Source organism: Triturus cristatus, chromosome 5_1 (assembly GCF_964204655.1).
Source record: "Triturus cristatus chromosome 5_1, aTriCri1.1, whole genome shotgun sequence".
In the NCBI taxonomy this organism is placed as follows: Eukaryota; Metazoa; Chordata; class Amphibia; order Caudata; family Salamandridae; genus Triturus; species Triturus cristatus.
The window spans coordinates 39,710,809-39,782,897 of record NC_140587.1 but is presented as its reverse complement, the minus strand read 5'-3'; the positions used below and the strand labels follow the sequence as shown (position 1 = coordinate 39,782,897).

Here is a 72,089-nt window from a genome sequence, read left to right as displayed (position 1 = left end):
TGTGGCTATCACACTGAATCCCTGTGCCATTTACTGTGTGTCTGTGAAACAGTAAAATCAGAAAGAAGGAAGGAGCTGAGAACAGTTTATAATGACTTAAATATCCGTACCTGCAGACAGGCGGCGACAAGTTGGATGGGTGCCACATCAAACATTTTAATATGCAGGGGGATAAAATTTATGATAGCGGTAGAAAGCTTACTTACAAAAGTAGGCAAAGATTGAATGCTGGGTACCACAAAGAAATTAAGTAGGACTTTATGAACTGTAAATGTTCTTTTTTAATAAGAAATGAGTTTTATATGCTTTATGGTTTGTGAAAACCAAATAAAGTTACTTTTGACTGACTGACTCCCGGACCCAAACAAAAAGCTGCATTTTTTTTACCCCAGACGGGAATGATCAGTTCGCTGTGATGCTCTTCCTCTTGAAAAATGCACCTGCCACTTTTCAGAGGTAGGTGAACAAAGTCCTTGCTGGATTGGAATCCTATAGTACAGTGTATTTTGACAATATTGCTGTCTTCAGCTCCACCTGGCAGGATCACCTGATCCACTTCATGAAAGTTTTAGAGGCTTTGCGGAACACAGACCTCACTATCCAGGCAAGCTAGTGCCAGATAAGGCAGGGAAAGGTTGTATACTTGGGACATCTTGTTGGTGGAGGCCAGGTTTAACTTCTACAACCCAAGATCCAGACAATTCTGGCCCGGGTGGCTCTAAGTCCTCAGAATCAAGTCAGAGCCTTCCTTGGCTTGAATGGATACTGCCGGAGGTTCATGATGGATTACGGCACCATAGTAACACCCCTCACTGACTGACATTCAAAAGAGTGCCCAAAAAGGTGAACTGGACAGTGAGCTGTCAAAAGGCTTTTGATGCTCTGAAGAAAGCAATGTGCTCGGAACCTGTTCTGCAAGCTCCAGATTACAACAAGCAGTTCATTGTACAGACTGATGCCTTTGAACATTGGATAGGAGGGGTCCTATCCCAAATAAATGACCTCTGTTAGGACCAGCCTGTGGCTTTCATTAGTAGGAGGCGACTCACCCGGGAACAGCGTTGGAGTGCCATTGAGAGGGAAACCTTCACTGTGGTTTGGTCCCTGAAGAATCTGAGAACCTACCTGTTTGGGTCCCACTTCCGTATTCAAACTGACCACAGACCTCTCAGATGACTTAGGCAAATGAAAGGTGAAAATCCCAAACTGCTAAGGTGGTCCGTCTCCCTACAGGGAATGGACATTAAGTGGAACATAAACCTGGGACTGCCCATGCCAACGCAGATGGCCTTTCCAGGTCCTTCCACTTAGACAATGAAGACTCTCTAGAGGAAGGTTTGTCTCACCCTCTTTCATTTGCGGCGGTCATGTAGAAAAGTGCCTCTTTTTGCACTATTAGACCCCACTTCTTGCCTGGTGTATGATGTAACTTCGAACTGTAGGTGTGCTGGGGCCCTGCCAACCAAGAGGACAAAGGATGGCATCCAGAGATAAATTTAAGAGATCTGAATTGGTTTCTGGAATATCATCATTTCAAGATGAATTGTATTTCAACTACTTAGCGATATCCTTCAGGAGGAAGATTGATAAGCAATGTTCCCTCTAATTTTTTTCCTCTGTGTGCGGCAGTGGAGGGTCTCTGTGCGCTGCAACCATGGCTATGTGCGCCAGGAACCAGACCGCACGCATGTGCAGTGCTAAGTGTTCTCCAAACGTTTACTTAAAAAAGTGAAAAGATGGTGCATTTTCACACATACAGCACCACGTTAAGGGTCTCAAAGCCAGTTTGCAAATAGGATAAACATGCCATAACATGCATTGGTTACACAGGCAAGTACACTTCATGTTTAGAAAAGCACAAGACTCCAACGGTGGTACCATCATAAGATTTTACTAAATATTCTTAACTGGAGCACTGTTCATTGGGTGGGGAAATGTTGAGAGCCTCTACAATATCACATATACACAATAAGTTACTAAATGACATGACATATTTACAATTTGATGTGAAAGCTAATGAGTAACGTTGGGCTATCCCGCCAGCCATAGTTTGTAAAACTCTGACATCCAGGCAAACATGGACTGTGGGGGAGGGCCGTTCAGACATGTCAAGTGGCATCACTATATGGGTGACAGGGTTGCTTCTCACGGCAATCCTTGCCATTTTTCCAGTGCTGATAAACTCTATCAAGGTCAACTTTCCCATTCAGGAGGTAGGCCTTTGTCCTCATCAGCATATCCAAATGCTTCTGCTGTAGTCTATTCCTCGATTTACTCTTGATCGTATTCATGAGGCTGAATCCTCGTTCACAATCTGCACTAGATGCTTGAAATGTTGCGCAGACATCAACAAGCTGAGACACCACACTATAATGAGCAGCATTGCGTAGTGAAATTCACCATGTCTTGAAAGGTGGTAAATAACCCACCCTTTACCTGTTCTGCCACCACATATTTATAGTCTCTGTATTGTCGTACAACATCTTCTGGTGTTTCACATTCCCCCAGGACCAAGACATTTTTATACTTTTCAACAAGTCTTTGTATATTCTCAGTCCCAAAATCAAAATGGGATTGTGTTGCTATTGCCTGGATTTCAAAACTTGCCCATTCTTTGAGTTCATCTTCAGGGAACCTTTTTTGCATGTGCTCACAAAGAAGGGAAACAAAAGACAAAATAGGCCCACTGTCAAACTCTTGCCTTTCCTTGTACAACACCATCAGATCTCTTACATTGCTGCTCCAAAAGACAGTGTCCCCCAAATACTGTTCCTTAATTTGGCCAATCTTTCCTCTTGCATACTGTACAGCTTCTACAGTAGTCAAAGAACTTTTTTGGAACAGTTTGCACAAAGATGCAAATTCACTCAGAATGTCATTAAGTGCTGCAAGGGAAATATGGTAGTTTGAGTCAGATCGCTTTTTGTAACAGTATTTAGCAACTGGATCATTCTCCTCAACTTTCTCATGCTCAAAGTACTTAAGAACAACCTCGTAATTCCGAATTAGTGCACCAACTGCAAAATGCCTTGAAAGCCACAGGACTTCATTCAATGGTCGAAAAGAGACCACTTCACAATCCGGGACCGATGCCATTTCATCCAGCTTGGACTTCCTTGCAGGAGATCTGGAGAACACAGTGTAGACAGTCCTCAATAATGTCTCCATCACTTTAATCATTGGAACCCTCTTCCAGGCATCATCAACTCCCAAATCTTCTCGATGAGCGACACAATGCTGCTCAACTAGATGGGGAATAGATTGTTTAAGGCGAGTAGCAACACCATTATTTTTACCCAGCATCACAGACGCACCATCCGATGTGAACATGACCATTTTCATGAGGTCCAGTTCATTGGCAGTGTAGAATTCTTTCACAGCAGTAGTGATAGCATCAGCATTACAACTAGTCAGCTTCACTATGCCCTCAAACAGTGTTTTGTGCTCTGTTGAGGTTACAGGTCGGAACTTGAAGCACAGGATGAGCATTTTTGTAACAGAAATATCTGTGCTCTCATCAATTATCACTGTGTGATACAAAGCGTTACGAAGTTTTGCCATACCTTCAAAGTGTATCACACTATTGATGGCCTCAAGGAACTCAAAGGCATAGTTCTTGCTCCTCCAGCTGTCTATTATCTTCACACACAAAGCTAGGTGGTCATGGATGTCTTATACAGATAACATTGAAGTATTCATCTTGACTGCCAGCAACACGTTGTCGATGAGAATCTTTATCTCCTAAGGCAGGGATCTTTGTCGTTCAACTACTTCCATTCTATTTGCTTTGTCAGTGGCAGTTTCTGTCAGCATTGCCTGCACTCTAAAACCAAACCTGGCAGCAGCACTTCTGTTTCTCAATATCACCATGGCAGACTCGTGAACTTTGCTAATTAGATGGCGTTTCAGGTAATCCAGTTTCCAGCCATCACTTAATTTCTTCCCTGTAGAAAAGTCCCCACCAATCTTGGCTTCAGCACATGTTTTGCAAATCAAGCCCACGTCTGGACTGTATTGAAATAGTTCCCCAAGTTGCACGCGAACCTTGCTTCGTGATGTCTGTGTCTCAGCCTCCACAATTTCTTTCATCCACTCTTCCTTGAATACAAGGCAACATTTCTTCCTTTGTGGTGAAGCATCACACTCTGCAGAAGATACAGCTTTGCGCTTGAACATATTTGTGATAACTGGGTTTAGCCTGCTACCCCACAAAGCCTGAAAAATAAAGGAACATGGCTAAAGTGGATGCCTATGCTCATGATTGCAATCTGTCACATAGTACTGAGGCATCGCTGGCAAAACGTAGAGTGTAATTACCTGGATTGTTCTGTTCACTGCCCTGCCCTTCCAAACTTAAATGTAGCACTGTCCATAGAGCCTACAATAGAAGTAAAGATTATTTCAGCACATTGTGAATTTGTGATACAGCAATATACCATGTGCACCATAAGGGAACTCTACCAAGCAATTACCTGTTGTGCTTGTACTCACATATGCCCGTTCAAATGTGTGGGGTACTGTCTGCGAAAACCTGCAACAGAAGAAAACATGGGTAAGGTGTGTTGTTATACTACAATGTACAAGATGCACCACAGTTTAACTCTACCAAACAATTACCTGTTGTGCTTGTACTCACGTCTGCCCGTTCAAATGTGTGGGGTACTGTCTGCGAAACCTGCAACAGAAGAAAACATGGGTAAGGTATGTTGTTATACTACAATGTACAAGATGCACCACAGTTTAACTCTACCAAACAATTACCTGTTGTGCTTGTACTCACGTCTGCCCGTTCAAATGTGTGGGGTACTGTCTGCGAAACCTGCAACAGAAGAAAACATGGGTAAGGTATGTTGTTATACTACAATGTACATGATGCACCACAGTTTAACTCAACCAAAGAATTACCTGTTTGTTCTGCCTGTACTCACGTCTGCCTGTACAACTGTATTTGTAGCACGGTCTCACAAACCTGCAAAAGAAATGGGGTGCAGATTGTGAATCTATTTACCCAGCACCCCCCAAATCAAATGTGGAACATAAATAGAATTACCTTGTCTTGGTGGGTGCTCACGCCTGACCATTCAAATCCAAATACCTTACAGACTACAAACCTGCATTTGAAGACAAGATGGTTAGCAAAGGCTCTAAGAGTTACAAACAATGAATGGGTCTGGCCCAGATACTCCAATAGGAAAAACGACCAAATAGTTACCTGGGATTCCAGTTTAGGCAAATAGGCACGTGCCCATGTGCTTCATTATTAGCATCCATTACGCTAAACTGGTCTACAAATCTGCATTATGTGTTACACCTTCTGTGGTGCAGCTTTTCCCTGGCATTCAGACTGTGCAAATGGTTGAGTTGGGTGAACCAGGAAATTCACAAAGATTACTGAGCAGCACACAAGCCATCAAAAGATCCCACCTGAAGATGATGCAGCAAGTGGCAAGCATAAAATATTATCAAGACTTTCTACCTGAAAATAAATTACTTCTCTAACACTTCTATTTTCTTGTATCACCTTTATTACACCAACCTCCCCACACAATCCAGCCGCTCTCCTGCATTCTTTTTACCTTTTGCCATGTCAATGTTTTAACAGATATGCGTCTCATTCACACACATTTGCATGTAATCACAATTACAATAGATCATGGGTACTCGCAAATATTTTCCCAAGGGCCAAAAATATTTGGTTGTGGTGTGACAGAGGGCCGCACTGATGTGTGCAGGGTTGTGGTCAGGGACTTGGGAGGTGTTAAGGTGGACTTGGAGAAGTATGTACATTTAGTGGCTGAACAATGTGGTTACAGAAAACTTGGGATCAATACTGGCTTCTCCACTTGGACCGGCTGCAGAGAGATCTGAGTTTTGTCTAGTGGAAGTTTTAATTTATTATAAAGTAGCGGAAGAGGTCAAAATGTCTGATGCAAAGCAGGTGAGCCATGCAGATCACAAATTGCATGCATTGTAAATAGATCACTGCATTACTGCTTCTGTCAGAGAGCCCCTTTTGTTTCTTGCCCTTTATACATTTAAATCCTAATATAGAAAAGTGAGCTATTAACTATCAAAGAGCTGCATGCAAACTGCAAGGTAGAGATTAGAGCATTATGAATTTCCCCTCCAGTCTTTCATTATCCTAATGCTGCAAAAAGGTTTAACTTGGGTACAAATCAATTCTTATTATTAAAGCCAACCCCCGGCCCCAACCATGGTGCTACTTTTTAAATTCTCAGTGTATGCTTTTTCAGACCAAGAACTTTTAAACTATACTGCTTTTAACCGGTTTTTACTAGGTTTTACCTGGTTTAAGGAGAGGTATAGAACTGGTTTCACCTGCTGAATCGCAAGTACTGTTCCAAAGTGACAGTGTATAATCTAATGAGGACTTCTTTGTTTGTTTTTGCATTTGCTCTGAGTGCAATAGTGCACTTGCACTTTATGTGGAATATATGGACCCCATGTACAACATGAAATCGATATCTAAAGTGTTTAATTCAATTGTTCTAAGTGCACTTGCACTTTATCTCAGTATGAAATGGGCATGGCTTCAGGCCATTTTTAAGACACTATTGTATATTTATAATGGATATAGGTTGCACAATTAAGCACTATTTTTAGCACTGGCATTTTAATAGGTGTAAGGTTTTACATGCCAGCAAACTGTATATTTTTCTTATTAGTAATTTTAGGCATTGTAATTGACTACCAGGATATATGTGATCACTTAGAAAGTACCGTACGGTATCAGTGACAATGATATTTTATGGTAACATTCAATGAGGGTAGTTATGGCAAAGAAGAAATGCTATTTTAGAGTATTCCTTGCTAATAATTGGAGACCTCTGAGATGACTATATACTTATATATTGTATATGATAATTCAATGCCTTATAGTATCTCTTTAATGTCTATTGCTGGTCAGGTATGTTCTTATTGGAAATCCTATTGGTTACCGCACTATTTAATGAGTCATACTGGTCCAGCACGTCATGTGATCAAGACCGCTGCAACGCGGTTGAAACCCGTCAGGCTGAGCACCCGCTATTTTTATTTTAGAAATGCACTAATTTCGCAATAAAAGCACAGCATTTTCAATCCACATCGTGGTCTGTACCTGTTTTGTTGCTCAGGAAGGCGGCGACTTATGTATTTTGATTAGCAGTGTAACAATCTGAAAGGTGTTTCTAAAGTGCCCACTTTAACTCCGTAGGTTAGGGTTGTGCTTCAGATATACATAATTTTTTTTTTAATTTCAAAAAGCGGGTTAGAAGGAGATGTGTGAGCTGCTGACCTGCACGACCTGGTCTTGTTTTTAGAGTTTGCTGGTACTCACACTTGCTGCTGTGTCCAACCCTTCCTTTACTATTACCAGTGGGCCAGTAGCACCTCATTGAAATAATGGTCAATACTTTAGGTAAAGAAGGGAGAGCATGCAACCCTCTGACCAGGACAGAGACTTATGCAATAACGCTAACATGAAAGTGTTGTGTTACTTGTTATTTTTCTTGTTTTTATGTATTTGATGGTTTACAAAGTTTGAGTATATATATAGGGCGGACACTTGTCTGTTTTTATTACAATGGCTGAATAAATCAAACGAAGAAGCTACCCCGGTTGTTTGAAGCGGCTTTCTTTCAACATTCTTGAAGAATTTAAGAGGTTCGTACCTGTGTGTTGGGACAGTACAGCAACTCAGGCATCAAAACTATATATATATACATACACACACACATACACACACACATTCATGTTCACTGCACATTACATGTCTATGTGTGTTGAGCACATCTTAGATGAGGTTTTCTTCGTGCACTGGAAGTTGGAATACCTATCTGAGAGTGTTGCCAGTACTTTATGTCTCTGAAGTCAGAGGAGGTGACTTTCTTTGTGACATTCAACTCAGATTTTTTGGTGCACATACTACTCACTACTAAAAATACACACATGGTACTGGTAGCATCGTATTAACCTACATGACTACTGCTTAGTCCCCATTTATACACCCATTCGCAGTGTGTTTACCGTGACATGTGTATTTCAAATTTTAACTTGTCTCATCATAACTCGGTCCCCTATTGTTCCAGCAGCACCGTTCAGTTAAAAAAACTTAAAAACTCCATAACATGTCCTCACACACCCTTGAGTTATCAGTAACCACTACATCTAACTGAATCAGACTTTTACCGCCATTAATCAACCCTCCTACTCCACCAGGTGGATAATCACGTGCCATTATTGTGAAGGGACGGACTTCGATTGTAACCAACTAACCCTCAATCCTACTGTTTCACTACAGATACTGTGTTACACGTGATGCCTAATGTGATGAATCTATCACCCCTTACTCACCACTAATGATCATCCTATGTCCTTCTACTTATCCACTGGAAGACAAACCCGTCTTTTCCCAATAATCCAACTCCTTTACTACGGGTACTACAATGCACACAATGCCTTGCATTTATAAAGCGCTCAAATTCATTTTGCCTCCCAATTTATAACCCTCATTTGAATACTTCAGTTTAACCAATAATTAACATTCATGCGCATCCTAAAGTTATTCAAATGTGAAACTGCACATATTTTAACAAGAATGTTTTGATAATGATTATACAAACAGTTTGCGTTCAAAATTATAACATATCGGTGGGTCGTGTTCCTGTTATATTTACAATCTGACTCAGGCCTTTGAGTCCCCTTCCATCTCCAATGAGTCATTCGAACATCATTATATTACTCCCAACTGCAAGGTAAACTCAAAAGATAGTCCGCTGCCCCTTAATCCTACTGCTTCTCGCCGAGTCCTGTGTTTTCCACGATGCCTAATGTGATTGAAATTTCACACACCTAGTCATCTATCACCTATCATTCTGCTAAAAAGGGTCAAACTTCCGTAATACAATGCTATCCGCAAAACCCACTCCTTCACTGCTGGTCCTTCGAATACCCACAATATCTTGCATTTATGATGCGCTCAGCATCGTTTGTTCCCTATTCAACTCCCATCAGTTAAACCTTGAGATCCATAAGCTTTGTAACAATACAGCTTAATGTATTTAAACAATGTGAGTTTTTCCTTTTCACTATAAATGCTCAGCTGTCCAATCTGCATACGACATTCCACTCCTTACCACACCTTGTGGTACGACACACCGTGTGATACCAGACAGAGCACTCTTTGCACCTCAGCTACTCCACAGCTTATTGGATGTGCCTAGAAGCCTGCTTCTACATTAGGAGGTACGTCAAAATGTCAGAGTATTCTGCTAGTACAATATCACCAACGTTTAAGGTCGTGAAACCGCTCGACCCGAGCGTGGATGAAAATGAAAGTCCTTGAGCGGTTTCCTGCTCAGATGGGATAAGGAAAATTACCCCCCCTCCCCACCGCTGTTCCGTTTTCCTCCTGCATGCCTGCCAGTAATGAGTGCTAAGAGCCCTCAGCCTGCTCGGCGCTGTTTATGCACAATAGGTCGTCACTCGTCACCAATCGCCGCTGCCTGGCGTCGATTCAAATAAATTAAATTTTTTCATAAATTAAAAGACCCGTAGAAGAAATGTTACGTAGACAACAGATTTAATTTACAGGGGGGGGCCGCCAAATGCAATGACACTGTGTACAGCGGCTTGTTTGAGCAAGGAAATTAAAAAGTGTAAACGGGCTCGGCGGCGGCGTCACCTCTTAGAAGGGGACAGCTTCCTGCTACTGTTATTTTCATGCTCCTACCAGACCCGGTCCTGCCAGCGCACAAACTTTAATACAGAAAGCAGGCCGACAAAAAACGAAAAAGCGTTATACAGTGGTTTTTGTTTTCAGTGCTGCTCGTGTAAAGCGCTAGCGCTCCAATACCCTTGGGTCGATTTCGAGCTATATATAACTGGGAAATAAAATAAATAAGGTTTCTCTTCCTCAGAGCCACATGAAAGCCCTTCTCAAGATGTGCCTTCAACTGGCACCCTGTCCGCAAAGCTTGCATAGAATCAAAACGATACAGTGCGCGAGCTTCAGGTGAATCCAAAAGCGCATGCGGCAGGTCTCGCTGCTGGGGTTAGCAACAAAAGCAAGTGCCCACATTGTAAAACTTACCTGCCGCCGCTCCCGAGTGTTCACTTCAAGGTGATCACTTTCGCCGTCTTCCGTCCACTGCAATCAGGAAAGTCCTCTGCCTACCGCAATCAGGAAATGCCCGATTTTCGCGCCGCTCGCCTTTTAAAAGAAGCGGCGCGAATACTCTCGCGATATTGCTGTGTGTGCGCGCTTCACACATGGCACTGCGCGCCTTATTGGGAACAGTGTTGATAAGTGAAACTAGATCTGAGGGATGCGTATTTTACGATTCATATGGATTACGTGAGTCAGAGTTATCGCCAATTAAGATGGGGTGTCATCCTTACCAATTCTTTTGTTAACCTTTTGGCATGGCAACAGCACCATAGTGTTTCCCAAAGTTAATTAGACCAGTAGCAGCATGGTTGAGCGTGAGCGGTGTGCGTTTGATTATGTATCTGGATGACTTACTAATTACGTCTTAGGATTTGAGAGAATTGGTAGATCATTTGAGAATTAGCAAAGATGCTGCAGGATTTGTGTTTTCTAATAAATTAGGAAAAATCAATCATAGTTCCAAGCAGAATATTGGAGTTTCTGGGTTTTCAGCAGTCTTGAGTCTTCCTTTCAAGAAATTAAAATGAATCATTGCTTGTTAAATCTGGATCAATTTCCTTTAGGAATACCTGCTTGAGTTTTGGGTCTCCTAACTTTTTCTGTTCAGGCTCTCCCCCTCATTACTGGTGTCTTCAAAGGTTGAAAGCGAATCATCTTTGGAAGGGAGCTTGTTACGGCGATTATTTGTCTTCGGCAAAAGAAGCCAGAGAGGAACTTGAATGGTACTCAGACAACTTTGAAGCCTATAATGGAGAGCTGTATTTGTTGTGTCCCCAGAGTATGTTGTAGAATTGGATGTCATCCAAATTGGTTGCAGGGCAAGATTAGACAGTTTAAGCATTGGGGGTAAATGGATGAAGAGAGAGATTATCTTGTGGAGATTATTTGGGCTTGTTTGCACTTCAGTATTTTTCAGATCATGCAGACAAATTTGCAATTCTTCTACAAAAAAATAATTTGTGAAATGAACAGCAAAAATATTGTCTAAGGGAGAAGCAGATCAAAGAAGCTGACAGATTTGGCACTAGAGTTTTGGAATTTTTGTCGTACATACAAAATGTCTGTGATGGCAGGGTTTTTACCAGGTCAGTGTAATGAGATAGCTGTGGAATTCTAAAGAATTCCAGGATTACAGTGATTGGAAATTGAATCAATTAGTATTTAGGAGAATTCAGAAAGTTTGGTGTCCTCTGAGGGTAGATCTATTTGTGTCAAGTTTGACCACCCAGCTTCTAATATATTTAAGCTGGAGACCAGATCAGACTACAAAAGCAGTGGATGCTTTTCTGTAGGACTGCACATTTCCGAAAGGTATGCTTTTCCACCCATTTCAGGTATTCAGAGGTTATTGATGAATGTAAGGAAGCACGGCTGTCAATTAATATTGGTGATTCCGTTTGGGGTAGGTCAACTGAGGCAAAAAAAGGTACTCCGAATGAGTCCACAATGCCAATCAGCAAGTAACTCTCTTTAATGAGCAATGGAAACAAGTGTTCAAATTGCTTTCCCAGCCACCAGAAACTGATGACCAATCTGAAACTCCATTCCGTTTTATCCACTTCCCACACGCTACCACACACCCCCAACAGCTTCCACTGATACACAAAGTCAATGTGGGATGAATGTGGAGTGACTAATAAATCAACACATCCTATCACCCTCAGACCAATGAGCTTGTTAAGATATTCAACAAAACCCTTAAAGGCATGATTAAGGGCCTACTAGAGCCCACGAGGCGGAAGTGGGATGTACTCTTGCCATGCCTTCTTTCTGCCTACAGGGAGGGGCCATAGAAAGGAGTAGGGTTCAGCCTTCTTGAACTCCAGTATGGCCACCCTGCTAGGGAACCTCTCAGTCTGGTGAAGGAGGGGTGGGAGCAAACTCCCACGAAGCCCACTAAGATGTTGTTAGGTAAATGTTGGCTCTCAGAAACCAGATGCAGTGCTTCTGGAAGAAAGCCTCTGAGAATTTGAAGTCATCCAGGAGGTAATGAAACTCTGGAGCCAGTTAATCCCAGGGCTCTCCAAGACTGCTGATAAGGGCCTTAGGAGGTGAAGGACAAAAAGTGGGAGGTCACCAACATGGTGCACCACATGACCCCCAGGCACGTATTAGGACAGGGTTCTTCAAACTGGGGGCCGAGCCTCAGGTGTTCCCGGGGGGGAGGGGGCTCTAGGCTAAAAGAATCATTATACTCTGTAATGGGCCATCACTAACATCTTTTGTCATGTCTATCTTTGCTGTGAGTATGTGTCAAAAGTGAATGGCCTCCAAATATTCTTCAAAACCCCCAGCCAACAATACACTTGAATAGAATAATTGTGAGAAGTGTCATCCTCTTTGTGAGCGGCTGGCTTAGTATATGGTGCTCACCTATGTAAGTGTAGCACTCTGCACTTATCCAGACAACCCTTAGGGTGATTTTAGTGGTCTTAGACAACCTTGGCAGGCTCTCTAAGTGGCAGCTGTGGACAACAGCCTTCAGGCTTAGTCCAGAAAGCAGCTTATTTTACCAGTACTTAATCTTATGATATAAGTTAAGTGAAAAAGAACCACACAGTGTAGTTATCAAAATATGTATTTATTATTAACACTGACTAACACATTGTATTATCTCCTACCTGGAGATATAAACACAATACTTTGTGATTAGAATACGCAAGTAGTACAGAATACACAGTGGTCTCCAGGGAGAGACCAAACCATATACTAAAATTGTGGAATGTGAACCACAACTTAAGTCAAGAATGGATCCAGAAGACGTAGAACAGTCAGGGACCCAAGGAACCACCCAAGGTGAGTATCTAGGAACCCCATGGAGGCGTGTGCAGAGTATGAATACGACCGTGAGATCAACCCAAGTCAATGGGTAAGTTGCGGTTGCAATTTTAAAAAAGAAGGACCCTTCCCATCAGACCCTGAAGAAACCTCTGTGGAAGATGGAATGTTGGAGAGTCACCCCACCCTTCGATACCCCAGGAACCAGGATACCTACACCAGGGAATCCCGGTTCATAGATGCAAAGTGACGTCAGAAACCGCTGCAGACCACAATGGAGGACTTCAGAAAAGATGTTGTTGGCAAAGAAGGTGAAAATGTTCGGTGGAACCCAAAGGTGCCTGCAAGCAGAGGGGACAAAGTCTATGCCACTCAGGAGCGACCAGGAGGCACGGAAGACAAATGCCCACAGATATCAGGGATGCAGCATAGTTGACGTTGCCCTTGAAGTTGAAGCTGTACGGACCAGGCCATGAAGAGGAGGACCAGGAGCCCTGCACGAGCTGTCCCGGGTCGGATGTCAAGAGCCAAGATGTCAGTGTCTGGCAGGGACACCAACAAGCCTTGGCAATTTCAATAAATGTAGTTAAAGAAAACGATGCAGTGTCTGGACCAACAAGGTCCAAGTGACTCACAATGAGCAGGTAAGTCAGAGCTGGTCTGAGTAAGCAGGAGAGCCCCCTGTAGCCACAGAAGAACTCATAAAGGACCCACAGGCCAAAGGCACAGGAGTCGCGAGATGACCTCAAGCAGCTCACCAAATGATGAAGGCTCACGATGCAAAGGATGCGCTGCAGGTGAAGATCTTGGCTGCTGGAAATGCTTGAGGCTGGAGCCTCTTGGAGCCCGAAGATCTGTGGAGGAGAGTGTAAAAGAGTAGGATCTGCCTCTTATGGTTACCTCCACTTTTTGCTAATGTATCACTGTTTTTGACTTAGACTGACTGGGATTCTGCTATTCAGGACCCCAGTTTATCTGCGTTCTCCTCTAAATTGATTGAATGTACTTTAGGTACACTCCAGATTGGATACTGGGGTACCCTTATCAGTCCATAGTATATGGTACACCAAGTACCCAGGGCATAGGTACCCCAGAGACCTCCCAGGGGCTGAAGCATGTATTGTGCCACCCCTGAGAGACCATTCAAAATGGCAACATAGGTCTGCTACTGTTGCCTGTGTAAGGCGGTGCATACACCACTTACTTAGATATAGGTTACCTATATCTATTCTAAATCACTGGACATATAAACCTATCACCCCTATGGCAGTCCTTATCAATCCTAAAGGCAGGGTGCTGGGTTTTGTGTTAGAGGGTGCTCCTGCATGAGCAGAGCCCCTCTGCAGCCTTCAGAACCTATTCTCCGGGGCTGTCTGTGATGCAGCCAACCATATATATTTAAGTGCATTATAATCCTCGCAGTAAATGCTAACTTTAAAACGCCTGCTTAGAAACATGTCTTGTTTGGTGTCAAACACCTTGGACTCATACCTCCCCGCCAGTAACTGGCAGTGGAGGTATGATTCTACCCTTCTAGAGGGGCATATGTGAAACACCGGTACACCCGGTACCAGCTTTCTCGAACTGAGCAACACATAATGGATGCTGTCAGCCACAGACACGAGTCTGCCCTCTTGCTGCTGAGCTGAGTTCGAGCAGGGGAAGGCCTGAAAATAGGTTTACTGTCACAGGGAGGTGTGACAACCTCCCAGACACGCTTAAGTGTATTGGGGCTGGGTGGGTGAACGGTGAGAGTGCCAGAAAGTCTGCACTGGGGGCACATTTGGTGTCCCCGTGCATAGTCCAGTTCAAACCAGTTGCAGGAGCCATTTGCTCCTGCTCTGGCGTAAAACTGGACAAAGGACATGGGTGTACCACCCCTCTGTCCTGTCCCTCCCCTAGGAGGGTTCCCAGAGTTAGTCCAACCCCTTCCCTAGGTATAAAGTGGGAAACCTGACTACAGGACTTTGGATTTTACCTGGAATAAACTCTGCAAGTAGAAACCAAGTACTTAGATGGTTTACACTTCGCTGGACGACAGAAGAATCTCGCTTGAAGTAAAAGAGTTACTACCCTGCAGCAGCAGACACCTAAATGCATCTGACCGGTTTGCATCTCCCGAACTCCAGAGGACTCAGAAGATTTCTGCAGCACAGGAGGTGGGTTCCTGAGCATTTCTGAGGTCGATCTGCTCTCTCAGCAATCCTAAGACCAGTATCCCTTGTGGGGACCGTGCAACCCAAACCCCTGTGCACCGTGTACTTTTGCAGTAGCATATGCTTTTTGACGATCCCTGAGGCTGGGCATTGGACTACGTGTAGCCCTGACCCCGAGCAGTATTTCCATTGAAGATTTCTGGTCTCCGCTCCACGAGTGCTCTATGGGCTGGTGCTTTGTGATTCAGCTCGAGGTCCCTTTGCGGTCCCTGGTCCGTTGGCCTGTGGGTCCTGACGAGGGCACCTTTGATTTCCCGTTGGCTTCCCTGGTTGCTCCAGACGTGCCCTGACTCCCCATAGCTTGGATAGTCTGCTGGACCTTGCTGGTCCTCACCGTAACTTGTTTCCTCTGCCCGCGTGGGTTGCATTTGCCAAGGCTTTTTGGTGTTCAATCCGGACACTGACCCCTCAGCACTCTACATCCTTCGTGGGACAGCTCACCTCTGGACTTTGGTCATCGTCAGCATCTCCTGGTCCCCGTGGCTGCAAAGTCAAGCATCCTGTCTTCACACCTGAATCACCAGACATCGGTGGGCATTCGTCTACCGAGCCCCTGGTCACCCTGAAGTGACCCAGACTCTGTCCCCTCTGCTTTCAGGTTCTTCTCACCTTGGATCCAGGCTTGGATTCCACCAGACACTTTTCATCTTTCCGGAAGGAGCACTTCTTTGCATCACGCCATTGAAAACGACACGGGTTTCCGACACCACTTGACCCCTATGCACCCGGCTCCTCTGGGATAGGAAACACGGGTACCTCGGTACTCACAAGAGTGCTGGCCTTAGAACCTTCTATGTTCCAAACGGTTCGCTTGAAGTCCTCTCTGAAGTGTCCTTAAACTGTAATTTTCCAACCATGACTTTCCCATAGAATTGTACGTAACACACGTCTGTGTTTTCACACTGCATCTGTCCTCCGTGGCCTCCCTGTGTCACTCATTTGGGTGGTTCCTTGGGGTCCCAGCGATTCTACGTGCTCTAGGCACTGTGTCTAGTGAAGTCGTTGTTGTTATACCATTTGTTTAGTATATGGTTCGGTCTCCCCCTGGAGCCTGCTGTGTATTGTGCTATTTACTGTTGTTCTGCTGATTCAGTATTGTGTGCTTTGTGCTCTAATCTCGTATAGAGGTTAGTAGAGAGTGTTCAGTAATAAATACATATTTTTATATAACACTTGTGAGGTTCTCCTTTCATTTGATTGTTCAGGAGGTTCTGATCTGGTAAAAACAAGCTGCTTTACATTCCTTCGAGACTTGGCCTGAAGGCTGCTCTCCATAGTTACCACTAGGATAGCTTTCATAAAGGTTATCTTTAACCTAATCACCATAAGGGTCATTTGGACTGGTACAGGGTGCCCACTTTAACTAGTGGATAGCATATACCAGGCCAACTTCTCACATTGGTGTGCAGCGGTTGGGATTCAAGCTTGCTATTGTTTTACCAGATAAATCTCATTGAGTAATTAACTGAAAACCACTAAAAGTATTAGGTACATATAATACATCAAGATTGAATAAGTAAGTTCTACTAAACTTAGAGTTGGGTAAGTCAAGGGTCTAGCACACCCTTTCTTCAACTCAAGAGAGTTTAGTCTCCACTAGGTTAGGTAGGTGCCTACACCACATAACACTAGTATGTCTTCTAGAGAAGAAGCCAGTGGCTCCTTGTCAACTAGGTATGATAGTCTCTCATTTCAAGAATTGAGAAACATGTGCACATCTAGGAAACTGAAGACAGGGAGAAGTGCCAGCACTCAACGCCTCATAGAGATATTGATTCTAGATGACCTCAGAAAGACCCCAGGGTCTGATGAGGTAGTAGTAGGCCAGGCAGTGAAAACTGTGGGGACCTGGACTCAAACCCTGACCAGGAGAATCAAAATGATTCTAACCTGGACAACTTAGGTCTTCCTTTAGGTGGGGAAGAAGGCCCCAGTGGCCCACTCTTTTCTCCACCAGGAAGAATTCTGAGTATACCTAGGAGATCTAGAACTCCCTCTGTGGAGTCTAATCATTCAGGAACTTCTGTAGGGACCTCTGTATCAAATAGGAGAGAATCCTCTTATGATAAGAAGTGCCAATTACTAGAGATTGAGAGAATCAAACTTAGGCTCAAGAAAAAGCAATTGGCCTTAGACAGGAAATCCCTAGAGCTCCAGAGAGCTTCCCGAAGGTTGGGACTAGAGTCCCGTGGTGGCAGCAACAGTGTCCCTAGAACTAGAGTATTCTCATGATAATAGGAACCTGAAGAAGATAGTCCCTCCCTATCAGAGTGGGGATGACATCCACAAATGGATAACTGCCCTAGAGAGGGCCTGTAAAGTACAGAGGGTCCCTCAAGAGCAGTGGACAGCTATCTTGTGGCTCTCCTTTGCGGACAAAGGTAGAAATAAGCTCCTCACTGTAAGAAAAGAGGATGCTGACAATTACTCAGTCTTGAAAAGTGTTCTCATAGATGGGTTTGGCTTAACCACTGAACAGTACAGGATTATGTTCAGAGACACCCAGAAGGCACAGACCCAGGACTGGGTTGACGTTGTAGATAATGCTACTAAGGCTCTGGAAGGCTGGTTACTTGGCAGTAAGGTGTGTGATTTTAAAGGATTGTACAATTTAATTATGAGGGAGCAAATCCTTAATAATTGCCAAAGTCAGTTGGTGCATCAGTACCTGGTTGACTCTGACCTCTCCCTAAGAATTGGGAAAGAAGACAGATAAATGGGTCAGAACCAGGATGAAGCAGAAACCAAGGTGGTGACTCTAAGAAACAAGATTCTAAAACCTCAGATAAGGATGGGGAGAATGGTAAAGACCAGAAGTCTTCACAAGGGCCCCAAAAGTCTACATCTGGAGGGGAGTCACAGTCAAACAAGCGTTGGCATAGCCAATAGGTCTCGCCTTTGGGACCTTATAAGTGTTTAGTTATCCAGCACAATATCCTTGGTGCAACAACATTAACTGTTGCATGGCTAAACACTTTTAAGGTCCCAAAAGTGAGACCTATTGGCTATGCCAATGCGTGTTTAAATGTACTACATACATAGCTTCCTTCGTCCGTCATAAATAAACCTATTGACTTTCATTGCTACACACCAAAAATATTTTTTGCCCTGCTGGACTACTTTTAGGGGTCTGTGTCACATCTTTTGTAATGCCCTCTTCACTGTTCACATAACGTGATTGGTTGGCATCCTTGAAGCTTACAGCATCTGGCATCACATGTACTCACATGATAGATACCCAGATCTGACTCATGAAGGAAGAGGCAATGTGACCAAGCGGACAGTCACCTAAACCAGGTCCAGGAAACTGGATCTGATGAGGCACCAAACTGAGACCCTGCTCAGGTTTCCTCTGCTCCCATTAATACTCCCATTAGCATGATCAGGTTCAGTGGAGACGTTTGAGCTTTAGCCAACACAGTTAGGATCCTGGGTGTTCAGCAGCCAAATCTTATTTATCCCACATACAAACTTAACCCCAAAGAATTAATTCTACTAGCTGTGCCAGCTTCTGGGAGTCCTACTTAACCTGCAACTTTCTGATAGTCAGCGTATGGCTGAACTTTGTAATGGCTTTTGCACCAGGCTAGCAAAAGTGATCTCTACAAACTTAAAAAATTCCTGAACCACACTGCCGTTCAACGACTCACACGTGGTCTGGAAGTTTCTCATTGCCCACTGGATAAATAGATCACAATCAAGGACCCTCTGCTTGACTACCTCATCAGGGCTGCTAGACCTACCATCTACATTTTCTCATCCTAAACTAGCACAAATCAGACTCAGAAGAGAATTACAAAAGTTCCAGCATTGATCTCCTCTGCTCTGAGGATAAGGAAGAGGAGTGTCTGCCCATAGGGTCTGCCTCTTTCTTCCATCACTCGTATGTGGTGGCGAGAAGCCTAAGACCAGCATGCTACACGCCCATAGTGACTGCAATGAAGAACAGTCTTCAGTACAGGAGGCGCTTCTTGCTGATCTCCTATTAAGAAGACACACAGAATGCATGCCCCCATCCCGAAGCCGATCGGAGATGACTAAAGGTAGCAGGTAGCTCTGTATAAATACCCACCACTCCTCTTCTTGTTATCCCTGATTCTGGGCTGACATGCCTCACTAAAGATCGATGGATGACCTACAGGACAGAGATTATTATGGGAAAGCTTTGTTTCTACTACATTAACATTAAATTGGATCACTCGTTTTCCATGTAAAATCTCTGAAAGGCACCGGTGCAATTTGTATTAATGTTCTTTAAGCTAAGGATTTACACTCAGTGCTTAATTTGTAAAAGAATAAGTGTTGGAGCCCTAAATATATGCTCAGTAGCCCACAATTAGCGCTTACAGATATCACGGGTGTCAAATATCAAGGCTGTTTAGTTTTGATTCCACCTCATACCTTCTGCCACCACATACTCCCCGTTTCTTTATCTCACTCTTACACGTTCTTTTTCATCCATATTTTTTCTCTTCTCACTGTTTTTCTGTATTTTTCTCCTTCTTTCTCCCTTTTCTGCCTTTCTCTTGCTTGTTTTAGGCCAAAGTTTTATGATGAAAAATAAATCCCGTTCCCCAAAGCATTAGTTCTGATGTCATCTACAACCACCAAAGCAAATCAAGCACTGTTTTTACTGTCCACCTTGGTCCTAGCTTGACCTAAAGATAGGATGATGACATAATGCTGTATCCCCAGTAGTTCCTACTTCCAGTCTGAAGCTTTCATTTGACAAATCAGTCAATTCTGTGTGTATTAGTCGTGGTCCAGTCAGTTTGGTACCAGTTGGACAGACATAAATGAACACAATGATGTGGGCAAGAACAGTAAAGGACACAGAGTCATCTGGCACCCCTACAAGAAGAGCTAGGCCCTTCCATCCATAGAGGTTATCAATGATGTGGGCACTTTGTTCCCGCCAAGTGTGGCCCTTTCAATCAGCCGTGGCTTTTGAAGCCAAGAGTGCCTTCCACGCTGGAATTTTATGAGCACATACAATTTTAAAGGTCAAACTACAAGTCCCAGAATGCAACGTTCTGTAGAATAAAAAGTCAGGCATGGCTGACAGTGTAAGACATGAAATGGGGGCGGGAGGTTGGATGGCATTTGGTTGCTATGGTGTATGCAACAGAGATAATAAAGCAATCGCTAACCCATGCAGTAGAAAGAATCTGCAGAACTTGAAAGTGATAAAACACAGCCCGCTCACTCACAGGATGTTTTTCTCGTCTTGTTCGCTAGATGCAAGAAACGTATAAAGAAAAACATCACAGCTTTTCCACCCCGGCCCCACCTCGTCAAATAGCAGGTAATCTTCCTGGGAACCGGCCGATGCTCGCACGTCTCTTGGGAGAGCCATGGCCTTGTAATGCAGTCCAAAGACACCCCGCGCACAGTTTACAATGGCGCGTTGATCCGCATTTCTTCCCACGCAGGCCACGCTCCGTTCACGCATTTTCTCAGTACCCACACTAGCGATTTTGAAGCCTTTGAACCCGATCTCTCGCCTGTCTAGCTTCACTTCAAGTTGGAGTGACAAAAAACATGCTAGAAGCACATTCCAGGTCCTTGCACCCTATGAAATACAGAAATAATATGACATACCCGGACTATAACAGTGTATGAATTTGAAACTGTGAGTGAAAATATAAAGTGAAATTGAATTTGAAAGTTACATTGCAGCGTGGTTAAAAGGCATTTTTCCTTCAAGGGCCATATAATGCCTGTAATAATAATATAGCCAGGTCAGGACCGTATATGAAACCGAGGCTAATCAGCAAATAAAACATAAGCATACTGTATTGTACAGCAACAATGTTTTAGAATATTACTCCATGTGGACTTTGTGATGAGAGTTCCTGCTACGTTTCTTACGGCAGAGTCATAAAAATAGAAAAAAAAATCTCAGCGCTCACCAATGTGAGAAGAAACACAGGCATGCAACACCTATTTCATTTCGCTTTAATTAAGGGGCAGAGGTGAGCAAACTCGGAGACACCAACGATTAAAAAAGACAAGCGTGGCCCCGCGGCTGCGAAAATTAAAGCAACGCGTTTCAGTGGAGTGTAGCCGGAAGTCCATATAGAGTGTTTACCTTGCAAGGTAAACGCCACACATGCACGAGGGCTCATTGGGCACAGTGCAGTACATGCACAAGTTTCCCAAAAAGTCCTGAGCGATTCCAAGAGGTCTCTCCTAAGCATCGTTTGCGCGCTGCATAGGTGAGACCTAACAAGGATAAAGGCAAAAATAAACCTTGGTGTCATATCTGTAAAGAGAAGACCCATTGGACAAAGGATGCTGATTGGCCAAGGAATCTACTCCAGCCACCACTGCCCATAAGGCAACTGTTTCCCCTAGTTCAGTTCAAAGTGGTGGTACACAGAATAAGGGTGTAGTAGGGTTAACCCTGGGATCTGAGATGGATTCTATCCTAGTCAGAATTCCAACTTAGGCTGTGTTAGTCTGTGATGGAGGCATGGCTATTGCCTCATTATTTGTCAGTCCCAGTAACCTGGGCAAATACAGACAGCAGCCTTTGATCAATGGTAAGTACACAGGTGTAAGTGTCACCATGGTGACAAAAGAACTTGTGGGCCCTGACGAGATCATATTTGGTGAGATGTACCAGGTGACCAATGCAAGCAATGTCAGGACAGACCTTTCCTTGGCAGTTGTGAATTTCACCTGGGGAGGGGTAACTGGCCCTAAGAAGGTTGTGGTAAGTGCAGACCTCCCTGTAGAATGCTTATTGGTCAATGATTTGGAGACTTCAGCTTGGGCTGAAGTGGAACTCAGGACACATGCGCACATGCTGGACATCCCTGCAGATGTATTTGCCATGACTAGGTCACAGGCAAAAATGTCTTCCACTGAACAGGCCCTGGATCCTGGAATAATGGACCAGGTGCCTTCCAAGAAAAGGAGCAGTAGAGGGTAAGGCAGTGTCTTCCCCCCTGCCTCAGAATACAGATCAGTCTCTTTGAGGGACATGATGTTAGTCCTGAAGAAGGAACTGTCTCAGAGCAACTTGAACCTTATCAGGTTGAGTTCTTGGGGACGGGGGCCCTTCCAGGGCAGATCTGAGCCAGGAGCAGCTGAGCTGCCCCTCTCTTGAACCCCTCAGACAGCAAACTGCTGCTGAGGCTACTGCGAGTGGACTTTTCTACGCAGAAGGTAGAGACCCCAAAAGTTTAGGGGCTTCCTATTGACACTGGCACATGATATCCCATTAGCAGGACACTTAGGCCAAAACAAGACCAGGACAGACTTGTTCCTCACTTTCATTGGCCTCACATCTCAGAGGACACAAAGGAGTTTTGTTGCTCCTGTATCACTTGTTAAGCCAGTGGTAAGGCAGGTGGTACTACAAAGGCCCCCTGATACCACTACCTGTGGTGGGTGTTCCCTTTGAGAGGGTTGGGATTGACATGGTTGGTCCCATGGATCCTCAAACTGCATCTGGGCACAGATTCATACTAGTGGTGGTGGACCATGCCACTAGGTATCCAGAAGCAATTCCACTTAGGACTACCACAGCTCCTGTTGTGGCTAGAGCCCACCTGGGAATATTTTCCAGAGTGGGTTTTCCTAAGGAGGTAGTATCAGACAGAGATGCAAACTTTATGTCTGGTTACTTGACTGATATATGTGGAAGGAGTGTGGAGTAAATTACAAATTTACCACCCCTTATCACCCATAATGCAATTGGTTAGTTGAGAGATTCAACTAAACCCTCAAGGGCATGATTAAAGATCTCCCTGAAAAGCTCAGGCGTAGATGGGACATCCTTTTGCCCTTCCTTCTCTTTGCCTACAGAGAGGTTCCTCAGAAGGGGGTTGGTTACAGCCCTTTTGAACTTCTGTTTGGACATCCAGTTACGGGTCCTTTATGTCTAGTGAAGGAGGGATGGGAGTTACCCCTCAAACCCCCTAAACAGGAAATTGTGGACTATGTACTTGGTCTATGCTCTAGGATGGCTGAGTACATGAAGAAGGCATCCAAAAACCTTGAGTCTGGCCAGGAATTGTAAAAGGCCTGGCATGACCAAAAGGCTGTTGTGACTGTTTATCAGCCAGGACAGAAAGTATGGGTGTTGGAGCCTGTGGCCCCAGCATCCCTCCAAGACAGGTGGAGTGGCCCTCATACAATCATTGAGCCAAAGGGAGAGGTTATCTACCTGGTGGACCTTGGAACTCCCAGGAGCCCCCAAAGGGTGCTCTATGTGAACAGGCTCCAGCCATATGTGGACAGGGCAGACATTGGCTTGCTCATGGCTACTGATGAGTGACAGGAGGAAGAGAGTGATCCACTCCCTGACCTGCTCTCACAGAACCCTGATGATGGTTCAGTTGATGGTGTAGCCTTAGCAGGCAGCCTCACTGACCAGCAGCAAACTGATTGTAGGCAAGTCCTGAATCAGTTCAGACATATGTTTTCACTGACTCCAAGTCAGACTACCTGGTGCACTCATGAAGTGGACACAGGTGACAGTCTGCCTGTTAAAAATAAGATTTATAGGCAACCTGGCCAAGTCAGGAACTGTATCAGGATTGAAGTCCAGAAAATGTTGGAGCTGGGAGTAATTGAGCCCTCAGGTAGCCCTTGGGCTAGTCCAGTAGTCTTGGTACCAAAACCTCACACCCCGGGTGGTAAGAGAGAGATGAGGTTCCGTGTTGACTACAGGGGTCTCAATGCAGTCATTAGGTCTGATGCTCATCCAATACCCAGGGCAGATGAACTTATAGATACTTTGGCCCCTGCCAAGTTTCTGAGTACATTTGACCTGACAGCGGGTTACTGGCGAATCAGATTAGCTGAGGATGCCAAACCAAAAACAGCATTCTCAACCCCTAGTGGCACTACCAATTTGTGGTGATGCCCTTTGGCTTGAAGAATGCACCTGCCACTTTTCAAAGGTTGTTGAACAATTTCCTTACAGCCCTTGAAACCTATAGTGCAGCTTATTTAGATGATATTGCTGTCTTTAGCTCCACCTGGGAGGATCACCTGGCCCACCTGAGAAATGTTTCAGAGGCTCTGGAAAAGGCAGGCCTCACTATCAAGGCCACCAAGTGCCAGATAGGGCAGAGTAAGGTTGTATACCTAGACCACCTTGTGGGTGGAGGTCAGGTTCAACCATTGCAGAGCAAAATTCAGACCATCATGGACTGGGTTGCTCCAACTACCCAAACTCAGGTCAGAGCTTTCTTGGGCCTGACTGGGTATTACAGGAGGTTTGTCAAAGGATATGGATCTATAGTGACCCATTTGAATGATTTAACTTCCAAAAGAATGCATAAGAAAGTTCAGTGGACAGTTAGCTGTCAAAAGGCATTTGATGACCTGAAGCAGGCCATGTGCACTGCTCCGATTCTGCAAAGTTGTGAATATGCCAAACAATTCATTGTTCAAACTGATGCATCTGAGTTGGAGGTAGGGGCTGTGTTATCACAACTGAACGAAGAGGGTCAGGATCAGCCAGTAGCTTTTATTAGAAGGCTGACCCCCAGAGAGAAACGTTGGTCAGCTATTGAGAGGGAAGCCTTTGCTGTTGTTTGGGCCTTGAAGAAGCTGATGCCATACTTGTTTGGCACTCACTTCATTGTTCAGACAGACCACAAGCCCCTCTTATGGCTAACACAGATGAAGGGTGAAAACCCCAAACATTTGAGGTGGTCCATTTCCCTACAAGGGATGGACTATAAAGTGGAACATAGACCTGGGAGTAACCATACCAATGCAGATAGACTCTCAAGATATTTCCACTTAGAACATGAAGACTCAACTGGTGAAGGTTAGTTTAATGTCCCTACATTTGGGGGGGGGGGTTTGTGTAGGAGAGTAGGATCTGCCTCTTATGGTTACCCCCATGTTTTGCTGATGTAACACTGTTTTTGACTTAGACTGACTGGGATACTGCTATTCAAGAACCTAGTCTATCTGCTTTCTCCTCTAAATTGATTGCATGTACTTTAGGTACACTCTAGATTGGATACTGGGTTAACTTTATCAGTCCCTAGTATATGGTACACCATGTACCCAGGGCATAGGTACCCGAGGCCTCCCAGGAGCTGAAGCATGTATTGTGCCACCCCTGAGAGACCATTCAAAACGGAACCACAGGTCTGCTACTGCAGCCTGTGTAAGGTGGTGCATACACCCCTTACTTAGATATAGGTTACCTATATCTATTCTAAATCACTGGACATATAAACCTATCAGTCACCCCTATGGCAGGCCTTATCAATCCTGAAGGCAGGGTGCTGTGTTTTTTGTGAGAGGGTGCCCCTGCATGAGCAGAGCCCCTCTGCAGCCTTCGGCAGCTATTCTCCGGGGTTGTCTGTGATACAGCCAACCATATATCTTTAAGTGCATTATAATCCTTGCGGCAAATGCAAACTTTAAAACGGCTGCTTAGAAACATGTGTTTGGTGTCAAACACCTTGGAATCCTCCCTCCCTGCCAGTAACTGGCGGGGGAGGTATGATTCCACCCTGCTAGCGGGGCATATGTGAAACACCAGTACACCCGGTACCAGCTTTCTCGACCTGAGTATCACAAAATGGATGCTGCCAGCCACAGACACGAGTCTGTCCTCCTGCTGCAGAGCTGAGCTCGAGCAGGGGAAGGCCTGACAATAGGTTTCCTGTCACAGGGAGGTGTGACCACCTCCCAGAAAGGCTTTAGTGTATTGGGGCTGGGTGCTTGCACTCTGTGAGTGCCAGAAAGTCTGCACTGGGGGCACATTTGGTGACCCGTTCATAGTCCAGCTCAAACCAGTTGCAGGAGCCATTTTCTCCTTCTCTGGCGCTAAAGTGGACAAAGGACATGTGTGTAGCCGCCCCTCCATCCTGTCCTTCCCCTAGGAGGGTCCCCAGACTTAGTCCTATCCCTTCCCTGGGTATAAAGTGGGAAACCTGACTACAGGACTTTGGATTTTACCTGGACTAAACTCTGCAAGCAGAAACCAAGTACTTTGACGGTCTACACTTCACTGGACGACAGAAGAATCACCCTTGGTGTAAAGGAGTTACTCCCCTGCAGCAGCAGGCACCTAAATGCATTTAACCAGTTTCATTCTTGTACTTTTGTTGTGTTTTATGTTTGTGTGTAGTGCTTGGGTCTGAAGAAGTGTGTGTGTGTGTGTGTATGTGTGTGTGCTTGGCACAGGCATGGGAATTGAAATGGGAAAGGGGCTGGAGGTGGGGTAGAAGGTTGGAATGGGTGGATGGCTGCCAGAACCGGAAACGTCCTCTGTAAACATCGCCCAGTGAATGCCTTTGAGGTAGGCCACCATCTGTGCCGGTGGTTGCCTTGTCCCTGGGTGGCACTTAGGAGTGCAGTCTGACCCACAGAGATGGTCCTCAGGAGGTCAATAGCCTCCTCACTCAGGGCAGCAGAGGTAACAGGAGCAGGGGCTGAGGTGCCTGGGGCAAAGGAGATGGCTGCCCTCTTAGGGGAGCGGGCCTGAACAACTGGTAGGGGGACAACAGGGAAGGTGGCAATTAAACTGTGGGTGGCAGACAAGGATGAAGTTGTTACTAATCCTGTGGGGTCTGCTACCACTCGGAGTGTCCACCCGAGGATGACTCGAATGATGATGATGAGCTGCTGTCCTCTTTGGCACTCCTCACACCCTCCTGGTCACTAAGTCCCACCATGTCTGAGGTGTCACATCCGGAACCACCCTGACCAGCTGTGTCCCCAACAACGCTGGCCCCTTCTTCTTTGCCTGCCCTGGACGAATCTGAAATGACATGTGAAATGGGTTAATTGAAACTGCTTCCCATACCTGACCATCACAAATCAACAGAAAACATTTATTAAGTACACATATCACACCAGCTTCATGGTTCACTTTATAGGCTTCAAATGTAGCATGAGCACATGCATGCATGCTACACAACATGCTAAAAGTTGGTTCCACTCATGTCAAATCTCCAGACAGCTCCAAATACATTGATGGACTTGTCTACACTCTATCCTTATTTCCATCCTACAATAGTTGTTCACTTTGCATACTTTGGCACTTGTAGCATTCCATAGTGTGAGACGCTGGCTTGGTATATGGTTCACACTTATGTAAGTGGGCACCCTGCACCAGTCCAGACAACCCTTATAGTGATTTAGGAGGTCTTAGACAACCTTGGAAAACTCTCTAAGTGGTAGCTGTGGAGAGCAGCCTTCAGGCTTAGTCCAGAAGGAGTGGGAAGCAGCTTGTTTCACCAGAACAAAATCTTATTGGTATAGATTAAATGAAAAAGAACCACACAGTGTATTTAAAAAAAAAAAATTCATTATAAGACACTAAGACATACAGAGATCTCCTAGCCAGAGATATGCACAATGCACACAATACTTTACAATAAAAACAGGTATGTAGCACGAATACACAGTGGTCGCCAGGGGGAGACCAAACCATATACTAAAATAGTGGTATGCGAACCACGGCCCAAGTCAAGACTATACCCTTAAGACGTAGAAGTGCTGCGGACTCAAGGAACCACCGAATGTGTGTATCTAGGAACCCCACTGAGGTCGTGTGCAGTGTGGGAACACAACCACGTACTCAATACAAGTCAACTGGTAAGTCGCGGTTGCAATTTTAAAGAAGGACCCTTCCCAGTGGACACTGAAGAAACCAGTGGAATACAGAAGGTTGGCGATCCATCGCACTTGTGGATACCCTAGGAACCAGGATACCTACACCAGGGAAGCCGGATGCATAGGTACGAAGTTGCATCGGAAACCACAGTCAAACTCAATGGAGGACTTCAGGAAGATGCCGTTGCGGAAAAGGAAAAAGTGTCCGGTGGTATTGCACTCAGGAGTGACCAGGAGGCACAGAAGACTTGAAGCTGCAGCAGTGAGGACCAGGAGATGCTATGGAAGACCAGGAGCTGGCCAAGATCTGTCCCACGACGGATGTCGAGAGTTGAGGGGTCGTGTCTGCAGGGAGCACCAACAAGCCTTGGCAACTGCAAACAATATAGAAAATGAAGAAGGTGCACTGTCGGGATTAGCAAGGTCCAGGTGACTCACCACAAGCAGGGTATTCAGGGCAGGGCCCGAGCAATCAGGGGAGCCCACCAAAATCAAAGAAGATCCTCAAGAGGACCCACAGGCTGGAGGCACTAGATTTGCAAGAGGACCTCGAGCAGCTCACCAAAGATGCAGGCTCACGGTACAAGTGATGTGGTAAGGATGAAGATCTTGATCACAGGACATTTGTTTAAGTTGGGGTTAGTTGGAGCCCGAAGATCTTTGAGGAGGGAATCCAACAATCCTTAACAACAGCGGGAGAAGTGGTGTCATGAAATGAATCTTGTCCCACAACAAATCTAGGGACCCACCTACAGGCTAGCCCTTAAGTTCCCTAAGGACAAGGTTGAGACGCTTCAGGGTTCCCTCCCAGGGGAGGGGTTGGACAGTGGGGAGGATACTCCCATGTCAAGTTTCATGCCAGAGCAGGAGCCAATGGCTCTCTGAGCTGGTTTGAACTGAACTATGCAAGGAGGGCACCAAATGTGCCCCTCAAGCAAACTGAGTGGCACTGCCAAGCTCCCCCACCCGGCCACACTAAACCCTGTCTGGGAAGTGGTCACACCTCCCTGTGACAGGATACCTATTGTTCTGACTTCATCTGCTTGAGCTTGGCTCAGTAGCAGCAGAGCAGAATCGGGTCTCTGGTCGGCAGCAGCCATGTTGTGCTGTCTGGGTCTAGAAGCCTGCTACCGGGAGCACTGAGTGCCTCCCAGAGGAGCTTTACAGTGCATGGAATCATACCTTCCACACAGTTTACGGTGTGCAGGATGATTCCAACATGTTTGATACCAAACATGACAGGGTTCGTTGCAGCCAGTTTAGAGAGAGCCATCGCGTAATGAAGTGCGGCCACTCTATGTATCCTAATGGCTGATTGTTAGAAATGGGGATCTCTAGTTGGAAGCTGCTGGCGCCGAGGTCCAACTAGGGATCCTTCTTCCTAAGTCAGAGTAAGGGGGCTACACCCTTTGATAACACCTGCTTAACCCTGTGGTAACGTAGCACGAGCAGAGAGGTCTATCTCAGGGGCAGTGTGTGAAGTACTTATGACCATATACAATAACGCAGTGAAGACACTACAAAGGGACACCACACAAGTAGTTATAGAAAAATAAGTATCTTTATATATGCTTAACACAAGGCCCAAAAGCGATCAAGAAACCACAATGCACATAATTACAGATTCACTTCAAAAGCAATAGAGCAGGGGCCTCCAACCTTTACTGTAGTGAGAGCTACTTCTGATCAGTGAAAATCGTCATGAGCTAATAAAGGCCAAGCAACTCACACATTTTTCGGAGACACCACCCACACCCTCATTCGTTGTCTTTAAACCTAATTTATTTGTGTCCATACTGTGGTTTGAACAAGATACATAGACCTATGCAGCTGTTCAAAGCTGTCAGCAGACTGAAAATCATAACATAATAAACTGTATATCTGTCTCACACCTCATTCATCACACTGCTACGCACTGTGTTCCATAACATGATAACGATAACTGCATCTTGGTGTTAATCAGGCAAGACAAGGAAATACTTCCCACATAGGATCGCAAGCCAAAGAAAACACTTTGAACCACCCACCCTACACTTGCCATAGCTTGCTAACCATGTAGTTAAGTGCTTCAGTGCCACACATTAGTAAGCGCTATAAAAATGCTGCAACAGAAGGCTTCCCCTTTCTTCATTATCAAAAAAAGTAAAACAAAGGGAGAAAAGTTATGTTAGTAATTAAGTAATGATACATATGATTTTCTTTCATGTCCGGGCCTTTTCAGACTATTGGAACAACAAATGGAAGATATTTGGAAAGGTGGCATCCTTACTTTCATTATAAAGCACTTCACTCAGTTCTATGACACATGCTTTAACGCTGCAAAGTCAATTTTCAGAAAATGCATAGTTCTGCAATGTTGAACAACAGACTGTCTGCTAAGCTTTGCACTCGCTGCACAGTCGCCTTCTACTTCCAGTAATAATATAATAGCATTACACATATGGCAATGTCCCTGAGCACACACCTCAATAAACAGAAAGTTCCATGATTAACTACTCTAATATACAGATCAAATTTATTCAAACTTACACATCATGAAATTTTGAAAACGCTCTAAAGAAGTGAGCATGAATTTGTTCCTTAAAACAAGTGTTAAATCTGATCAAACCTCGTGTGTGCACACACTCCAGATATCTATTGCACTCACCAGCCTGCTTTCCTCCTACAAAGGCCATGAGTTTCTAAACCAGGGCAATCGAGTCCTTCATTGAACTTTCCTTTAAGTAACACCTCAAATACCAAGCCATATAAAGACAGAACATCAATGGGATCAAAATGCATGGGTAAAATCAGGTAAGGACTAATGTGCCTTGCTCAGAAAAATCCCATGGAAAAAAAAATTGCATCATCTCAGACTCAGCCACTAAAATTGTAAACAGAAGCTGCCTGTATTAAACGCATACTAGTATCGAAGTACACAACAAATCAAATTGTTTTGCATAGCTGTGGTGCACCAAAACACAGCTCCGTGTCACACAAGCAGGGCTGCCTTGGCACAAAGGAAGAGTGTGGGAGACGAGAGGCTGGGAGTGACAGGACTGGACAGGACAGAGAGGTGAAGAGCCTGTTTTGGGTGAATCGGATCGGTGCATGTAAAGCGCTTTGATTTCAAAATCGGCTGACACTGAGCTTTAAAATTGAAAGAAGATATAATAAAGCATAGTGGCAGCCGATGTTAAAATCAAAGGGCCTTACATGCACTGAGCTCCTATTATTGACTACAACACGAAGGCAAATTTAAAGCGTGCTGTAGTCAGTGAAAGCAGTTCACGGCAGGGAAGCACTTTTGATTTTAACATTGGCCTCCACCGTGGTAGCAGCTCAGTGCCTGCAAGTACCTTCGATTTTAAGGTCGGCTGCCACCGCACTTTGTTACTGAAGGCAGATGTAAAGGGCAGTGGCAGCCGATGTTAAAATCAAAGGTCTGTCACTGGACTATGTCATTGCTAAATATAAGGTGATGATCTTCACTTGGCGGCTCCCTGTATCAGCGATATGTGACCCAGAGCTTTACCAAGCCCTCAACGAGGCCAGCACAGATTACTACAGCCTGAATGCTGATACTGCTAGTAACCAAGACATAGAATGAATTGCATTAAAAGTAGTTGAGAGGTACTGCGCACTCACGAGTAGCCTCAATGACCAGGAAATGGAACACAGAACTCGGAGACAGAGACATAGAGCTGACCCGCCAGCAGAACGCCTCTGGTAAAGCTGCTCAAGCTGAAATTAGACATGAGGCTCTCCAGGCAGAAATTGTAGGAAAAACTATACAAAGAGAACTTTTTACGCTATTTTCATCAGGCACTGCACCGAGAGGGGGATATAATGCGATGCCTTTTAGCCTTGCTGCTAAAAAGAGAACAGTCACCCACTTGTATAATGGCCAGTAGAGACACAGAGGGCGCCATAGTAACCACACGAGGGAGGGAATTAATAAGGCCCTTCACACGTACTATAAGACACTTTCTAAACTAGCTCAACAAGAGCTCCATAATTTCAACAGCCAGCGCCATTCGGAAGGTATTCGGTTCAAATTGACTTGTTCGAACTACTGCTCATGTTTTATTTAGATGCCTCGAATAACGGCAAGCACAGGCATCTATTTAAAAAAAATAAAGCTCCTCTTGCCCACATACGGTCTGTCTGGTTCTGCTTAAGGTGGCTGACACTGCATCTCCTGTATTTCATCATGGAGATCCAATTATGCCTTCAAGGCTGCCGTCCGGCCACAAAAATGCACAGGATCATAGAACGGAGACATGCAGCAAAAGGCGCACATAATGGTTCTCCGAGGGCAGCAAATACTGCCCATACGCTGGCCGACGTCAACCACTTCACCCCGCCCCCGATAGGCTCAAATAGCAGCTGCTTCCTACCGCTGGAGACAAGCAACTGCAAAAGGCCTAAAAAATAAACAAAACGACAATGATAGAATACTTAAGTGGAAGTCAGGCCGTGAGCTACTGACAGGGCACCTGCGAGCTAGTGGTAGCTCGCTATCGACCGGTTGGCGACCCCTGCAATAGAGTCACTCAAAAAGCGCGTGGAACGAACTTAGTTTGAGGCCGGGGTCCACGCGACCCGGTGATGCACAATGTACCGGAGATTTAAAGGGGCACAGCATGCAGCCTCACAAGGAAGCCGCGGTGATGACAGATGAACTTGCAGTGGCCACAGCTCCCGGCTGTAGCGGTCCACGGAGTGCACCTCATGGTAATCCTGGGACGGGGCCTCAAGAGGGGCACCCAGCGGCACACACAGGTGATAACAAGATCCTCTAAGTGGTGACTAGTGCGGGCACTCAGCGGCAAAGCTCTGCAGCTGCAGTGGCCCACAAAAGCAATAACGATGATTCTTGTAGGACGGCAAATGCGGGCACTCAGCGGCACAGCTGCCCACAATAGTGATAGTGATGATTCTCGTAGCACAGCAAATGCGGGCACTCAGCACCACAGCTCCTCAGCTGCAGCGGCCCACAATAGCGATAGCGAAGATTCTCGTAGCACAGCAAATGCAGGCACTCAGCGGCACAGCTCCTCAGCTGCAGAGGCCCACGATAGCGACAGCGATGACTTTGGTAACACAGGCAAATGCGGGCTCTCAGCGGCAACAGCTCCTCACCTGCGGTGGCCCACAATTGCGATGCAATGACTTTGGAAACACAGGCAAATGCGGGCTCTTAGGGGCAACAGCTCCTCAGCTGTGGCGACCCACAATAGCGATGTGATGACTTTGTTAACACGGGCAAATGCTGGCTCTCAGCGGCAACAGCTCCTCAGCTGCGGCAGCCCACAATAGCGATCACGAGGACTTTGGTAACACAGGCAAATGCGGGCTCTCAGCAGAAACAGCTCCTCAGCTGCAGCGGCCCACAATAGCGATGCGATGACTTTGGGAACACAGGCAAATGCGGGTTCTAGTTGGCAACAATTCCACAGCTGCGGTGGCCTACAATAGCGATGCAATGACTTTCAGCCCGCATTCCCCGCAGTAGAACCAGAGGCTCTGGAATTCTCAACAGAGGCCTCACCTGCAAGTAGAATTCCCCTCGAATAGGAATCCGGCTGGCTGATGGGTGAAGTCTAATGTCCCTGAGACTTCAGCAGGAGGCAAACTCAAATCAGGCCCTTGGGTAGTTGTTTCAGCAAGATGGATGAAAGTTTCAAAGTCCTTTCCCTCTAGTTACACGGACAGAGGTTCATCTTGACATCCAGAAGTAACACTCCGTGTAGGGGTTTCAGCACAGATCTTTATACCCCAAAAGTCTTTGTTCTCAAAAAGTCACAAATCACTGAACCCAGCCAGAACCGGTTTGGTGTCGTCCTGGAGCACTTTATTTACTTGGCTGCATCCTGCCTTTCAGGGAGAGGGGGTCTGCCATCAGACACACAGTGGGAGGTGGAGCCATCATTCACCTTGCCAGGTACAGCCCTGCTCAGATCAAAAGGTCACCCCACCCCGTACTCCAACTGCAGATCTCTCTATTCAATCCAGGTCTGCCTCAGCCTGCCCTGACCCTCCAAAACCAGACAGCCAATACACATACCAGCAGAGCACACTGTAAGGCTTAGGCAAGAAAATACCTACTTCCTAAAAGTGGTAGTTTTAAACACAGAATATAAATATAATCTTCACTAAAAGATGCACTTTAATATTTGGAGCTCTGGCATGCTAAATTCGACTTTCCTATCATGTTCCTTGGGTCAATTACGATTATAACAGTTCATACAGTTAATTTACAATAGGGAGCATTCTCGCTGTGGCACTGAATGGCAGTGGCACAGCGCCCAAAGCATCTAACACCTGCAAACACAGAGGAGACAAAAGCGAAAAATGGAAGGTAGACCCACGCCAATGGTGCCAGGTCTAACACTGATGCACTTACACCACGGGAGAATGGACTCAATAGGTTGTAGGGGTGTTCTGCTCATGCAGGGGCACCCTCACACTTAGAACCGAGCACCCTGCCTTCATGATTGAGAGGCCTGCTTTAGAGGGGACTTATAGGTTTTAAGTGCAGTGACCTTAGATATAGGGAAACCTATATAGTGGTGCTAGCACCAGCTTACACAGGCTGCAATGGCAGGCCTGTAGTTACAGTTTGATTGAACCCCCCATGGGTGGCATAAGGCATGATTCAGCCCATTGGGGACACCTGGGTATCTCAGTACCACATTCTAGGGACCTATAAGGGTACACCTGTGTCTAATCTGGGAGGTACCTAAGTACTTGCCATAACCAATTTAGGGGAGAAAGCACAGAGGCTTAGGTCCTGATTAGCAGGATCCCAGTCAGAAACCCTAACAACACCATGCAAAAAGTGGGGGTAACCATGCAGAAGGATCCTACCTTCCTAAACATTGTAAAATGATGTTACCAAATAGGATGGATACAAGTTTTACATTTGCACACTGTTCACACAAGGCCCAGCTTTAAACATATCTTCCTTTGCCTCATAACACATCAGGATGCCATGAAGGTCAAGTTAAAGATCAATGTACCATCAACGTGTGCTGTGCCACAAATCATGTTGCATGCAAATTGGACACTGATGAGTTTTTTACTCCAAACGTTACCATATGTCCTCTAACTGAATAGTGTAATGAAAAATGTACTGACGTTGTTTAGCTATGTATCATATGTCCCTCGGAAAGTTCACTTGAAACATTGAGGTCCTCAGTGACTTCATCTAGTCATATGAGAATCCCCAATCCCTCTTGGTAGAGGTGTTGACGCATTTCTACAAACCACCTTTGAAGGTTGTTGAGTGTCCGCAAATATCTATGACTTAAAGATGTGGGATCACTAGAGTTCCAATGGGATGGCACATCACAGCACTCTTTGGGACCAAAAACTGAGATTGCCTTGTAAGGGTGAGTGCAGACACTCACATATGATCGCTACAGTTCTACATCTCACTCCCTAATGCATGTCCCCAGTCAATGAATGATTTTTGAAACACTATTGCAGATGAACTAACAACATGCAAATATGCATTGGGCAACATGTAGGCACTAATGCTGATGGCACCACTGATGTTTGCACACTCATGTCACTGTTGAAGCACAACTTACCAATGCAAAGTGTTGGCCTGTCACTGCATAAAGAGGGCGCTGTATGCCATGTCACATGTAATAAGGCCACCATCACGTGATAGACAGTAAGGATGGGACATCACTTCTTACACAAGGAAGACAAATGGCCTGTGTGGTAAACCTGTGTCCCAGAACAACTAGGAACATGGCATGATTTATCACTTCACTCAGCCAGCTGTCTGAGAAAAAATGAAAATTGGTAGTGGACTGGACTCAGCTGTGTTCCTGGTTATAAAGACAATAGGCACAGCACATCAGCATGCACCTACTACCAGACCTACACAAACAATGACTCATCTTGTTTTTTTCATTTATTTTTTTACGGAGTTTTATATAGCTCAAACTTGACCCGGTATCGGGTACCAGAGCGCTTTACATAGCACCAGTTGCGTTATATGAGGACACATTCATTTTTGTTAGGCACTGGGCAATTAAGTGATTTGCCCAGAATCACAGGATGTTCAGCATCATTGCCGAGACTGGAACCCGTTTCCCCAGATTCGAGGTCGACTGCCCTAGCCGTTAGGCCAACTCCTCTCCTCTTGTCTGTCACACATGAGCCACCCCCAATATTGATGGGGAAAGGCCTGCCGGTAACACTCAAAGTCAATGTAACATATATGACTCTGGCCAGGACTCACCCCCTAGTCGCTGCTGTTGGACCCTCAACTGCCCATCAAGCTGCGGGTAGGCCACCACCAGTATGTGGGCCACTAAGGGAGTCAAAGTCCGGCACGCACCCCATTCACGTTGGGAGGACTACCCCAGCTGGACCTACACGATCTTACTGGTTCAGTGCCTGAGGTCCTCCCACCTCATCCTGTAATGGACGCTAGGCCAGCTAAAGACCCCGAGGGTCCGCATCTTCCAAGCGATGGCTCTCCATTCTTCTGATGGGCGTTGACCTGTAGGGATGCAATAGATGAAGAAACAGATTGTAACTGCAAGTTTTTAAATATCTGGTTGTTTGATACACATTTTGTATACACCTAGCACAAGCACTCATCAATAGTCAACACAATGCATGTGTAAATGTCACCTGCTAAGCACTACAAAAGCACAAATACACACTATTGCAGTCAACTGCTGACTATCCTCAACCCTGGTCATTACCTACACTGACTGAGCCAGCCTGCTAACATCATGTAACCCTCCTATATGTACTATAGTGAGTTACTATGACACACAACACACCATTGAGACCTTCTGAAGGGTAAACTACTTGTGCATGACTGTACAGATACCTTTACAGCCAGGCCCAGTGACTTGATGCATACGGTCCATAGAGCCTGGTTCCATAGTGTAGGCAACATCCTGAGACTTAGGTCACAATGAAAGGGCTGGCATGTGTGACACTGAGAGCTGCCTTCCTGGGGATGTGTGGACATGTGGACTACTTAATCGGACACCATACTAGGTCAGATTGAGTTTGTGTGGTATGTACTGCCATCACAGGACACACCTTCTGCCATATGTGGCACTGTAACAGGGATGACATTCAACGTACCATTGTATGTGTTGTTTCATTAGATTGAATGTCACAACACTGGTGAATGACATTTCCAAAAGTCTTCAGATTTAAACAACTATCTACCCTGGCAATGTGTCAGACATGCAATAGGCCTGTACAGCGGAAGCATGACTGATGGAAAAGTGACAGACCTGTGGGAGTAAGGGGACTGACATCAGTAAAAGGCACACTTTGACTATGTGGATCAATAAAAAGAAGTATCGGATCAGGGGGCTACCTCAGTCACCATTCCAAATAAAGTCCATGTAAAAGCAATCAGGGTGCCATTGCTTAATAAAACGCATTTTGGTGACATCCATGGATCTGTAGGTCTACAGGGAGATTACTTTGTGCATCAGTTGTCTTGGCACAGCAACTCTGCTCAGACTGGCTACAAGTTATTGTGAGGCCTTGCTCTCTGCAGGCTGTGCCTACTGATCCCACATGAACATCACATTTCCACAAATTCAATGCGTAATATTGAATATTCTGGTCTTCAAATACATGACCTCAAGGTTGTGTGGCACTCAGAAGGAGTCTGTGAGCTCCAGCTAGCTCCCAGACAACACCGTTGCAAAGCCTGGTGAGGGCCGAGTGATCTGTGGGACGGTACACATGGCTAACATCATCCTCAACTGCTTCTTACAGTATACAGACACAGCTCAAGCTGTAGAGCCTGATGTGGGCCGAGTGATCTGTGGGACGGTACACATGGCTAACATCATCCTCAACTGCGTCTTACAGTATACAGACACAGTTCATGCTGTACAGCCTGATGAGGGCCGAGTGATCTGTGGGACTGTACACATGGCTAACATCATCCTCAACTGCGTCTTACAGTATACAGACACAGCTCATGCTGTACAGCCTGATGAGGGCCGAGTGATCTATGGGACTGTACACATGGCTAACATCATCCTCAACTGCTTCTTACAGTATACGGACACAGCTCATGCTGTAAAACCTGATGAGGGCCCAGTGATCTGTGGGACTGTACACGTGGCTAACATCATCCTCAACTGCTTCTTACAGTATACGGACACAGCTCATGCTGTACAGCCTGATGAGGGCCGAGTGATCTGTGGGACTGTACACGTGGCTAACATCATCCTCATCTGCTTCTTACAGTATACGGACACCGCTCATGCTGTAAAGCCTGATGAGGGATGAGTGACCTGTGGGACAGAACACATGGCTTTAACTATCCTCAACTGCTTCTTACAGTATACGGACACAGCTCATGCTGTAAAGCCTGATGAGGGCCGAGTGATCTGTGGGACTGTACCCATGGCTAACATCATCCTCAACTGCTTCTTACAGTATACGGACACAGCTCATGCTGTAAAGCCTGATGAGGGCCGAGTGATCTGTGGGACTGTACCCATGGCTAACATCATCCTCAACTGCTTCTTACAGTATACAGACACAGCTCATGCTGTACAGCCTGATGAGGGCCGAGTGATCTATGGGACTGTACACATGGCTAACATCATCCTCAACTGCTTCTTACAGTATACGGACACAGCTCATGCTGTAAAACCTGATGAGGACCTAGTGATCTGTGGGACTGTACACGTGGCTAACATCATCCTCAACTGCTTCTTACAGTATACGGACACAGCTCATGCTGTAAAGCCTGATGAGGGCCGCGTGATCTGTGGGACAGAACACATGGCTTTAACTATCCTCAACTGCTTATTACATTATACAGACACAGCTCATGCTGTAAAGCCTTATGAGGGCCGAGTGATCTGTGGGACTGTACACATGGCTAACATCATCCTCAACTGCTTCTTACAGTATACAGACACAGCTCATGCTGTAAAGCCTGATGAGGGCCGAGTGATCTATGGGACTGTACACATGGCTAACATCATCCTCAACTGCTTCTTACAGTATACGGACACAGCTCATGCTGTAAAACCTGATGAGGGCCTAGTGCTCTGTGGGACTGTACACGTGGCTAACATCATCCTCAACTGCTTCTTACAGTATACGGACACAGCTCATGCTGTAAAGCCTGATGAGGGCCGAGTGATCTGTGGGACAGAACACATGGCTTTAACTATCCTCAACTGCTTCTTACATTATACAGACACAGCTCATGCTGTAAAGCCTGATGAGGGCCGAGTGATCTATGGGACTGTACACGTGGCTAACATCATCCTCAACTGCTTCTTACAGTATACGGACACAGCTCATGCTGTAAAACCTGATGAGGGCCCAGTGATCTGTGGGACTGTACACGTGGCTAACATCATCCTCAACTGCTTCTTACAGTATACGGACACAGCTCATGCTGTAAAGCCTGATGAGGGCCGAGTGATCTGTGGGACAGAACACATGGCTTTAACTATCCTCAACTGCTTCTTACAGTATACGGACACAGCTCATGCTGTAAAACCTGATGAGGGCCCAGTGATCTGTGGGACTGTACACGTGGCTAACATCATCCTCAACTGCTTCTTACAGTATACGGACACAGCTCATGCTGTAAAGCCTGATGAGGGCCGAGTGATCTGTGGGACAGAACACATGGCTAACATCATCCTCAACTGCTTCTTACAGTATACGGACACAGCTCATGCTGTAAAGCCTATACACATCTTTGCACATATGCCATGATCTGGTTTGGAAACTTATCATAAGTATCATGAAAAGTAGACATGCATAGATATGTGCATGCAACACAAGTAGGATATAGGTTTTATCACACATGACAATGCTGATGGTCACTCCACAAAGTACAGAGCCCCAAAATCCATTACATGATCTTCCTATGTAGGGAACATTCAACTTCTCCAGATCAAGCATGGTTTCACTCTGGGACTCAGAGGCACATTGTAGCCAATGGGAATTGAAAGGATGAAGTTGAACAGATTAAAAAATGGATTTGAAATAGTTACCTGTTCCTCTGGTGAGCAATAGAGCTGGTCATACAGGGGAAGGACCTCTTCAACCAGGGTCTTCAGCTCCTCTGGAGAGAAGAGACAGGCCCTCTCACCTGCTTGGCCTGGCATTATTGCTCCCAGAGGTGGCAAACAACAGCTAAAGTGGAAGAGGACTTGATAGCAGCAGTGTCAGGAAGCAAGTGAGTTTTTTAAAAACTGCGGCATACATGTACGCCACGCATGTGGTCATAAGCTTAAACTCACACAGACATTGGACAGAGACCATCACAATCGCCAAGGTTAGCCTATGACTGTGTCCGCCATGGATGCCACAGCCCACCATGCAGTTGACTTCCGCCGGCGATGATCATTCCAAATGTTTCATATGCGAGGTCAGGTATCTGCCATTGTAGCGGTTGGAACTACAGTATTAGTGACTGGAAAGTGCGTCAGCACCATAACAAATGAGGGCTAACATGTTTACATTTGAAAAACCCCCTTCCCATGTAATCTCTAGTCAAAAAATCATCTGTCTGGTGCATTACTGTGCATAAAGGCAAAATGTGAGTAGTGCACTGTACACTGCGGTTGGCGGTTTTTGACCTAAAAATGTCATGAACAGCTTAGTTTTGTACAAATGTTACATTTCGAAATGGGTAATGTACACATGTCTTCGACAGACACACGTGAAGGCCACATTGGGGTCTTTTGGTGGGAGTGGAATGGTAGACAATGATAATGTGAATTATATGCAATGCCTTATAGAACAGTTATGTTATGCCACAGGAGGCTTGGCTTACTCTTCATTTATGTTACTCTGGACACTGTGAGCAATGCACAACCTCATGTTCAAAACCATAAAAGCCAAATAAACACAGTTAAAAAATGTAAGTGGTAAAAAGGGACAATACAGTGTGTCCAATATGGTCCCATAAATACAAAATTAAGAGACAAGAGCTGTGTCAAAAACAAAAGAGGTACAAAAATGAAAAGACATCATTGCTGCCCCATAAAGTACAGAATTAATAGCAAGGGCTATATAGAAAACTATAAAAGCATCCCCCGTGGCCCCATAAGGTACAAAGTAAATAGCAAGGACTAAGCTGAAAATTACCTTGTCTCATATCACCGCTAACCCTGGGTGGTGAACTCCGCACCGCTCGAGGAGTTTGCAGAGTTTTCTGCTCTCCGCATTACGCGGAGCTTGGGGAGTTCCGAAAAACTCGCAGAGGGGAGTTTTTTTCCTCGCTCGCATTCACCAACGTCAAGTTGGCGAGTGAGGAAACTCCACCTCCCGGTGAGATTTTTCCTTGCTCGCGTTCGTCAACATCAAGTTGGCGAGCGTGGAAAATAAACCTCTCAATGCGGAGGGTCAGATTTCTCATTGCGAAACTGCCCGTTCACGTTGAAAAAGCTGCAGCGCGAGTAAAAATCTACGCGAGCTGCAGAAAAGGAAAGCTTGCGCTGTGCATGGTGCCGTTCTCAATGATTGCACAGTGCAGACAAGCATCCGGCACTGTGCAATCACTGTGTACAGCATTTTTCTATCGCACTCCGCCGCTTGCGGAGCTCTGCATAGCGCAGCAGTGTTTTTTCCACTTTGCGGTGTTTCACGTAGTGCAACTCTGTGAACTCCGCCAGTGTCCAAGATATGTACATGAAAATTAATCGCAGCTGGACCTGAGCCTAATGGCAGCCCTTAAAGCTATGGACATATAAAACAGAATTACTTGAAAGCGGGTCTATACTTCCTGCCTAGAACTTGCTTGTTTAAGAATAGGAATAATACAAGACTTTCTTGGTACCGCATAAAAGCTACAGAACATAAAAAAGTGCATCATATCCTATGGAGACATCCCGTCGCAGCCACAAGGTGGGAGTCTCTGTTCTTTGGGTGTCCCACGGGAGTGGGCCACCAGATAATGGAAGAGGTCCAATCGAAATCTAGTCAATAAAAAAATGACTGTGGTTGCTTTTAAACCATAAAAGATAGGGCTCAGTTGGTGGCATGGTTCTCAATATAGAATACCCACAAACACTGGGCTTACTCAACTCCACCGCTTCTCTGGCGCACGTACGGTTTTTGAGAAAATTCTCTTTCACCCAATACATATCACTCTTACAGATTTTCTCCGGGTTCTCAAATAGATCTGAGCTCCCCATATTGGTAAAACCTTCTCTGACATACTTGAGCCAACAAATATGATTAGAATGGTCAAGGGAAAGAGAGTCCCTTAGAATTTCCTGGCTTAGGGCAGTTCCCTTCTTGAGCCAGATTTTCATCCACAACGATAAAGGACGATAAAACAACACATCTGAAAGAAAGGCCGTCCCTAATTCTTTGTGAGCTACAAAGAATGGTGTACCCTGCGGAAGGCAGGATATCAGTCCCAGGAAGGTGTTTTCAACAGTTTGCAATACATCATGCTCAATATAGTCCCAGATCTCATGGCCATAGAGAACCTTCGAGAGACATTTAGCCTTGTAAATCTGAAAAAGGGCCCAATGGGTCTACTACCTAGTCTAGAGGCAAAGTTGAAAACAGCGGCGATAGCCCTAACAAAGTCCCCTTTCTTTCAACTTGTCAGAGGGCACCAATTCAAGGCCGCATGAACCAGTACCCCTGGGTAGGAAAAAACGTCAGTCCTAGGGACCAACGTAGCCCTTACCATGAATGTATAGGGCTTTAACTGGACGATGGCCCACCTGCATTACAAACGGTTTACTGTTATTGACCAACAAGTCCAGTTCCTCCATAAAATGAACAAAGGAGTTCAACAAAGATTGTAAACTCCTTGCCTTCCTCGTCATGAGGACAACAGCATCATCACCATACGATAGGACAGGCAAACTTCGCATACCCACCTGGGGACAGCCAGTTTTTAATTTCAAGAGGACCTGCTCCAGATTATTAATATACAGGTTAAAAAGAAAAGGGGCCAGAATACACCCTTGATGGAGCCCTCTCTGGATAGAAAACTCATGGGTATCTATGAGATCTTTAGAATAGTGAACTACAGTTTTGGTATCTCTGTGGAGATCCCTTAAAAACAGAACAATATCTTTAGCGATGCCAATGGAAAGCATCATCTGCCAGAGCTTGGATCTGTTAACGCAATCAAACGCGGAACACAGATCTATAAAAGCTAAGTAGATGGTGCCAGTGCAGGCGACGGTGTACTTATTCAAGACCATATAGAGATTTAAACTCTGGTTCACTGTTGAACAGCCAGGACGAAAACCATAATGGACCTCAGCCACTATATTATTATCGTTTACCGAGCTCAAAATCCTGACTAGTACCATACGTCCCACCACCTTTACCGAAGAATCCAAAAGGGAGAGGGGCCTATAACAGTGAGTGCTATCCCGATCTTCCTTTTTGAAAACAGGGACGATAGTGGATAATGCCCAAGTATCCGGGCGGCCACTTGTGACCACAGCAGTAATTGTTGAGGTAAGGGAAGGTACCCAAATATCCAAGTTCAAAAATATAGAGGTCTGGAGGGATCTCATCAGGGCCTGGGGCCTTGTTTTTATACAACACTACTATGCCAGCTCTTACTTACTGGGCTGTAAATACGACCTCAGATTTGCCCTCAACGATAGCCTGCGTTTCCCTCAAAATATGGTCAGTCGGAAACATACCCTCAAAGTGACTTACCCAATCATCGTCACTAATGTAGGGTGCAATACATTGGCACTGTCTACTGCCAAAAAGGGATTGTTGATAAGGCCCCAAAATTTTGAGCTATTCTTCAGGGTCCTGACCTCTATCAAATCTCACCAAACCTCCTCTTTCACAGCAGACTTACGCTTTGCCAAAGCAGCCTTATTTTGTCTATGATATCCCTTAACAGTCTCTTGGTCTGATATTCAGAGATTCCTTCAGTCATCTGGAGGCGCAGGAGCACTCAGAGTCAAACCATCTCAGGCCTATTTGAGAGAAACGCTTATCCGGGTCCCGTAATAGATTAACTAGAACTCCTGACGTCCTGCCAAAAGCCTCCAAGATGTCTGTTGGTTTCGCCGTCCTGTCTAAGCAAGTGGTGAGCTCCTAATGTCAATGAGTAAGCAGGTCCTCATAAAACTGGTCCAGAAAAAGAGAGCACATCCGACCTTCTTAGAAAAGCATCCATTTTGGAGCGTAAAACTTACTCACCAGCCCTGCAATGTTCCATGAAATAAAGTTACACCCCTTATGATCTGGGTGATCCAAACCCTAAAACCCAACAGGACACTGTCTTGAAAGGACATTTGGCTCAGGAGGAACTACACTCAGTCAATCACAGCACCCCAGTGAACTCAGTAAAGCAAACCTGTTATATGTAACTATTACAGTAACTGCCTCCTGCTGACTCCCCTGACCCAAATCTAGAGGCCGCCCCTGAAATCTTCCAAATGAAAAAAAGGGTGAATCGGGGGCCTATCAAAATAACCTAGGGGCAGAGCCATGATAGCCAAGTAGAGACCCCTACGGTTAAGATGGGAGACCATACTTAAGATACTATTGTTAGGGTGTGTACCTTGGACATAGCTCAGCCCCATACTCTGTTTTAGTCCTTGTGTTTAGGATGAGTCATTGTGTTCTTTGAAGAAGAATTGGTTAACAAAAGAAAATACATTTTGTTGCCTTAATATTTAAAACAAATAATGTTGATTCTTGTTCTAAAAAAGTAAACTTGGCACAGAAAGAAAATCCTTTATTGAACAGTTTGCACGTGTACAGAGACTCGTTTGCAAGTAAGCACGTTGTCAATATTATTGCCGAGTCATGTTGTAAACACGTGTCTTCTCCCCACCCGATCTGAAGAACCCCACCCTTCCGTGAGCCTATAAAAGAGACATGTCCCCAGCGAGACGTGCTTGCGCTCGTTAGTCGTCTTCCTTACCTGAACTTACATGGGACTTCCAGCATCACAAGAATCTCTCCTGCAGGCTCCGTTCCTCTCTTGAATGCTTCCTGTGTTTCCTTGGCAACGCTCCGATGCTGCATTCCTCTTCCAGCTCCCGGGTGTGCTCTTTAAAACCTTCCGTCCTGCAACAGGAAAAAGAACAGCATAATTCAAGTGAGAACTTTCCGATTTTGCATATGAAACAAGTAAAATATACATGCATTTAAAGAACGAGCATTTTGGGTATTTTACAGCTGCAGATTGTTTTTTTATCGTATTTCTTGAACAGAGCAGTTGTGAATAATCCTCTGACTGAACAGAAAGACTTTGACTTTAAAAAGTAAAAATAGAAGAGCGAAAGACTTTTTTAATTGAGAAACCATTTGCGGCAAAGACTGTGAATATTTAGGAGTATTTGAGAAAGTATTATTTAGGACTCATTGGAAATAGTGTTTTAGTAAGTAAACACTTAAAATAATGTATGAGAAGTTTTATGTAATGTTATTCAGGATTGAATAATATCATTTTATTTCTGCAGAGTGCATAAAAGAAAAGAAAAGCACACATCAATCTTCTAGGAGAAAATAAAAAAGCCTAATTTTTTTGGGTTGAAAGGGCATAATCAAAAGAAAGAACGGTATAATAAAGGTATATTGACGCTGCACAAAAATACATAAAAAGGTATGAAAGGAGTATAGCAGAATAGAGTAAGGTTGTATTATTATTTATGTGTTTTTGAACATAGATGTCTGAATTCCTTCGTGAGATCATCATTATAGAAGTAGTGAGAAAAGGATCTCGAGCAGAGAGGGAGTTGGATTGACTTAATCTACAAGCAGTGGAGTGTTTTCATTTTGTTACTTTTATTATTTTGTCCCTTTTTTTCCCCTTCCCTTGGAGATCTCTTCTGGCCAGATTGTAATTTACAAACGGTCTAGGCTGGTATAGATTTCTAGGGGCAAAGAGAAATTACGTCTCATCTCTTAGGTTGAATCTCCTGGATTTCAGGTGAGTGAAGACTCAACAGAAGCGCAATCCTTCACAATAATTAGGATTCTCCTTGAGAGATATGCACCAAGATAGTGATCGAATTGATGGTCAAGCCATGGCGAATGCCCTTACTGAGGAGACAGAAAGAGACAATTCTATTACTCTAATGTTACGTCTGATGCAGTTAGAAATAGAGAATTTAAAACAAGAAAATCTATTGTTGCGTCAGGAAGTGATTTGTTATAAACCAAGAGAGAGCTTATGGGATACCCCCTTTCCTAAGACTTTCAAAACTTCTGTAGAAACTGGAACAAGGTCCAAGACTTCCAATACTTTCATGACTTCTGATACTGCCTCATCACCTGTACAAGTCACAGTTGCCGTACCTAATGTAGTGCCTTTATCTGCACCAGAACGCTTTTTTGGAGAAAGTGCAAAATGTTATATTTTTATTAGCCAATGCCAGTTGCACTTTATTTGTAAACCACAATCATTTCCGACAGATGCAACTAAGGTGGCCTTTGTACTGTCCTACCTGGGGGGGACGGCTGCCAACTGGTCCATTCCCTTCATTGATAGAAATTATCCGATTTTGTATAATTGGCCTTTGTTTAAAATGACTATGACAAAATTGTTTGCAAAGCATACTTATGTTCAGGCAAGTGATAACAAATTATTGAATTTAAAGCAAGGAAACAAAGACTTGTTAACTTATGTAACCACATTTAATAGGTTGTTGACAAACTGAGTGGCCAGATGAAAAACACACTTCCGTATTTTATAGGGGATTGCGAGATGATTTGAAGGATGCTCTGTCCCATATTGTGAATTTACCTGATGATTATTCAGATTTTGTGGATCTAGTGGTTAAGCTAGATCATCGATAAGGAGAACGTAAAGGAGATAAATCAAAAATAGAAGCTAGATTTTCTGTAATTAAAGATGAGAAGAAAGAGGCAGAAGTCAAGTCATCAGAACCAGAACCAATGCAAATAGGGACTGTGAAAGGACCTTTAACTACAGAGGAAAAAGATAGAAGACGGAAATTAAATTTATGTTTAAATTTTGCCCAATCTGGACATTTTGCTAAAGACTGCCCAATAAAACTAAAGGTTAAAAAAAAAGTAAATGTTTTGACATCTGCACTCACACAGCAGGAAAACTAGAAGTCTTGTCAAGAGTGGAGATTGCTTGTACGAGAAAAGCAGTCTCACGGATCTCCCAATATCTAGCAAATACAGTAGCCCGCATACCTAGACATTTGATCATACAGGCAATTTTAATTATAAGTACTCAGATTAGGCATTCAGTTGCAGTCTTTCGAGACTCTGGAGCAACAGGCAATTTTCTAGATATATGGTTAGCTAAAAAATAACAAATTCCTACCATGCTTAAATCACAAACCGAGCCCGTCTGTGCAGTAGATGGGTCAGCTATATCTTCAGGATTAATAACGACTCAAACCTTAACCATTACAATGGTATGTCCAAATGGTCATACAGAAGTCCTGAGTTTCGATCTCATTGACACTCCCACGTTTGGTCTTATTTTAGGAGTAGCATGGTTGTCAACACACAATCCTAAAAATAATTGGGCTTTACGAACAGTAACCTTAGATTCCTCGTTCTGTAGATTGCATTGTTATCAGGAAGCTCATACTGATTCTATGACAGTCTTACATTGTGCTAATACCATAATACCACCTATCATGATTCCCACAGAATATCAAGAATTCAAAGACGTTTTTGATCCAGTCAAAGCAAGTACCCTACCGCTACACAGGTCATACGATTGTCGTATTGATTTAATACCAGGAGCTACACTTCCTAGAAGAAGAAGAGACTAAGGGCCCGATTCACAGAACAAACTTAAGACAAAATCCTAAACTTAGTACCATTTTGGTATTCACAGAATGCACTTACTACTTCTGGTATTCACAGAATGAACTTACTACTTTTTCGATTCACAGAATAAACTTACTAATTTTGCTATTCACAGAATGGATTTACGACTACTAAACTTACGTCCGCACTCGAGCCAGAAATTCCAGCCCGGAGGCGGAGCTTCCGGCCCGGAGGCGGGGCTTCCGGGCCAGATGCGGAGCTTCCGGCCCGAAGGTGGGGATACCGGCCAGTGGCGGAGATTTAGCCATGGCCAAAATCTCCGCCTCCGGGCCGGAAGCTCCGCCTCCGGCCCGGAAACCCCGCCTCTGGGCCGGAAGCTCCGCCTCCGGGCCGGAATTTCCGGCCCGAGTGCGGACGTAAGTTTAGTAGTCGTAAATCCATTCTGTGAATAGCAAAAGTAGTAAGTTTATTCTGTGAATCGCAAAAGTAGTAAGTTCATTCTGTGAATACCAGAAGTAGTAAGTGCATTCTGTGAATACCAAAATGGTACTAAATTTAGGATTTTGTCTTAAGTTTGTTCTGTGAATCGGCCCCTAAGTATCTACGAACATATTTAGATGAGTTGTTAGATCTAGGATTCATTAGACACTCAACATCACCTGTCTCTTCGCCACTCTTTTTCATTCCGAAACGTGATGGTGGCCTAAGAGCATGCATAGATTATCGCGGATTGAACAAGGCCACTATAAAAAATAAATATCCGCTACCTTTGATCCCGTTTCTTCTTGACCAGTTACGTCATTCTACCATATACACTAAGTTGGATTTAAGAGGGGCTTACCATCTTGTCCGGGTCAAAAAGCATGATGAATGGAAAACAGCTTTTAGAACTAAATTTGGTCTATTTGAATACACAGTCATGCCCTTTAGTCTGTGTAATGCCCCTGCAGCTTTTCAATACTTTATTAATGAAGTACTAAACAAATTAATTGACATCTGTGTCATAGTATATATAGATGATATACTTATCTATTCAAAACACAAAGAAGATCATATACAGCAAGTAAGAGCAGTTCTAGCCCAATTGCAAAAAAATCATCTCTTTGCTAAATTGGAAAAGTGTGTGTTCAATACGAACACAGCAGAATTTTTAGGATGCTGTCTATCCCCTGCTGGAATCATGATGAATCCAAAGAAAGTGAGTGCCATAACAGATTGGCCAGAGCCTACTTCAGTAAAAAAGATACAGAAGGCATTAGGATTTGCCAACTTCTATAGATGCTTTATACCCCATTTTGCTGAAACAGTAGTACCAATCACCAAATTATTACAGAAGGGACAAGTCTTTTCTTGGAACACTGAGACAGCTCAAGCTTTTGCTCAATTAAAAGAAAAATTTACCTCAGCTCCTTTGTTGAAACATCCAGATCCTGAACTTCCTTTTTTTGTAGATGCGGACGCTTCACAAATGGCAGTAGGGGGAGTTCTCTCACAAAGAGATAACAACGATGGACATTTACACCCAGTGGCATTCTATTGAAAATAAACTGCTTCCTGCCGAGCAAAACTCTACATTTGCAGAGAGAGAAAGCTTAGCTATTAAACTAGTATTCACAGAATTGCGTCATCATTTAATGGGAACCAAATATCCTGTCACTATATTCAGTGAGCATAAAAACTTGCAATTTTTCGGTTCCGTGAAAGCTTTAACTCCTCAACAAATAAGGTGGTTGAATTTCTTTACAGCTTTCGATTTTGTTATTACTTATAGACCAGGTAGAAAGCAAATCCAATCAGATTTTCTATCAAGATATGGTCATACTACAGAATCTAAGAAAGACGTGACATATCCTCCTATTATTCCTCCACATAAAATCGTGGCGCCTATTATTCCAGAAAATTTCATGACATTGCTTAGAAAGGAACATCTTAACAATAATATACAAGATTGGTTAAAAAATCGAACAAATAGAATTCAAGATGGTTTGCTCTTCCATGATAATCTAATCTTTTATATATACCAAATATTGAGTTACAAAAGAAGGTATTAACTTGGCACCACGATTAAGCTTCAGCTGGTCATCCTGGAATTCTGAAAAACATAGACACCTGTAAAAAGCATTTCTGGTGGTCTTCTTTAACAAAAGATGTCCAATCATATGTGGCATTTTGTCCCATTTGTGCCCGAAATAAATCTTCACCTAAAACACCAGTGGGTTTGTTGCAACCATTACCAACTCCCCCATGCCCTTGGCATACCATTAGCTTAGATTTTATCACCAACCTACCGGTAGCTAATGGTTATACAACCATTTCAGTAGTTGTAGAATATTTATCTAAGATGGCACATTTTGTTCCATTAACTAAAATACCAACTGCAGTAGAATTCAATGACATATTCATGACAAACGTAGTACGTTTACATGGATTGCCGTCTAAGGTTGTCTCAGACCGGGGAAGTCAATTCACTTCAAAATTTTGGAAAAACCTCTGTAAACAAACAAAAATGGATGTAGCTCTTTCCACAGCTTTTCATCCAGAAACAGATGGTCAGACAGAAAGGGCAAACCAAACTCTACTACAAACTCTACGTTGTATCATGTCTGAATATACTAGTGAATGGGACAAGGCTTTACCATTGTCTGAATTCATTTATAATAATAGTGTGCATTCAGCTACACGATGTACACCATTTTATTTTTTGAATGGATATCATCCCAAGGCTTTACCAATGTTTGTAGAAACTTCCCTTCTACCCGCAGTCACGGATTGTCTAAGGAATTTACTGGAAATTCAAGAAAAGGCCAAAAGACATTTGAATAATTATAAAGAATCAATGAAAAAACAGGCAGATAAACATAGAGATTCTGCTACATTTAATAAAGTAGGGGATAAAGTTTGGTTATCCACTAAAAATATAAACATAGTTGGCCCAAGAAAATTGCAACCACGTTACATGGGACCCTTTAAGATAAAATCATAAGTCCTGTCACCATACAATTAGATCTTCCCTCTGAGTATTCCATGCATCCCACTTTTCATGTCTCCTTAGTAAAACCATATAACCCAGAAACCAGACAGGAACCTCCACCTCCATCCAGTCCCATAGATGGGCATTTAGAGTACGAAGTAAGACGTATATTGGATGCTAAAAGAATTCTAGGCAAACTTCATTATTTAATAGCATGGAAGGGATATTCTGCTGATGAAAATTCATGGGAACCAGCTTCATTTGTCCATGCTCCTAGATTAGTGAAACAATTCCATCTAAGATTTCCACGAAAGCCTAGCCCTGTAGGGAGGCCTTTGAGGGGAGCGACTGTTAGGGTGTGTAACTTGGACATAGCTCAACCCCATACTGTGTTTTAGTACTTGTGTTTAGGATGAGTCATTGTGTTCTTTGAAGAAGAATTGGTTGTCAACAAAAGAAAATACATTTTGTTGCCTTAATATTTATTACAAATAATGTTGATTCTTGTTCTAAAAAAGTAAACTTGGCACGGAAAGAAAATCCTTTATTGAACAGTTTGCACGTGTACAGAGACTCATTTGCAAGTAAGCACGTTGTCAATATTATTGCCGAGTCATGTTGTAAACACGTGTCTTCTCCCCACCCGATCTGAAGAACCCCACCCTTCCGTGAGCCTATAAAAGAGACATGTCCCCAGCGAGACGTGCTTGTGCTCGTTAGTCGTCTTCCTTACCTGAACTTACATGGGACTTCCAGCTTCACAAGAATCTCTCCTGCAGGCTCCGTTCCTCTCTTGAATGCTTCCTGTGTTTCCTTGGCAAAGCTCCGATGCTGCATTCCTCTTCCAGCTCTCGGGTGTGCTCTTTAAAACCTTCCGTCCTGCAACAGGAAAAAGAACAGCATAATTCAAGTAAGAACTTTCCGATTTTGCATATGAAACAAGTTAAATATACATGCATTTAAAGAACAAGCATTTTGGGTATTTTACAGCTGCAGATTGTTTTTTTATCGTATTTCTTGAACAGAGCAGTTGTGAATAATCCTCTGACTAAAAAGAAAGACTTTGACTTTAAAAAGTAAAAATAGAAGAGCGAAAGACTTTTTAATCGAGAAACCATTTGTGGCAATATTTAGGAGTATTTGAGAAATTATTATTTAGGACTCATTGGAAATAGTATTTTAGTAAGTAAACACTTAAAATAATGTATGAGAAGTTTTATGTAATGTTATTCAGGATTGAATGATATCATTTTATTTCTGCAGAGTGCATAAAAGAAAAGAAACGCACACACATCAATCTTCTAGGAGAAAATAAAGAAAGCCTAATATTTTTTTTTTGAAAGGAGATAATTAAAAGAAAGAAATGTATATTAAAGGTATATTGAAGTTGCACAAAAATACATAAAAAGGTATGAAAGGAGTATAGCAGAATAGAGTAAGGTTGTATTATTAATAACGTGTTTTTGAACATAGATGTCTGAATTTCTTCGTGAGATCATCATTTTAGAAGTAGTGAGAAAAGGATCTCGAGCAGAGAGGGAGTTGGATTGACTTAATCTACAAGCAGTGGAGTGTTTTCGTTTTGTTTCTTTTATTATTTTGTCCCTTTTTGTCCCTTCCCTTGGAGATCTATTCTGGCTAGATTGTAATTTACAAACAGTCTAGGCTGGTATAGATTTCTAGGGGCAAAGAGAAATTACGTCTCATCTCTTAGGTTGAATCTCCTGGATTTCAGGTGAGTGAAGACTTAACAGAAGCGCAATCCTTCACAATAATTAGGATTCTCCTTGAGAGATATGGACCAAGATAGTGATCGAATTGATGGTCAAGCCATGGCGAATGCCCTTACTGAGGAGACAGAAAGAGACAATTCTACGTCTGATGCAGATAGAAATAGAGAATTTAAAACAAGAAAATCTATTGTTGCGTCAGGAAGTGATTCGTTATAAACCAAGAGAGAGCTTATGGGATACCCCCTTACCTAAGACTTTCAAAACTTCTGTAGAAACTGGAACAAGGTCCAAGACTTCCAATACTTTCATGACTTCTGATACTGCCTCATCACCTGTACAAGTCACATTTGCCGTACCTAATGTAGTGCCTTTATCTGCACCAGAACGCTTTTTTGGAGAAAGTGCAAAATGTTATATTTTTATTAGCCAATGCCAGTTGCACTTTATTTGTAAACCACAATCATTTCCGACAGATGCAACTAAGGTGGCCTTTGTACTGTCCTACCTGGGGGGGGCGGCTGCCAACTGGTCCATTCCCTTCATTGATAGAAATGATCCGATTTTGTATAATTGGCCTTTGTTAAAATGACTATGACAAAATTGTTTGCAAAGCATACTTATGTTCAGGCAAGTGATAACAAATTATTGAATTTAAAGCAAGGAAACAAAGACTTGTTAACTTATGTAACCACATTTATTAGGTTGTTGACTGAAACTCAGTGGCCAGATGAAAAACGCACTTCCTTATTTTATAGGGGATTGCGAGATGATTTGAAGGATGCTCTGGCCCATATTGTGGATTTACCTGATGATTATTCAGATTTTATGGATCTAGTGGTTAAGCTAGATCATCGATTAGGAGAACGTAAAGGAGATAAATCAAAAATAGAAGCTAGATTTTCTGTAATTAAAGATGAGAAGAAAGAGGCAGAAGTCAAGTCATCAGACCTAGAACCAATGCAATGTGAAAGGACCTTTAACTACAGAGGAAAAAGATAGAAGACAGAAATTAAATTTGTGGTTAAATTGTGCCCAGTCTGGACATTTTGCTAAAGACTGCCCAATAAAACCAAAGGTTCATTAAAAAGTAAATGTTTTGACATCTGCACCCACACAGCAGGAAAACTAGAAGTCTCGTCAAGAGCGGAGATCGCTTGTACGAGAAAAACAGTCCCATGAATCTCCCAATATCTACCAAATACAGTAGCCCGCATACCTAGACATTTTATCATACAAGTTATTTTGATTATAAGTACTCAGATTAGGCATTCAGTTGCAGCCTTGCTAGACTCTGGAGCAACAGGCAATTTTCTAGATATAAGGTTAGCTCAAAAATTACAAATTCCTACCATGCTTAACCCCTTCGCTGCTAGGCATCCCCCCCCCCCCACCCCCCCCCCCCGTGCTAAGCCTTTTTTTGGGCTATTTGGGATACTTTAACTTTTTGACCACATAAGATGCCCAATTTGCATCCTTTTCTTCCAACATCATGGGGATTCTAAAGGTACCCAGGGTTTGTGGATTCTCCTGGAGGGGTTCCAGAAATTAGCCAAAATACAGCAAAAAAGGGCTGCAAATGAAAGCGTCTGGGTTTTTCCCTGCAAATGGTATCAAAAAAGGGGTTGTGGTGCTGAAATCACCATCTTCATAGCTTTCAGGGACAAGCAGACTTTTGTCAGAAAACCAATTTTTTTTTACACAGTTTTGGCATTTTTCTGGGACATTGCCTATTTGCTATTTTTTGTGCTTTCAACCTCCTTCCAGTTAATGGTAGAAATGGGTATGAATGCAATAATGGATCCAGGAAAGCTATATATTTTGGAAAAGTAGACAAAATTCTGAATTCAGCAAGGGGTCATTTGTGTAGATCCTTCAAGGTTTCGTTATAGAAACTAACAGTTAAATATAGGAAAAATTGAAAATTAGTTGAAATAAACAGCCTTTTGTGTCAACGTTTTTACATGTAACTTCTTCTAATTATGACACCTCTATGAAAACAATATACCATGACATCTGCTGGACCTTCCTGGTTGTGGGGATATATAGGACTTGTAGGTTCACCAAGAACCCGACGAACCCAGAGCCAAAAACTGATCAGTGACTTGCAATGTTTTTTTTATTATGTACCTCGTATATAGCAATTATTCTGGGAAAATGTGTACATGGAAAAATCGGTATGAAAGACACCTATGTATTTCTGAAATGGGAACAAAAAATAGAGTTTAGAAACAGTAGATATTTGCACATTTCCGAAATTGGGAATACTCATACTAGCATGAGAATTATCGATCATTTTTCAAAATTACTTCTTTTTTACACGTTGTCTTTCATGTGGAAGGCAGAAATGCATCGAAAGTCAATATGTATTAACAGTTGCTTTACAAATCTGAATTACCCTAAGTCTCCCGATCAAAAATGGTACCTCACTTGTGTGGGTAGGCATAGTGTCCAGGATATGGCTCAAAACCCAACGTGAACACACCACATTTTCACAATGAAAAATTACCCTTTTTTTGCAAAGTGCCAAGCTGTACTTTTTTAACCCTAGCTCTGCCGGCACCTAGAGAAACCTAGAAAACCTATACATTTTTTAAAACTAGACACGCAGGGGAATCCAGGATGGGGTGACTTGACTACCTCCCACCAGGTTCTGTTACCCAGAATCCCTTGCAAATCTAAAAAAGTGTCCAAAAAAACACATTTTCCCCACATTTCTGTGGTGGAAAGTTCTGGAATCTGCGTGGATTCACAAATTTCCACCCTCCCCGCGTTCCCCAAAGTCTTCCAAGAAAAAGAGTACCACACTTGTGTGGGTTGGCCTAGTGCCCGCGACAGGAAACGGTGCAAAGCGCAACGTGGACACACCTCAATTTTGCAGTGAAAAATGACCATTTTTGGCAAAGTGCCTCGCGGTAGTTTTTTAACCTTACCTCTGCCGGCACCTAGGGAAACCTAGCAAACCTATAAATTTTTGAAAACGAGACACCCAGGGGAATCCAGGATGGGGTGACTTGACTGCCTCCCAACAGGTTCTGTTACCCAGAATCCCTTGCAAACCTAAACAATTGTCCAAAAAAACACATTATCCCCACATTTCTGTGGTGGAAAGTTCTGGAATCTGCGTGGATCCACAAATTTCCACCAACCCCGCGTTCCCCAAAGGCTTCCAAGAAAAATGGTACCTCACTTGTGTGGGTCGGCCTAGTGCCCGTGACAACAAACGGCGCAAAATGCAACGTGGACACACCTCAATTTTGCAGTGAAAAAGTACCCTTTTTTGGCAAAGTGCCTAGCTGTAGTTTTTGAACCATAGCTCTGCCGGCACCTAGGCAAACCTAGCAAACCTATACATTTATTAAAACTAGACACCCAGGGAAATCCAGGATGGGGTGACTTGACTGCCTCCCACCAGGTTCTGTTACCCAGAATACCTTTCAAACCTAAAACATTGTCAAAGAAACCACATTTTCCCCACATTTCTGTGGTGGAAAGTTCTGGAATGTGCGTGGATCCACAAATTTCCACCCACCCCGCATTCCTCAAAGGCTTCCAAGAAAATCGGTACCTCACTTGTGTAGGTCGGCCTAGTGCCCGTGGCAAGAAACGGCACAAAACGCAATGTGGACACACCTCAATTTTGCATTGAAAAATGACCCTTTTTTTGCAAAGTGCCTCGCTGTAGTTTTAAAACCATAGCTCTGCCGACCCTAGGGAAACCTAGCAAACCTATACATTTTTTAAAACGAGACACCCAGGGGAATCCAGGATGGGGTGACTTGACTGCATCACACCAAGTTCTGTTACCCAGAATCCCTTGCAAAGCTAAAAAATTGTCCAAAAAAACACATTTTCCCCACATTTCTGTGGTGGAAAGTTCTGGAATCTGCATGGATCCACAAATTTCCACCCACCCCGCATTCCCCAAAGTCTTCTAAGAAAAATGGTACCCCACTTGTGTGGGTTGACCTAGTGCCCGCGACAGGAAACTGCGCAAAACATAACTTGGACACACCTCAATTTTGCTGTGAAAAATTCACCTTTTTGGCAAAGTGCCTCGCTGTAGTTTTTTAACCATAGCTCTGCCGGCACCTAGGGAAACATAGCAAACCTATACATTTTTTAAACCTAGACACACAGGGGAATCCAGGATGGTGTGACTTGACTGCCTCCCACCAGGTTCTGTTACCCAGAATCCCTTGCAAACCTAAACAATTGTGAGAAAAACCACATTTTCCTCACATTTCTGTGGTGGAAAGTTCTGGAATCTGCGTGGATCCACAAATTTCCTCCTACCCAGCGTTCCCCCAGGTCTCCCGATAAAAATGGTACCTCACTTGCGTGGGTGGGTCAAGGACCCGCGACAGGCAAGGGCCCAAAACCTATTGAGGCCACAGCAAAATTACCCATCACAAACCAACCTCGTTTTGCATGGGGGTCCCATGAGTTTGTGACCCGGGGCTCTGCAGCCATCTAGGGAAACCCACCAAACCCACACATTTCTGGAAACTAGACAACCGGGGGAGTCCAGCGAGGTATGACTTGTGTGGGTCCCCCATCATTCTCCTACCCAGAATCCCCTGCAAACCTCAAATTTCCCCCCAAAATTGACTTTTTTCTCAAATTTCTGTGTGGGACAGTTCTGGAATCTGCGTGGATCCACAAATTTCCTCCCACGCAGCGTTTCCCCAGGTCTCCCGATAGAAATGGTACCTCACTTGCGTGGGTGGGTCAAGGACCCGCAACAGACAAGGGCCAAAAACCTATTGAAGTGTCATCAAAATTACCTATCACAAACCAACCTGGTTTTGCATGTGGGGTCCCAAGAGTTTTTGGCCCCGGGCTAGGCATAGTTGCTGCAACAGGAAATGGCCCAAATAATACTGTGGGGACTTCAAAATTACCTATAGCAAAACTACCTGGTTTGGGGGGGGGGGGAGCACCTGAGATTTTGAACCTGGGCTCGGCGGCCATCTTGGGAAAGTACCAAACCCAAACATGTCGCCTTAATAGGTTTTGTGTCCTTGCCTGTTGCGGGTCCTTGACCCACCCATGCAAGTGAGGTAACATTTTTGTCGGGAGACCAGGGGGAACTCTGCGTGGGAGGAAATTTGTGGATCCACCCAGATTCCAGAACTTTCCCACACAGAAAGGTGAGAAAAAAGTAAATTTTTCGGCAAAATTTGAGGTTTGCAGGTGATTCTGGGTAGGAGAATAATGGGGAACCCATGCAACCCATACCTCGCTGGACTCCCCCGGATGTCTAGTTTCCAGAAATGTGTGGGTTTGGTAGTTTTCCAAGATGGCCTACGAGCCCGGGGACAAAAATTCAGGTGACCCCCCTTGCAAAACCAGGTCTTTTTGTGATAGGTCATTTTGATATCGCCTCAATAGGTTTTGGGCCCTTGCCTGTCTCGGGTACTTGACCTACCCACGTAAGTGAGGTATCATTTTTATCAGGAGACCTGGGGAAACGCTGGGTGTGAGGAAATTTGTGGATCCACGTAGATTCCAGAACTTTCCCACACAGAACTTTGAGAAAAAAGTGAATATTTCAGCTAAATTTGAGATTTACAGGGGATTGTGGGTAGGAAAACGTTAGGAGACCCATGCAAGCCATACCTCGCTGGACTCCCTCGGGTGTCTAGTTTTCAGAAATGTGTGGGTTTGATAGGTTTCCCTATGTGCCGGCTGCGCAAAGGCCCAAAATCCACAGGTAGGCATATTGCTAAAAACAACTCTGTGCTTAGTCGGCTTTCTCCCACCTTGGGGGCATATCGGGGGGAGGGGGTTGCCCCGATATGTGCCCATGGGGGGCAGAAACACTGTGGCTATTTTTTTGGGGGGTGGGGCATTGGTATGCCCATTCTGGGCAGCCCCCACCCCATGCATGAAAAAAAACCCAGCATAATCGTTGCCGTCTAGTGGGTTTTTTGCCCCCCCTGGTGGGCAGATTGGGGGCTACTGCCCCTTTCTACCCCCCAGGGGGGCAGAAATGCTGTAATTGTTGTGGGTGGGGGGTAGGGGCATTGACATACACGTTTTGGGCAGCCCCCACCCTAATTTAAATTTTCCCCCAAAAATCTCTGGTGTCTAGTGGGCATTTTGCCCCCCGGGGGGGGGCATATTCAGGGCTACTCCCCCATCTGTCTCCCGGGGGGGCAGGAAGGCTGTACTTTTTGCGGGCAGGGGGTGGGGGCATGGGAATGCCCGTTTTGGGCAACCCCTACCCTAATTCAAATTTGCCCCAAAAAAATCCCTGGCATCTAGTGGGATTTTTGCCCCCCTGGCAGGGCAGATTGGGGGCTAATGCCCCCATCTGCCCCCCAGGGGATGCAGAAAGTCCACTAGATGTCAGGGAGTTTTTTGGGCACAATCTAATTAGGGTGGGGGCTGCCCAAAACAGGCATGCCAATGCCCCCACCCTAATTAAAATTTGCCTAAAAAAATCCCTGCCGTCTAGTGGGCTTTTTGCCCCTCGGGGGGGCAGATTGAGGGCTACTGCCCAATCTGCCCCCCCCAGGGCAGGGGGTAGGGGCATGGGCATGCCAGTTTTGGAAGCCCCCACCCTAATTCAAATTTGCCCCCCAAAAACTCCCTGGCGTCTAGTGGGCTTCTTGCCCCTTGGCAGGGAAGATTGGGGGCTAATGCCCCCATCTGCCCCCCGGGGGGGCAGAAAGTCCACTACGCCAAGGAGTTTTGTGCAAATTTTAATTAGGGTGAGGGCTGCCCAAAACGGGCATGCCAATGTCCCCACCCTAATTAGAATTTGCCAAACAAATCTCTGGCATCTAGTGGGCTTTTTACCCCCCAGAGGGGGCAAAAAGGCTGTTATTTTTGCGGGCAGGGATGGGGGCATGGGCATGCCTGTTTTGGGAGTCCCCATCCTAATTCAAATTTGCCCCCAAAAAATCCCTTGCGACTACTCTGCTTTTTGCCCCCCGGGAGGGCAGATATGGGGCTAATGCCCCCATCTGCCCCCCAGGGGGGGCAGAAAGGCTGTCATTTTTGTGGGGGGGGGGGGTGTGGGGGCATGCCCATATTGGGCAGCCCCCACCACCAATTATATTTTTTTTAAATCCCTGGCATATAGTGGGCTTTCTGCCAGGGGGGTAACAAGGCTGTAAATTTTGCGGGGTGGGTGCATGGACATGCCCTTTATGGGCAGTCCCCACCCTAATAAATTATGCGGCCAAAAATAAATATCCCTGGCGTCTAGTGGGCGTTTTTCCCCCCGGGGGGCAGAAGTGGAGAAGTGTGGCTCAATTATTAGAGCGGCAGACCCTGATGCAGAGGTCTAGCCCGGGATCAGGGTTCAATTCCCCGCCTCGGCGGGTCTTGGGCTCAATAATTCCACGGACCTGATAATTCTCGCCTCGGTGCCTATTCCAATCATGGAGTCCCACTCTGCAACTCTGGGCAATAGCTTGCTTAACCTCCACAACGGCCCCCACAATGCTAAGGATGCCTGGCCTCCACCTTGGGGGTGCCCAGGAGTGGACGCCTCACAGGGAAAGCCAGGATGGGTTCCACAGCGGTATTCGCACAAGCGCCTTGAGACCCTTGTGGGTAAGTAGTGCGCTATACAAGTATCAATTTTACATTACTGCCCCCATCTGTTCCCCGGGGAAGCACAAAGACTAAATCACAACCAAAAAAATTTGGGGGGAGCAAAAGCCCTTGCCCAAGGGGCTGCTCCCCCCTTCCTGGTGTCTAGTGGGTGGATCCCTGCGTGGGGATCACCCTCCTGGGGCGATCCCCAAGCAGGGATCCACTGGGGAAATTCTCCCCTTTCCAATGACACCTCTCCCGTCTTTCTATGTGCCCGGGGGGGCTGAGATAGCCCCCTGAGCACATAGAAAGTGAAACTGAAATGAGCCTAAAGGGTCATTTTAGTTTCGGTTTCTGTGCAATGACGACAGCACGACGTGCGCGCTGATCGTCATGGCACAGAAACCAGAGAGGGGGCCTTGAGAGCTGGGGATGCTCTTCCCCAGCTCCCAAGGTCACAGGGGAATAATAGAAATCCCTCTACTGTCTGCAGCAGAGGGATTTCGTGCCCCTGGCCTCATGACGGAATGGTTCCGTCATGAGCACAGGGGCACCGATGCTCATGACGGAACCATTCCGTCATGAGCATCGAAGGGGTTAAATCACAACCCAAGCCCGTCTGTGCTGTAGATGGGTCAGCTCTATCTTCAGGATTAATAACCACTCAAACCTTGCCCATTACAATGGTATGTCAAAATGGTCATACAGAGTTTCGTTCTTATTGACACTCCCACGTTTGGTCTTATTTTAGGAGTACCATGGTTGACAACACACAACCCGAAAAATAATTGGGATATAAGAACAGTAACCTAAGATTCCTCGTTCTGTAGATCGTATTGTTATCAGGAAGCTCATACTGATTCTATGACAGTCTTACATTGTGCTAATACCGTAATACCACCTATCATGATTCCCCCAAAATACCAAGAATTCATAGATGTTTCTGATCCAGTCAAAGCAAGTACCTTACCACTATACAGGTCATACGATTGTCGTATTGATTTAATACCAGGAGCTACACTTCCTAGTAGTAGGGTATGCGCTCTTTCTGAAGAAGAGACTAACAGCCTCATGCATCAAGCCAAAATCCAGTCGGTAAAATACCGATTCGTTATTAGCTCTCGGTAGCGAGTCAAAAATACCCAATCCCAATGCATCAACCCAAAACGTGAGCAAATAACGAATCGCAAAAAAAAATCCGCTAACATACCGATTCGCTAATACCCAAATTGCTAAATTACCGAATCGCTATATACCGATTAGCAGTTACCGAAATCACTATTAGCTCCCGGAAAGTGCCAATAGCAAATAACGAATCGCACCCCAATGCAACAAAACTCGCTAATAACGAAAATCCCAAAATTAGCTATTTAGCAAGAGCTAAATAAGGGGAATCAAAACCTGGAGGTAAAGTTAAAAAAAAAAAAGGTAATGCAAAAAATACAGCTACATGTGCAAATGATTGAGGCAATCACTAAACCCTTAAATGTGGCCCAGGAGACCCTGTTGGCTCCCACAAAATGGCTGCCCTCTACGTGCTTGCAAGGAGGATGCGGATCAATACAGCAGGACAGCGCAGGAGAAGGGTCCAGGAGCGAGTTTTCAGACTGCGCATAACCTTGCTCGGGCAGAATGAGGACGAGGTGTACGAGAAGTATCGCCTCAATCGTGCTATGATCATGCGCCTGATTGCAGACCTGGAACCATTACTGCAGCACCAGACACACCGGACAAATGCAATCCCTGCGCACGTTCAGGTCCTATGCAGCCTGCACCTACTGGCCTCAGGGAGTTTCCAGGGGGTAATTGCGGTGGCCGGAGGTGTATCGCAAAGCGCAGTCACGCTTCTTCAAGAAATTCCTAGATGCCATGCTGACAATGCTACACACACACATCAGCTTCCCCACAACCCCACAGCAGTTGGACCGCACCAAACAGGCTTTCTACCAGGTGGCACAATTCCCACATGTGATTGGATGCATCGACCGCAAGTCATACCACTCGATCAACGTGCAGGTTGTGTGCGATGCCAAGAACATCATAACGGACCTAGTGGCACAATTCCCAGGGAGCACACACGACTACTACATCTTCCGCCACAGTGGAATGCACAGGCGACTAATCAACGGAGAATTTGGAGAGGGACTCCTGCTAGGTACGTAGAAATACGCTTCCCCACACCAACACCACACATGTATGTACATCACCAATGCTAAGTCTTCGCTTCTATCTTCTAGGTGACAGTGCTTACGCCCTGCGGGAATACATACTCACCCCATACATCAATCCAGCAACCCCGCAGGAACATCGCTACATCGCTGCACACATCAGCACTAGGAATGTAATAGAGAGGACTTTTGGGATTCTCAAGAGTCGCTTCCGAATCCTCCACAAGACAGGCGGTGCCATGCTATACAAACCTGAAACATACTGCTGGATAATTGCTGTATGTGCAATGCTGCACAACATTGCCACCAGAAGGGGGATACCCATAGAGGTGGACAGGGATGACGACCACCGGGATGACCAACCACCCGGCCAACAACGACAGGCACACATCCCTAACACAGCAGAGGGCCATAGGAGGCGGACTTATATAATGCAAAATCATTTTTGAAACATTTGAAAAAGAGACATTACAAGTTAGTTTGGGGTGCAACTGTTTAATGCACAGTAGCACTGAGGTTTGTGCAACAAAACTAGCTATGTAAATCATGCTCCAATTGCATAAATGTAAATAAAAGGTGCCTTAAAGTCACGCCTGTGCATACTCTGTAAGTGGATGTCCATGGTTGCCCCACCATGGTCCTGCATGCATGTCCAACTGTCTAGTGGCGCTTCCCACGTACCCCAAGCCTCCGCTCAGGTGTATCCTATGCCTCACCACGGCCTGGCCCCGTGGAGGCACGCGAACTGCGGCGCCTGGTGCTGGCCTCTGCCAGTGACACGCTGCTGACACTGGAGGCAGCCTCACTGGCGTCATCCCCTCCCAAAGCAGCAGCACTGCATGTGCTGCTCTGAAGGTGTTCCACAGCAGTGATGATGTGTCCTAGTGACTTCGCTACATCCCCGCAGAAGTGGCCAAGGTCCCCCTGCAGGGACACTGAGCGGCGTGCCAACACTGCGGTGCTGTTGCTGTGCCGTGTTATAGCCTTGGTAGCGGCGGCGGAACGCAACAATTGCTGCTGGTGCCTCCTCTCATGGCACTCATGGCCCTCCCTCATGGCACGGGTGAGCTCATGTACCTCCTCCCTGAGCTGAGCATTGCCCTCTGCCACCACAGTGGTCATGTCCCTGACCGCCGTGCTCATGTCCGTAACTGCTGCAGTCATGGCGCGCATCTCCCTAGCAAGGCGCACGATATTGCAGCTAATGTTTGCCACATGTCGTCCTTGCTGGCGCTGTGTACGCAGCATCCTCTCCTCGATTGCAGAAGTTGCTGGGACATCCTGTTCGGCTGAGGAGACGGAACTTTGACGAGCCCTGCGCCGCCGTGCGCGTCTTGCGCCTCCAGGTGGTGCATCAGGTGGTGTGTTGCTGCGCTGCCTGGGTGCCAATTGCGAGGAGGGTGTTTCCATCTCCTGCAAGGGCGCAACTTGGGACCTGCGCCTCTGCGCTATTGTGGCTGTTGTAGCTGCAGCCTGTTTGGCTGGTGCCGTTGCTTGTGGCGCTGGTGCTGGTGGCATTGCTGGTGGTGCTGGTGGAGGTGTTGCTGTTGGGGTGGCAGGTGTAGGTGATGCATGCGCGTCCTGCGCTGTCTCCTGGTCGGACTCGACGGGTGTTTCGGAGATGATCAGCTGCCCGCTGTCGTCCGAATCCCCAGGTGATGCATCTGTGTGTGAAACAGTGCATGGTTAGTGGGATAATTACACCTACATAGTGTAGTACACATAAATGTCGCTCTGTGGTCCACTGAATAAACATTCTCCATCCATGTTCAACTGATGTGGTGTATGGTCATTGGATTTACGCCTGTACATGCACACTGGGCTGACTAGACTACAACTCCCATGATGCACTAGTGTCATGTGTAAAGCTGTGTGTGCCAGAGCTGCAGACACACTGAGATCGGGCTGGGGGCATGGAAATGGATTTACGCTATGCTGGGTGTGGGCACAGGCATGCATCTTACCTTGGGCACTTGTGGCTGCGCCGGACGTGTCCATCTGGGTCACCCCCACGACGGCTTCCCGCTCTATGGTCCCTTCCACCAGGTCCTCCAGGGCTGTGTTGGATGGTGCTGTAGATGGTCCGCCTCCAGTCCTGCTCGCCTCCCGGAGCCTCTCCGCAATCCTCTCCTTGGCACGCTTACGCAGGTCGTACCACCTTTTTTTGAGGTCGTCGATGCTGCGGGGCGTGACGCCAACTGCATTCACCCTCTCACGGATGCGCAGCCAAATGCGCCGCTTCTCCTGCTCAGGCACCTTGAGGGACAGCTTGCCAAAGAGGCGGTCGTGTTTGCTGGAGACTCCCTCGATAAGGTACTCAAGCTCCCTGTCCGAGAATTTCCGCTTTCGCTTGCGTGCTGACTCAGCGCTGGATGGCACTTCCTGCGCCATGATGTGTGTGTCTTGGGATTTGCAGAGTCGGTGTGGCCTCACTCTGCACAGGCAGTCTTCCTTCCCAGCTCCTGTCTGCTCCTCTGTCGAGGCTATGTGGGTGGGGCTGCAGTATTTCCTGGTTGGTGATGTCATCTGCACGTTCCCGGAGCGACGCGGTCATTTGCGATTTCGCTATTACCGATTCGCTAATAGCTAACTCGGTATTACCGAACTCGCTATTAGCTACTTCGGTATTACCGAACTCGCAATTTGCTAATTGGAGTTTGCATGCCCCGCAATTGAGAAATCGGTAAATTTAGCGATTTTTAAGGAATCGCTAAATTTTACCGAATCTGTTGATGCATGCCATATACCGATTCCTTAATGGCGATTCCTTATTTTTCGCAATTAAGGAATCGGTATTCGTTTGGTTGATGCATATGCCCCAGTGTATCTACGAACATATTTAGATGAGTTGTTAGATCTAGGATTCATTAGACACTCAACATCACCTGTCTCTTTGCCACTCTTTTTCATTCCGAAACGTGATGGTGGCCTAAGAGCATGCATAGTTTATCGCGGATTGAACAAGGCCACTATAAAAAATAAATATCCGCTACCTTTGATTCCGGTTCTTCTTGACCAGTTACGTCATTCTACTATATACGCTAAGTTGGATTTAAGAGGGGCTTACCATCTTGTCCGGGTCAAAGAGCATGATGAATGGAAAACAGCTTTTAGAACAAATTTGGTCTATTTGAATACACAGTCATGCCCTTTAGTCTGTGTAATGCCCCTGCAGCTTTTCAATTCTTTATTTTTTTTTTTTTTTTTTTTTTTTTTGTTGAAACCGTTTATTACAGGTCTTAAAAGTATACAAGTATGGGCCCACAACCTTCCGGCCGGCCGCTAGCAATGGTAGGAACATACGACATACATTCATGGAACACATGGTATTACAGGAGGAGCATTTCTCAGTAGATAACAATGTCAAAAACCACATCATCCAGGCCCCATTATGCGGTTTCATTTTAAATTAAGAACAACAAAAATTAAAACCACACCCACAAGGCAACCCACAATCAAAAATAGCAGCACGTGCTCCCCAAGAGGGGGGATCCCAACTATACACAGAAGTGTGAAGAGGGGGAAGAGAGCAAAGCGAGGACTGGGGGAACCCAATGCCCGGCAGCGGGGGAATGAGTCGGCTAAGGGGATGGGGCTGGCGAGGGATCAGGCAGCAGCGGTGGCGCGCAGATACCCCCTCGGTAGGCGTTCCAGGGGCCCCATACTTTCACCCATGTCCCAGGCTTACCCCTCGCCACATACACCACTTTTTCGCGAGACATGCACCAGTCCATGTGTTCTTTCCAGGCCGAGACCGTCGGGGGCCTCTGGGATCCCCACAGGTGAGCAATATCACGCTTGGCTACCATACATCCCGGAGTCACCCACCACGTCTGCGGCGCTGAGTAATCAGTCGGTTCCCACACATTCAACAGGCATCTCCTCGCTTCAGGCAACAGCGCCACATGCGTAACCAGACGCAGCACCTCATGTACACCACGCCAGAACCCCTCTACCTCCGGGCACTCCCACAAAATATGCATAAAGGTCCCCAAAGCACCACACCCACGCTTACATAACCCATCTCCGGCATAGCCCATACGCAGAAGCTTTGGCCCCGTCATGTAGACCCGGTGGAGTATCTTGAGCTGGACGAAGCGAAGGCGAGCCGGTATGGCCACCTCCTTCGGGGAGGCCACCGCGGAGGTCCAGTCCTCGTCGTCCAACTCCAGCCCGTCGGCAACCCAAGCCGCACGAAGGGCAGTCAACAGGCCCGAGCGGTCGTTTATCAGCTTTTTGTATATAAGTGAGATCGTGCTGTCCAGGACGTGCCCATCCAGCACTCTATCTTCCAGGGGGGAATATTCCGGGATGGAGGCAACGTCCGTGAAGACGGAGCCCAGCGCATGACGGACCTGCAAATACCGGAAGCATTCACTGCCCTGCAACTGGAATTCCGTCTGCAGCATATCGAACGTTTTAAATCCTCCCCTCGTCTAAAGATCCCCCACTTTACTGATACCTATTATGTCCCACTTCTCGAAGCCCTTAGAGGTCCACAGGGAACCTAACCGCTCAGACGCGTATAGCGGTGACGCCCGGGTCAACCGGTCCTTCCACCCCATAGCTGCATTGCCGCATGCCAGACTTGCACCATGACACGCGTGGGGCCCGTCAGACGAGCGTCGGGCGCGCTAGAGTAGAGCGCTCGATTGTAATCGCCACCTGGCAGGAGCATCTTGTCCATTTCAAATGCCGGGTTTAAGGCGGGCCCGTAGAGGCCATGGTTAATGGCAGCGAGCTGGGAGGCCCAATAGTACCGTTTAATATCCGGGAGGGCAATCCCCCCATCAAACCATGGGAGCGTCAGCTTAGCCAGAGCAATACGCGGCCTCCCGTCCCAGAACAGGCGGCGCTGCAGACTCTCCACCTCACGGAAGTAGCGCGCCGGGACCAAGTCCATAGTGTTCTGCAGAGCGTACAGAAAACGCGGCAGAGACATCATTTTGAACAGTGCCGCCCGGCCGAGCGGCGAAAGCGGCAGGCGCTGCCAGCGTGCGACATCTACCCGCAAACGCTGGAGGGGGGAAGCAGATTACGTTCATACCGGGCCTCCGGGTCCAGAGTAATGAAGACACCCAGGTACCGAAATCCCTGCGGGGCGATCTGGATCGGACAGCCCCGCGGGAGAATAGGAGCCTCCCCAGAGAGAACATACACACACGATTTAGCCCAATTGATGACGAGACCGGAGTTACGACCAAACGAGTGTAAAACATCAACTAGGACTATAAGTGATTTGCGTGGGGAGGCTAGGTACAGAAGGATGTCATCAGCGTATAGGGATACGCGATCCTCATACTCGGGGGTCCAACGGAGACCACGGATGGAAGGCTCCCACCGCAGCCACTCCGCCAGGGGCTCCAAGGCCAGCGCAAAAAGAAGCGGCGACAGGGGACAGCCCTGCCGCGTGCCCCGGCCCAGCTCAAACGGGGCCGATACTCTTCCGTTCACGACCACCTGTGCCAATGGGCCCGCATACAACAATTTGACCCAACTGATGAATCCTGGGCCAAACCCGAACTTGGCAAGCATCGCCCAGATGTATGGCCACTGAAGCGTCTCAAACGCCATGGTGGCGTCTAAGGACGCCAAAATGGCCGGTTCCCGTATGAATGGGACGCGCGCAAGCACCCCATGCAAACGCCGCAGATTAAGGGCTGTATTGCGATGGGGAATGAAGCCAGACTGGTCCTGATGAACCAGATCTCCCACCACACCGACGAGCCGATTGGCGAGTACCTTAGCGAGAATTTTGGGCTCCGCATTCAGTAGGGAGATAGGCCGATAAGAAGTAACCCAATCCCGAGGTCTCCCTTCCTTGTGGATCACCACGATTGTAGCCAGACGCTGGTCAGGCGGGAGGGAGCCCAACGAGTGGGCCGCGAGGAACATTGTGCGGAGGTGAGGCGCCAATGTATCCGGTCGCAGCTTATACAGCTCGATAGGGATACCATTCGGGCCCATGGCCTTGCCAGAAGCGACCGAGCGTATGGCGAGGGCGATTTCGTCGGAGGTGGGAGCGGCGTCCAGCGACGCCCTGTCCTCCCCGGACAGGGAAGGCAGCGCGATATCTCTGAGCAGGGCACGGGAATCCTCTTCCGAGCAAGAAGAGACCGGGGAATACACCTCGCGGAAATACTCCGCGAAACAGGAGACAATTTCTTCTGGCTCAGTTACACACACACCATTCGTTTTCTCAATCAGCGGGACCACACGATTCGCTCTTTCCTTTTTATCCAACCACGCTATCAGTTTACCAGCCTTATCACCCACATCATACAACCGCCCCTGTTGCTCTCTACTAAGGCCCCTGGCCGCCTCCGTAACGAGGGCCCTATAAGCCGCCTGGTTGAGCTGGAGGACATGTAGTGCAGCGTCCGTCACCCCATCTTCTAGATTACCCTCCAGCTCCACTATTTCAGCCTCCACCCGGGTCACCTCCTCCCGCTCACGCCTCCGGGCGTGGGAAATAAGGGATAGGGCCTCCCCTCTAAGTACTGTTTTAAAGGCCTCCCACAGGGAGATAGCTGAAGGCACTGACCCCACATTCTCCTCAAAATAGCGCTGGAGGGATTTAATCAAGTCAGCGCGAATGGTGGGGTCGCGCAGGTACCAGGAATTGATTGGGACCACCCTGCTCTCAGCCCTCGGAAAGACATCAACATGCAACAATAGCGGGGAGTGGTCCGAGATACCCCGTGCCAAATGGCGCACCTCCCCCACCCTCCCGACATGGGCCGCCGGGACAAGGACATAATCAAGCCGTGAGAGGCTACCATGGGCCCCCGAGTGGAAAGTGTATTGCAACTGCGTGGGATGTTTTAAGCGCCAGCAGTCCACCAATCCCAGTGTATCCAAGAGGCCGGATAGCCACGCCTGTGCCCGGGGGAGGTCCCTAGGGGGGTGACGATCCACAGTCCCAGAAACCACCGCGTTGAAATCCCCCCCCACCACCAGAAGCCCCCCCGGAAGGCCAAGGAGGAGGCGCCCCAGATCTGCAAAGGTGGGACGTACACTGACACAAAGACAACCCCTTTGCCCTCCATTCTCCCCACCAAGACAGTGTAACGTCCCCTGTCATCGTGGAGCACCTCATCAATTTCTAATGGGAGCGAGTTCTTTACCATGATACCCACACCCCTCGAGCCTGACGTGAAGCCCGAGTGGGCCACGAGGCGGTAGCCACGCCGATTCATGGCGCAGCAGGAATTGCCAATAAGGTGTGTCTCCTGCAGGAAGACCACATCAGGTGAGAGTCGCTTCAGATACTGTAGGACCACACCTCGTTTGATCCTGTCCCCCAGTCCATTGACGTTCCAAGACAACAAAGTTAATTCCCTACCCCCCATCATACACAAAAAACATCATTCGTCCCCCCGAGAGCACAGTAGAGCCTACACAAAAAAGGGTTGCCTTGTGATAATAACAAACAACGCCCCACCCCTGCCCACCCACCCCAACAAAACTCCCCCCTCCCTGCACCCCTGCATGAGCCCAGACAGCCCCCCCAATGTGCAGTGTGCCTGTCGCCCCATAGATAGTTAAACTAACTAGACTCCCAGAGGAGGAGGGAGAACCCCCAAGAGACCCCACACAACCTCCATAGGAGGGGAACTTAAGCAATCCGACGTATAGTCAAAAGTGGCATCATTTTTGTCCCGAGCGAGGCCTAATATTAGTCCCTCAGTCTTGATCCGGCGAGCCCTCTCCCCCGGCCGCTCCCCCCCCGCCACCCCGATCCCGATCTCCAGACAGAGTATCCAGCCAGTCCCCGGCCGCTTCGGGACGATCAAAAAAGTGTGTGCGACCTTCTACCTCCACTCGCAGCTTAGCTGGGAAGAGCATGGCGTACTTGAGGTTTAGGTCCCGAAGACGGCGCTTGACACCAAGGAAGCTCAGTCTCTGCTTCTGGACCGCAGGGGTGAAATCAGGATAAAAACTAATGTCCATATTATCAAGTCTAATCGGTCCCTGTAGTCTGGAGGATTGCAGGATAGCGTCTCTGTCCCGAAAATTAAAAATCCGGGCGATGAGAGGTCTCGGAGCGGCTCCGACCTTAGGCCTTCCCCCGGGAACCCTGTGGGCCCTCTCCTTCAATTCTTTATTAATGAAGTACTGAACAAATTAATTGACATCTGTGTTATAGTATATATAGATGCTATACTTATCTATTCAAAACATGAAGAAGATCATATACAGCAAGTAAGAGCAGTTGTGGCCCAATTGCAAAAAATCATCTCTTTGTTAAATTGGAAAAGTGTGTGTTCAATACGAACACAGCAGAATTTTTAGGATGCTGTCTATCCCCTGCTGGAATCATGATGAAACCAAAGAAAGTGAATGTCATAACAGATTGGCCAGAGCCTACTTCAGTAAAAGAGGTACAGAAGGCATTAGGATTTGCCAACTTCTATAGACACTTTATACCCCATTTTGCTATAACAGTAGTACCAATCACCAAATTATTACAGAACGGACAAGTCTTTTCTTGGACCACTGAGACAGCTCAAGCTTTTGCTCAGTTAAAAGAAAAATGTACCTCAGCTCCTTTGTTGAAACATCCAGATCCTGAACTTCCTTTTCTGTAGAAGCGGACGCTTCACAAATGGCAGTAGGGGGAGTTCTCTCACAAAGAGACAACAACGATGGACAATTACACCCAGTGGCATTCTATTGAAAAGAAACTGCTTCCTGCTGAGAAAAACTATACAGTTGCAGAGAGAGAACTCTTAGCTATCAAACTAGTATTCACAGAATGGCGTCATCATTTAATGGGAACCAAATATCCTGTCACTATATTCAGTGATCATAAAAACTTGCAATTTTTCGGTCCCGTGAAAGCTTTAACTCCTCGACAAATGAGGTGGTTGAATTTCTTTAGTGCTTTTGATTTTGTTATTACTTATAGACCAGGTACAAAGCAAATCCAATTAGATTTTCTATCAAGATATGGTCATACTACAGAACCTAAGAAAGACGTGACAAATCCTCCTATTATTCCTACACTTAAATTTTGGCGCCTATCATTCCAGAAAATGTCATGACATTGCTTAGAAAGGAACATCTTAACAATAATGTACAAGATTGGTTAAAAAATCGAACAAATAGAATTCAAGATGGTTTGCTCTTCCATGATAATCTTTTATATATACCAAATATTGAGTTACAAAACAAGGTATTAACTTGGCACCACGATTAAGCTTCAGCTGGTCATCCTGGAATTCTGAAAAACATAGACACCTGTAAAAAGCATTTCTGGTGGTCTTCTTTAACCCCTTCAGTGCCCATGACGAGCTGGACTCGTCATGGGCTGCGGTGGCGCTGTGCCCATGACGAGTCCAGCTCGTCATGAACTCCGCCCGCTAATGGAAGGCGCGGCACTGGGCGGGGAAAGGGGCGGGCATGCAAGGGGTTAACAAAAGATGTCCATTCATATGTGGCATTTTGTCCCATTTGTGCCCGAAATAAATCTTCACCTAAAACACCAGTGGGTTTGTTGCAACCATTACCAACTCCCCCATGCCCTTGGCATACCATTAGCTTAGATTTTATCACCAACCTACCGGTAGCTAATGGTTATACAACCATTTCAGTAGTTGTAGAATATTTATCCAAGAGGGCACATTTTGTTCCATTAACTAAAATACCAACTGCAGTAGAATTCAATGACATATTCATGACAAACGTAGTACGTTTACATGGATTGCCGTCTAAGGTTGTCTCAGACCGGGGAAGTCAATTCACTTCAAAATTTTGGAAAAACCTCTGTAAACAAACAAAAATGGATGTAGCTCTTTCCACAGCTTTTCATCCAGAAACAGATGGTCAGACAGAAAGGGCAAACCAAACTCTACTACAAACTCTACGTTGTATCATGTCTGAATATACTAGTGAATGGGACAAGGCTTTACCATTGTCTGAATTCATTTATAATAATGGTGTGCATTCAGCTACACGATGTACACCATTTTATTTTTTGAATGGATATCATCCCAAGGCTTTACCAATGTTTGTAGAAACTTCCCTTCTACCCGCAGTCACGGATTGTCTAAGGAATTTACTGGTAATTCAAGAAAAGGCCAAAAGACATTTGAATAATTATAAAGAATCAATGAAAAAACAGGCAGATAAACATAGAGATTCTGCTACATGTAATAAAGTAGGGGATAA

At 45.6% G+C, this 72,089-nt stretch overlaps 1 protein-coding gene and 1 long non-coding RNA gene across 2 annotated transcripts; both read right to left on the bottom strand.

Annotated features, from left to right (window-relative positions):
- Positions 1-2,286: 2,286 nt before the first annotated feature.
- LOC146830104 (E3 SUMO-protein ligase KIAA1586-like) lies at positions 2,287-3,504 on the bottom strand. The gene has a single exon (XM_085604303.1). It carries the CDS (start codon positions 3,487-3,489, stop codon positions 2,368-2,370), a length of 1,122 nt encoding a protein of 373 aa, XP_085460429.1. The 5' UTR covers positions 3,490-3,504; the 3' UTR covers positions 2,287-2,367.
- Positions 3,505-26,541: 23,037 nt separating this feature from the next.
- On the bottom strand, positions 26,542-44,762 carry LOC146830103 (uncharacterized). Its single transcript, XR_014961367.1, has 3 exons — positions 44,660-44,762; positions 36,008-36,271; positions 26,542-26,911 (listed from the first exon to the last, which is right to left on the bottom strand). It is a non-coding gene; the product is annotated as an uncharacterized LOC146830103 (long non-coding RNA).
- Between the last annotated feature and the right edge of the window lie 27,327 nt (positions 44,763-72,089).

What these genes read in the sequence shown, in the direction of transcription:
- LOC146830104 (XM_085604303.1), bottom strand. Translation starts at nt 3,489, where the DNA reads ATGCTCATCCTGTGCTTCAAGTTCCGACCTGTAACCTCAACAGAGCAC.